We start from the raw sequence: 72,089 nt of genomic DNA, 5'->3' as shown, positions 1-72,089 counted from the left end.
ATTGATTAAAAAGGAAGAAAGGTTATTGTGGAAAATACACGTGAAGTCAGTTATAATCCTGAAGTAAGTTACTAGATTTTTACTGATTTTTGGGAAAGTAGATGAAGATGATAAAGTAAAGCACATAGTTTAGCTAAGATCAGGCTGTACACAGAAAGGGATTGCTTCTTCCCATTGTTTTCTCATCGATAAAAGGTGAGATTTTTGGCTTTCTGTTTAATCATTTCTTAGATTGATGTGGAAGGCTTTCTGTTTTTGTTTTTGTCTTTCTTTGAGTTATCAACACTTTGATAAGGTTATTTTCCCAATATTCCACAAATACTGTATAATTAAAATTATTTGAATCTTATATTTCGATAGGGATGTTTTTGGGCTTCTCTAATCGGACTCTTCATCTAATAAGGTCTTGTGAATGGGAGGATTACCTCTCTTATAAACCAATAGGCTTGAGGTGTCTAGTCCGTGTAAGACTCAAACCTCTGCCTCACGGTCAAGCCTATATATGGGTCATGCTGTTGTTGAAAGAGGTAGTTGTGGCTTTAACTCTTCACTTTGGTCAACACTCAACTCAACGAACCTAACTCTCATACCATGATAAATTGAGGTGGGTCTGACTCCTCACCCAATAAGGCCTTGTTGAATGTGATGATATACCCTCTATAAACCAGTAGCTTGAGGTGCCTAATCAGTGTGAGACTTCAACAGTAATCGTGAGGATTCAACTCAACCTCTTGAGTAATACACCAAAAGTCTCAAGTAATCGTCAGCTACTAAGGTACTATTTCAATATTTATCTCACTCCCTGCAATCTCCTATGTCTCCTATGGGACTTTGCTGTATATTTTTTTCTTCAAAATACACTTTCAATACTATTATTATTAAAAGGCCTTCGTCGATTACGTTACTGGCATTGGATAGTGATTCAAAAATCTTGGATCAAATTTATGATTAATGGCTATAATCTTTACATAAATACCTTACTTAAGTTGTAAAATTGTTGTACACCAATAAGATGTAGCAAACTTCAGAAGTTTGTCCAAGGGTTTAACATTTAAGGGGATGAGAAATGATATGATGTGAACCGTGGGAATAATAAAGATAATGCGTAAAGAAATGAAAGAATAACAAAGATAATTTTAAAATGTTCGGATGTAAAGTCAATTTTTACTCTACTGTTATCTTATTAATGTTTTTCAAAAAATATTTCATTAGAGGATAAAGTCTTTTGTTTCTTCAGAAAATCAGAAACACCTTTGGTTTAGGGTAAAATTTATATTTTATTATGTACTCTAAAGGGACTCTTGGACATATAAAACTCACATATTATATAGATAAGATCTCATGTGAATTACACTAGTTAAGAAATTGAGCCTTAGGTAGGTTTTCACAACAATTGAAATGTGGCTTTTGAGATGGGGTTGACTTCTAAACGAAAGTCTTCTAGGTTTTGACAGCATCTGATGATAAAGCACTTGGGGGACACTGGCAGATTCAGTTTGCATAAATTTATCACTCAACAAAATTATATTTTCACCGTCTTTGTATGTAATAAGTTCATAATTCTTTCGTCAAAAACATACAACAAATTAGGGAACCCTAAATTAAATCAATATTATTAAAGATAATTCATTTAATCTTAAAATATAAAACATCAATGTTGATTATTTTTCCCTCTCTCTCATATCTTGAAAACAAACAAGGCTTTGGAAAAATTTGTGAGGAGAACAAAATTGAACCCTATTATTACAAATATAAAATCGTCTCATATTAAAGTTAACCATGCTAGACGCAACTCTTAATGCATTATAGTTTACCTATTTATTATTTATCAGCCCAATTTTCCATTCTTTTACTTTCATGATACATAATAACACTAGAAGTTAGAAGTTTTCTTTTATTCCCGATTGGTAAGGTATTCCAATAAAACACCAAATGGTGTCCAAATTTTACGCCAATCAAACTCTAAAGTCACACCAATTTAGTGTGGATTATTTTCATCCCACCAAAAAATCTTTACTAGTGTGATTATTACCAAATTTTTTTTTTATGTCAATTGAGGTAGCCATCTTGTATTATAAAGTTCATATTCCTTTCGTCAAAAACAATACAACAAAATTAGGGAACCCTAAATTAAATCAATATTATTAAGATAGTTCCATTTAAAACTTAAAATATAAAACATCATTGTTGATTATTTTAATTCCCACCTCTCAACTCATATCTTGAAAAAACAGGGTTTGGAAATATTGTGAGAGAAAACAAATTCAATATTACAGTTCAAGTATGAACTGAGAAATAATACGTATGCTACTGAGACACTGGAAACTGAACACTCACATGGGAACTGAATAAATGATTCAGCCATTAAATCTCAACTGAAATTTTTTTCACAGTGTTATTAGTTGAAAATCGTATTCCCAACAAAATAATATTATATTAAAGAATATAAAGGCCAAGAGCATTGCACCAAATCAATGGAAAATAAATAAATAAAATAAAAGAATGAGGAGTCAATATCACAAAATCATGTGTGAATAATGAGACAATAATCAACTTTGAAGACCATTTATAAATCAAATTATTATTAACGAGTAACGACCATTATAAATATAGAATTATTCAAATATACATACGTGTAGACTGTAGAGAAATGAGAAGTTACTTATATTGTAGACTTGACTTGACTCTTTCTACTCAAATTATTCAACTCATAAATAGCATGACAGATTAATTATTTGGCTAAAGCGGTGATATTTTTATGTGCAATTATATGTTGAATATTCATCATGTTAGATTATGTTATTTAAGTGTCATTCCAATATTTTGAAGTTTCGAATCCTTCGTGTTATATTGTATAAGAAGCTACATCAATATTATGTTAATATTGCTTCTCAAGTTTAATTATTAAATTGGTTTGTTTTCATAAGATTTATGTTTACAGAACAATAATTAAGATACTTTGTTTCTTTAATATATTTTTAATTATTTAGATATAAATTTAATGAAAAATAAAGATTAAAGTTAGCTTGATAGAGTTATCGGTTGTCAATGGCATGGTCAAATTATTAGAATAGTTGTATGGCAATGTTGACTTGGAATTATTGAGTGCGACATTGAACCTTTTTCAACTTTCCATGGAGAAATTAGAAATATTCATGGCATGGAGTTATTGTTTTTTCCATGATAGTGTCTTTGGTTGACAAGTAAGTCATCCCAATAGGTTTTTAACTTATTAATGAGTTAACACTTCTCTACTCATATGTTCTGACACTTTCATTAATATTTAAAATATTATTATTATTTAAATTTTATTTTAATAAACAAAAAGAACAACACTCAGATTGAGACTTTTAAGAGTAATAGAGTTTTTGGTAAGTAAATTATTGATTTAATGATTAGATGATCAGAATTAACTGAGGACGGCTATACAAACCTAATCGTTTGATGTTTGATTATTGATTGAGTGGTTTTACGTGAGTGATGATCAAAAAGAGAATAGTGATGATGTAATCGTAATGTAGACATAATATAAATTAGATGATATTATATTTTAAAGTCAATATGAGAAATGTATTAACTATTATTGGGATGAAAAAAAGTTTCACTTTTTATAATTTTTAATTATAATTTAATTTTAAAATATTTTGTAATATAAAACACCTTTGGGTTTTCAAAAGTTATATTAATAGTTAATAAATAATCAGTCCCAAATGCATCCTTAATTATTGATTAAAAACATAATACGAGGAGCCGTCGGTGATTAAACATAAGATAAAGATTAATGAACAAATATCCAGTTTTAATAGTTGGATCCAACAAATAAGGGGCTAGATCTTAGTTAATACGACCAGTTTAGTTCAATAGAAATGACGTGTACAGCATAGTTGAAGCTGTAAATTGGTGATAATAATTATTAATATAATGAATTTGTGGTGTGAGTAATAGAGCATAGCCGAAGTGTGAGAAAGTGGATGACAGTAACTCATAATATTATACCAACATCATGACTCATGCCCAGTCCCCCGACGTCTCTATCTACAGCAATCCAAACGTTGACGTGGCCTCCAATTAAGCCACTTGAGTCCACATCAGTTTTCTGTTCCACTTATTATCTGGTTTTTTTTTTTTTTTTTAATGCTGTGGTTCACGGTGCCTTTCTTTGGATGATTGTTATAATATCAGTATTAGATATAGCGCATTTGTTTATAATAAAGTAAATTTAGGGGTGAGCATGGTAGCAGATAGATCGAAATTTAGAGATAGAATCAAAATCAAAATCCGAACTCTGACAAAACTAGTACTATACCAGTAGGTTTGGTTCTAATTTTTTTTAATCGATACTGTACCGGTTTCGTTCTAGTTTTGTGTGTGGAGGAACCGGATCGGAACCAGAACCTGAAATAAAAAACCTAAAAAGGGTACCTGTTTAGACCTGTACGGGTACCCAGTTGTGAACTGATTTTTTGAACCTGTTTGGAACTTGTTTTAAAACCTGTTTAGAACCTGTTTGAAACCTCTTTTGGAACCTATTTGGGAACCTATTTTGGAAATGACGCGCAATGAAATATTGTGAATAATAGGGGGTTTCTATTATTTTACATATAAAAAAATTTTAAAATAGAAAAGTTAAATTTTAGAATACCTAATTAAAATAAATACTAATACAATTATGTTTATTACATATAAATTCACATATAAAAACTTTATATTTGATAATATATTAACATTAAAATTTTCATTAATAAGTAAAAAATTAGATGATGATCAAATTAAAAGTGTTTTAATTTTTAATGTTATTAAAAGAATTATTTTTGAATAAAATAGCATATTTGATTGATAATATATATGTAGTATTTCTCAATTATCAAATTCTCAGTATATCTATAGTAAATTAGCAATTAATTAAATATATAATGAAATTGATAAACATTAATAAATTTAATACTAGTTTAAATTTATTATAGTATTATAACATTACATTGTAGTTTAAATGATTACATATAATTAATAAGTTTTAACATTACTTATTGATTTATAGATTAACTTAATTTAGCCTCACATTAATGATTACTACTAATTACATTGATGATAAGTTATACATTTAGTATATTACTTAATTAAATAATTAGAAATTTAATTAATTATAGCTTACATTATAGATTTTATAGTATAACTTACTTAATTATTAATATTTCATTATAAACATTAGTACAAACTTAATAAATGATTAAAATTTAATTAATTATAATATTACATTAAAGATTATAGTATGATTATTTAATTCACTATAATATACATTATAATATAATTACATAATTAATTATAACATTATGCATTAGTGCATTAAATAATTAAATGATTACTTAATTTATTGCATTATATATAAATATTAGTAATTATTATTTACTACATAAACATTAGTAATTTAGTATATACTTAATTAATGATTATAAATTTATTAATTACAAACATATAATTATAAATTTATAGTACGAACGTAATATTAACATTACATTAATAATAAATGATTTACTTAATTAATTATAATATTTTATTATAAACAAATTAATTATAAATTATATTAAAGATATAGTATGATTATTTAATCATGGTAACATTTCAATATCTTATTATAGTATGATTAGTTGATTATAATTAGATTGATTAAATGGATTATGACATTATCTTATAAACATTAATTATAACATTAACATTATAAACAAATATTACTTAATTAAAGATTAGAAATTTAATTAATTAAATATTACATTATAGTTATCTAATATACTTATTAAATATTTAAATTATAACATTATTACAATACATATATTATGATCAGCTAATTAATTATAGTATTAAATAGTTAAATGATTACTTAATTAGTTATAATTTTAACATTGCATTATAAACAAAAGCAATCTACTACATATTATTTATATACTTATAAATATAAAAATTTAATTAATATAATATATTACATTAAAGATCTATAATTTGATTACTTAATCACCTATAAAATTACAATAGTATGGATTATATAATTAATATAACATACATAATTAAATTAATTTTAATTAAAAATTGATTATGATATTATATTATAAACATAGTAATTACTAAGTTTTATATAAATTAGCACAATACTTAATTAAATGAATAGAATTTAATTAATTATATATTACCTTATAACATTACATTAAAATATTAATTAAGCATTACATTTAGATTAAAGAATTACTCAATTAATTTAATATTATTTATATACATATATATGATCACTTACTTAACTATAACATTACATAGTTAATGATTATATAAATAGTATGAATTTATAATATTACATTATAAACATTCGGTATTAATATATTATTACATTACTTAATTAAACCATTAACAAATTTATTATTATAACATCCCTATTATTTATAATATGTATTACTTAAGCATTATAACATTCCATTATAAACATTAGTATATTAATTAAATGATTAGAAATTTAATATTATAATATTAAATTATAGATTTATAGTATGATTACTTAATTCTTAACATATTAATTACATTTACTATTATCGTATGATCATATAATTATATAACAACATAATTAAAATATTAATGATACTTAATTGATTAGACATTAAATTATAAACATAATAATATAATTTACACAATACTTAATTAATGATTATAATTTTATTAATTATAACATTACATTATAAATTTATAGTATGATTACTTAATTAATTATAACATTCTATATAAACAATATTAACAATACTTAATTAAATGATTAACCATTAATTAATTATAATATTACATTATAATTAATAGTATATTACTTAATTAATTATCAACATTATAATTTACATTGTAGTATGATCACTTAATTAATTAACATTACACAATTAAATAATTCTTAATTAATTTGACATTATATTATAAACATTAAACATAAGAATTAATTATATTAGAAATTTAATTGATTAAATATTACATTATTGGTAAATAACTACTTAGATATATAAGTATTTATAACATGACATATAGTATGATACTTAAGTAATTAACATATATATTACATAAAATATATAATTATAATATTAAATTTACTAAAATATATTTTAGTATATTATAAAATACCCAATTGGCCAATTATAACTTAAATAATAAATTTATAAACAGTAATAATTTATTATTTATCAAATAGACCCCTGGCAGTTAGTAAATTAGTATAAATAATGGCGTATCTTTGTAATTTACCGTACAAACAAAGCAATACCCAATCGATTTGGGTAGCTCAAATTGACATCTCTTCTTTTCCATTCTCTCTAAGACTCTGCCATCTTCTTTTCTGTGTTGTCTACTTTTCTGGTTCTGTCTCCATTCTCTTGCGTCGTCTTCTCTTGTGTTTCTACTTTTCTGGAACATTCAAGTGTTGATTCTTCACGGAATATTAATTGATTGAATTCAAGTGTTGTCTCAGAGATTACAGGTTATGAGCTACATTGGACACAAATGAATGAATATCAAAATTGTTGGGATATTTGTAAACTTTTAAAGTATTTCGTCATTTTTTTAAACTAATAGGGGTGGATAATTTTTTTAGGGTACCGGGAAAGGAACCGGAACTGCATTTAGTTCGGTTTCTTGCATTGAAGAACTGCACATGCAGTTTCGGTTCCGGTTCCGGTTCTTTTTGGAAACCTGCCCATTGTGTTGATTCCGGTTCTAGTTCCCTGAAGTGTAGGGTACTTGAAACCGTCACCCCATAATAAACTTTAACTGCATGTTTCGTATTTTCTGTTCAAAAAATTGACTCTAATTTATGAATACAAATATATCGTGACTGAACATAAATTGATATTTAATTCAACGAGAAGAGTTAATTGTTTGGGGAACATAAAATAAAACAAAATAGATGAAATGCGAAATTCAAGAAGATCGGTTAAAGAATAACCGACATCGGGCCGTCCACTTCAGTATAAGGAAACAATTTTGTCAAAGTAAAACGTGGCGGTAGATAAGTGGATAATGGAATTCAAGAATTGAGGCGAAGAACAATGATTTATTCGTGATTAATAAATTAATTATATAATAGAGTCGGAGATACTGTTACTTTACCATGAATAAAAAACAAAATGATTGACGTTTTAAAGGATAAAAGATTTAGTATTTTCATATATTAAAAATTATTTTTATTACTTCGGGTATTTATCAGGATTCTCTATCTTCCCTCCAAACAGAATCAGAAGTTTATATGTCTTTTACTGATGAATCATTTGCTAATAGCGTTGATTCTGAAAATAATACTTCGATCAACATCTCAATATTTATCCTCAATTAATTATCCATCAATCTGAATCTTTAAGACTACCTGTTATCTCTGAAGTTAATGATGAGATTCACTAAAACTCTTGACTGTATTAGTTTGCTTATCAGACCATAAATGAGAATTCTTCTTAAGCATTTGGAAAAGTAGAGAAGTGAGTTAAAAAATATTAGAAATGAAGCTGCGCATGTAATTGGTAATTCTCAATCATTGTTATATTTCTTTCTTGGCTGTAAGAACATTCGAAAATTTATGCAACTCATTAATAATATGAGATTGAAGAGAGATGTTACACTTGAGTTGACAAACTATCGTTTAATTCATGCCTATTTTATAGATAAATATAAATGACATAAATATTTATCGGAATACACGCAAAGTTTTAATCATTTGATAAATTTCTAGCATTTAGATGAACAATTTGTACTCTTAAAAGACTAATCCACCAATCATCATAATTCCACGGAATCTAGCCATAAATGAAATGAAATAATCCATCAAAGTGGTCCCTCGAGAAAAGTGGACTATTTCAATTATGTATGACAAATGGGCCCAAAGCCCCTTTCACTTTTTAATTTGGTGGGCTACTTTTATCTCCTTTTTTATTTATTTATTCTTTTGATGTCAGGAGTATTTAAGTGTAATTTATATATATTTTAACTAATTTTATAAAATTTTAAAATTATTATTAATCGCATAAGAGTTTCAGTGATTATCCTTATTAATACCCATAAAAAAACTTAAATTCAAAAACTTTTTAATAATACAACCAAAAGCTACCTCTATCTTTTCTTCTCAACCTACCGACATGTTGACATGATTGAATTGCAAGTAAATATGAGTTTTAACAAATTGAAAATGTCGACATGGGGATGTAGCCTATAATTTTGTAACATCGTAATCAAATTTGTAAGAATGGTAGCTGAGCCTGAGCCTCAAACTGGAGTCTTGCATCCACACATTGCCCCATAAAGATGTTAAATGCATGCCTCGAAAATTTCAAATGTTATGTTGAAAAATCTAATAAATCTTGGATTATTTGAGTTAAACCATGTGCTGGACGCAACTACTTTGAATGCATTGTAGTTGACCTAATTTTTTATTATTGTCAGCCCCAATTGTCCATTCCTTTTACTTTTCATAGTACATNCAAAAGCTACCTCTATCTTTTCTTCTCAACCTACCGACATGTTGACATGATTGAATTGCAAGTAAATATGAGTTTTAACAAATTGAAAATGTCGACATGGGGATGTAGCCTATAATTTTGTAACATCGTAATCAAATTTGTAAGAATGGTAGCTGAGCCTGAGCCTCAAACTGGGGTCTTGCGTCCACACATTGCCCCATAAAGATGTTAAATGCATGCCTCGAAAATTTCAAATGTTATGTTGAAAAATCTAATAAATCTTGGATTATTTGAGTTAAACCATGTGCTGGACGCAACTACTTTGAATGCATTGTAGTTGACCTAATTTTTTATTATTGTCAGCCCCAATTGTCCATTCCTTCTACTTTTCATAGTAAATAATAAACACTAGAAGTTGGGAAGTTTGTTCTTATTCATGAACCCTCAGTTTTGTTTTATGAAATTATTCAACTTAATTTCAATATTTATCTGTGTTTTTTTTTTTTTTTATTTGGAGTGTCCAAACTAGCTTACACACATCTCAATTAGTCCCTCGAGGCCCTGAAATTAACGATCAGATAAGCTTTTAGTGGCTACCTGTTATTAGTAGTTGATAAAATTTGAGGTGGGCTTAATTCCTCGGCTAATAAGGCTTTGTTGAATGGGAGGATTACCCCCTCTTATAAATCAGTAGGTTTGAGCATGCCTAGTTGATGTGAGACTCCAATACTTTCTCTCACAGTCAAGCTCATATGTTAGGTCATGCATGTTAAAGGAGGTAGTTGCTAGCTCTAACTCCTCATCCATTGGTCAAACACTCATCTCAACTGAACCTAGCTCTTATTCCATGATAGATTTTGAGGTGGGTCGGACTCTTCATCTAATAAGGTCTTGTTGAATGGGAGGATTACCCTCTCTTATAAACCAATAGGCTTGAGCGTGTCTAGTCAGTGTAAGACTCCAACACTCTGCCTCACGGTCAAGCCTATATATTGGGTCATGCTTGTTGAAAGAGGTAGTTGCTGGCTTTAACTCTTCACTCATTGGTCAATCACTCAACTCAACTGAACCTAACTCTCATACCATGATAAAACTTGAGGTGGGTCTGACTCCTCACCCAATAAGGCCTTGTTGAATGTGATGATTATCCCCTCTTATAAACCAGTATGCTTGAGCGTGCCTAATCAGTGTGAGACTTCAACAGTAATCGTGAGGATTCGAACTCAGGACCTCTTGAGTAATACACCCAAAAGTCTCAAGTGAATCGTCACGCTACCTGAAGGTACCTATTTCAATATTTATCTCACTCCCTGCAATCTCCTATGCTTCCTATGGTCGACTTTGCTGTATATTTTTTTCTTCAAAATACACCTTTCAATACTATTATTATTAAACAGGCCTTCGTCGATTACGTTACTGGCATTGGATAGTGATTCAAACATCTATGGGATCAAATTTATGATTCAATGGTCTATAATCTTTACATAAATACCTTACTTAAGTTGTGAAAATGTTGATGCACCAATAAGATGTAGACAAGCCTTCAAAGAAGTTTGTACCAAGGGTTTAACATTTAAGGGAGACTGAGAAATGAAATATGATGCTGAACTTGTGGGCAATAATAAAGATAATGCGTAAAAGTAAATGAAAGAATAAACAAGAATAATTTTTAAAATGGTTCGGATGTAAAGCGTAATTTTTACGTCTACTGTTATCTTATTAATGTGTTTTCAAAAGATATTTGTACTAGAGAGATAACTGTTTTATGTCTCTTCAGAAAATCAGAAACTGGTCTTTTGGTTTAAGGTGGAAGATCCCTATTTATAATATTTTAAAGGTGACCAATAGTTTAAAGTAATCCACATATAATTGCACATATAAAACTACACATATTAGTTTATAAATAAAGTAATCTCCATGTGAATTAACACATAGCTTAAAAGATAACTTGCAGCCTTAAAGGTAAAGGTTTTCACATGCAAATTGAAATGTGGCTTTTGAGATGGGGTTGACTTCTAAAAGAAGTTATCTTCTACGGTTTTGACATGCATCGTGATGATAAAGCACTTTGGGAGACACGTGGCAGTTATTCAGTTTGCATAAATTTATCACTCAACAAAAATTATATTTTTCACCGTCTTATATGTAATAAAGTTCATAATTCTTTCGTCAAAAACAATACAACAAATTAGGGCAACCCTAAATTAAATCAATATTATTAAAGATAATTCTATTTAAATCTTAAAATATAAAACATCAATGTTGATTATTTTTCCCTCTCTCTCATATCTTGAAAACAAACAAGGCTTTGGAAAAATTTTGTGAGAGAGAACAAAATTGAGCACCCTATTATTACAAATATAAAATCGTCTCATATTAAAGTTAAACCATATGCTAGACGCAACTACTTTAAATGCATTATAGTTTACCTAATTTTTTATTATTTATCAGCCCCAATTTTCCATTCTTTTTACTTTTCATGATACATAATAGACACTAGAAGTTAGAAAGTTTCTTCTTATTATTCCCTGATTAGGTAAGGATATTTCCAATAAAACACCAAATGGTGTCCAAATTTTACGCCAATCAAACTCTAAAGTCACACCAATTTAGTGTGGCATTATTCATTTCATCCGCACCAAAAAATCATTTACCTAGTGGTGATTATTACCAAATTATATTTTTTTTATCGTCAATTGAGGTAGCCATCTTGTATGTAATAAAGTTCATAATTCCTTTCTTCAAAAACAATACAACAAATTAGGGTAACCCTAAATTAAATCAATATTATTAAAGATAGTTCCATTTAAAACTTAAAATATAAAACATCATTGTTGATTATTTTAATTCCCACCTCTCAACTCATATCTTGAAAACAAACAAGGGTTTGGAAAACTATTGTGAGAGAAAACAAAATTCAATAATTACAGGTTCAAGTATGAACTGACGAAATAAATACGTATGTCTACACTGAGAATACTTGGTAAACTGAAGACCTATCTCACATGGGAACTGAATAAATGATTCAGCCATTAAATCTCAACTGAATATTTTTTTCACATTGTTTATAGTTGAAATTCGTATTCCCAACAAAATAAATATTATATTTAAAGAATATAAAGGCCAAGAGCATTGCACCAAATCAATGGAAAATAAATAAATAAAATAAAAAGAAATGAGGAGTCAAATATCACATGAAAATCATGTGTGAATAATGAGACAATAATCAACTTTGAAGACCATTTATAAATCAAATTATTATTAACGAGTAACGACCATTATAAATATAGAATTATTCAAATATACATACGTGTAGACTGTAGAGAAATGAGAAGTTACTTATATTGTAGACTTGACTTGACTTTCTGACTCAAATTCTTCAACTCATACAATAGCATGACAGATTAATTATTTCTGGCTAAAAGCGGTGATATTTTTATGGTGCAATTATTATGAGTTTTGAAAATAATTAGTACCAAACCAATCATGTGGTTATGACTTATGTTATATTTAAGTGTCATTCCAATAATTTTGAAGTTTCAACAATCCTTCGTGTTTATATTGTATAAGAAGCGTACATCAATCATTTATGATTAATATTGCTTCTTCAAGTTTAATTATTAAATTGGTTTGTTTTCATAAGATTATATATGTTTACATGAACAATAATTAAGATACTTTTGTTTCTTTAATATATATTTTTAATTATTTAGATATAAATTTAATGAAAAATAAAAGATTAAAGTTAGCTTGATAGAGTTATCGGTTGTCAATGGCATGGTCAATATTATTAGAATAGTTGTATAGGCAATGTTGACTTGGTAATTATTGAGTGCGACATTGAACCTTTTTCAACTTTCCATGGAGAAATTAGAAATATCATGTCCATGGAGTTATTGTTTTCTTATATTGATAGTGTCTTTGGTTGACAATGGTAAGTCATCGCCAATAGGTTTTTAACCTTTTTATTAAGAGTTAACGAACTTCTTTCTACTCAAATAATGTATTACTGACACTGTTTCATCTAATAATTTTAAAATATTATTTTATTATTTAAATTTATATTTTAATAAACAACAGAGAACAAACTCAGTCTAAATTATTGAGACTTTTAAAGAGTGAAGGTTGATGAGTTTTTTGGTAATTAAATATTAGATTTTAATGATTAGGATTGATCAGAATTTAACTTGAAGGGACGGCTATACAAACCCTAATCGTTTGATTGTTGGTGATTGGTGGGATTGATTAGAGTACGGTTTAAAAGCTTTTAGTGAGTGATGGTCAAATAAGAGAATAGTGATGATGTGAAGTCGCAATAATGTAGACATAATATAAATTTAGATGATATAGTGATATTTTAAAAGTCAATTTATGAGAAAGTGTCATTAAGCTATTATTTGGGATGGAAAAAAGTCCTTCACTCTTTTTATTAATTTTTATAATTAATTTATATTTATATTAATTTTAAAATATTTTCGTAATATACACTTACATAAACACCTTTGGGTTTTCAAAAGTTAAAATTAATAGTTAATTAAATAATCAGTCCCAAATCGCATCCTTAATTATTGATTAAAACATAATACGAGGAGCCGTCGGTGATTTAAACATAAGAATAAGATTAATGAACAAATAATTCCACGTTTTAATAGTTGGATCCAACAAATAAGGGGCTAGATCTTAGTTAATACGACCATGTTTAGTTCAATAGAAATGACGTGTACAGCATAGTTGAAGCTGTAAATTTGGGTGATAATAATTATTAATATAATTGAATTTGTGTAGTGAGTAATAGAGCATAGCCGAAGTTGTGAGAAAGTGGATGACAGTAACTCATACAATATTAGTACCAACTCATGAGTCATGCCCAGTCCCCAGACGTCTCTATCTTGACAGCAATCCCAACGTAATACGTGACGTGGCCTCCAATTAAGCCACTTGAGTCCACATCAGTTTTCTGTTCCACTTATTAATCTGGTTTTTTTTTTTTTTTTTAAATGCTGTGGTTCACGGTGCCTTTCTTGGGATGATTGTTAATAATATCAGTATTAGATATAGGCGCATTTTGTTTATATAAAGTAAATTTAGGGGTAGCATGGTAGCAGATAGAATCGAAATTTAGAGATAGAATCAAAATCAAATCAGAACCTATCCAAAACTAGTACTATACCATAGGTTTTGGTTCTAATTTTTTTTAATCGATACTGTACGGTTTCGATTCTAGTTTTTGTGTGTGGAGGAACCGGAATCGGAACCAGAACCTGAAATAAAAACCTAAAAAGGTACCCTTTTTAGAACCTGTAGCGGGTACCCAGTTTGGAACTGATTTTTTGAACCTGTTTGGAACTTTTTTAAACCTGTTTAGAACCTTTTTGAAACCTCTTTGGACCTATTTGGAACCTATTTTGAAACTGAACGGCAATGAAATATTTGTAATAATAGGGGGTTTCTATTATTTTACATATAAAAAAATTTAAAATAGAAAAAGTTAAATTTTTAGAATAACCTAATTAAATAAATATACTAATACAATTATGTTTATTACATATAAATTACACCATATTAAAAACTTTAATATATTATATATATTAACATTAAAATTTTCATTAATTAGTAAAAAATTAGAATTATGATCAAATAAAAGTGTTTTAATTTTTAATGTTTTAAAAGAATTATTTTTGAATAAAAAGCATATTTGATTGAATAATATATATGTAGTTATTTACTTCAATTATCAAATTCTCATTATATCTATAGTAAATTAGCAATTAATTAATTATATATAATAAATTGATAAACATTAATAATTTAATTACTAGTTAAATTTATATAAGTTTATAACATTACATTGTAGTTAAATGATTACATAATTAATTATAATTTTATAACATTACTTAATTGATTTATAGTATAATTAATTATAGCATCACATTAATTGATTACTACTTAATTAATTGACTGATAAGTTATAACATTTAGTATATTACTTAATTAAATAATTAGAAATTTAATTAATTATAGCATTACATTATAGATTTATAGTATAATTACTTAATTAATTATATATTTCATTTACCATTAGTACAAACTTAATAAATATTAAATTTTAATTAATTATAATATTACATTAAAGATTATAGTATTTATTTAATTCACTATAATATTACATTATAATATATTACATAATTAATTATAACATTACTGCATTAGTGCATTAATAATTAAATGATTACTTAATTGATTATGACATTTTTATAAATATTAGTAATTATAATTTACTACATAAACATTAGTAATTTAGTATAATACTTAATTAAATGATTATAAATTTATTAATTACCATTACATTTAAATTTATAGTACGATTACTTAATTATTTAACATTACATTATAATTAAATGATTACTTAATTAATTATAATATTTTATTATAAAAATTAATTATAAATATTATTTAAGATTTATAGTATGATTATTTAATTCATGGTACATTTCAATATCTTTTATAGTATGATTAGTTGATATATAATTAGATGATTATTTAATTGATTATGACATTATCTTATAAACATTAATTATAACATTACATTATAACAAAGATTACTTAATTAAATGATTAAAAATTTAATAATTAAATATTACATTTAGTTAAATAATTACTATTAAATATTTAAATTATAACATTATTACACTACATTATATTATGATCAGCTAATAATTATGTATTAAATAGTTAATGATTACTTAATTAGTTATAAATTTATAACATTGCATTATAAACAAAAGCAATCTACTACATTATTATTTATTATATTCTTAATTAAATGTTAAAAATTTAATTAATTATAATATACATTAAAGATCTATATTTGATTACTTAATTCACTATAACTTCATTATAGTATGATATATATTAATTATACATTACATAATTAAATAATTACTATTTGATTATGATATATATTATAACATTAGTAATTACTAATTTATTATATAAAAATTAGCACAATACTTAATTAAATGATTAGAAATTTAATTAATTTAATATTACTTATAAAAATTACATTATAAATATTAATTAAGCATTACATTATGATTAAATAATTACTCAATTAATTATTATTATTATATTACTTATATTATGATCACTTACTTAACATAACATTACATAGTTAAATGATTATATAAATAGTTATGAATTTATAATATTACATTATAAACATTCGTTTTTACTATATTATACATTACTTAATTAACCATTAAAAATTTAATTAATTATAAACTTACCTTATATTTTATAATATATTACTTAATCAATTATAACATTCCATTAAAACATTAGTATATTAATTAATGATTAAATTTAATTAATTATATATTAAATTATAGATTTAGTATGATTACTTAATTCATTATAACATATTAACATTACATTTATCTATTATAGTATGATCATATATTAATATAACTTACATAATTAAAATATTAAATGATTACTTAATTGATTATGACATTAAATTATAAACATTAATAATTTACTAATTTACACATACTTAATTAATGATTATAATTTTATTAATATAACATTACATTATAAATTTATAGTATGATTACTTAATTAATTATAACATCTATTATAAACAATATTACAATACTTAATTAAATGATTAACAATTTAATTAATTATAATATTACATTATAATTAAATGTATATTACTTAATTAATTATAACATTATAATTTACATTGTAGTATGATCACTTAATTAATTATAACTACACAATTAAATAATTACTTAATTAATATGCATTATAATAAACATTAACATAAGAAATTAATTAAATTATTAGAAATTTAATTGATATAATATTACATTATTGTTAAATAACTACTTAAATAATTATAATATTTATAACATTACATTATAGTATGATCACTTATTAATTATAACATTACTATATTACATTTAAATATTACTAATTTATCAATAGTAAATTTACTAAATTATATTTAGTATATTATAAATACCCAATTGGCCAATTATAACATTAAATTAATAAATTTATAAACATTAATAATTTATTAATTTATCAAATAGACCCCTGGCAATGTTAGTAAATTAGTATAAATAATGGCGTATCTTTGTAATTTTACATTTACAAACAAAGCAAAATACCCAAATCGATTAGGGTATCTCAAATTGACATCTCTTCTTTTCCATTCTCTCTACGACTCTGCCATCTTCTTTTCTGTGTTGTCTACTTTTCTGGTTCTTCTCCATTCTCTCTGCCGTCTTCTTCTCTTGTGTTTTCTACTTTTCTGGAACTTCAAGTGTTGATTCTTCACGGCATATTAATTGATTGAATTCAAGTGTTGTCTAGAGATTACAGGTTATGAGCTACATTGGACACAAATGAATGAATAATCAAAATTTGTTAGGGGTATATTTGTAAACTTTTAAAGTATTTCGTCATTTTTTAAACTAATAGGGGGTAATTAATTTTTTATAGGGTACCCGGGAAAGGAACCGGAACCTGCATTTTACGTTCCGGTTTCTTGAATTGAAGAACCTGCACTATGCAGTTTCGGTTCCGGTTCCGGTTCCTTTTTTTGGAAACCTGCATTGTGTGATTCCGGTTCTAGTTCCCCTGAAAAGTGTAGGGTACTTGAAACCGCTCACCCCTATAATAAACCTTTAACCTTGCATGTTTCGTATTTTTCTGTTTCAAAAAATTGACTCTAAGTTTATGTGTTTAACCTTTTTTTTTTTTTTTTTTAATAGTGTAAACACTCACTTATTTTAGAAACATCAACAATTTAGGCTCTGCTTGTTTTACTATTTTAGCCCTATCTTATTCTACTATTTTATGTTAAAAAATAAAAAATAAGTTTATTTTAATATTTTTCAAAGTCCAATATTATTCAATTCTTAAAACATTTAACAATTATTTTTCTCAATAAAGCTTTAAAATTAACAAAAACACTCTCACCCACCTAACTTTTTGCAGGCAGTCAGCCACAATCATCAAATGGTGGTCAAAAGTCGTTGGAATGACGCACGACCAATTGGATCTGGCCGACCGTGCGCTGATCTGTCTGTTTCATATCAGATCCACCATAGATTTGACCGAAAATAGTTAGATCTACGGCCAAAGATCTGACCGTCATATGTTGTCGTCAATAGCCAGATCTTTAGCCGTTTCCAGCTAGACCAATGGTAGATCTGGCCAAAAAAGTATAGACTGACGCACAATCGGCCAAATCCAACTAGTCATGAGTCATTCTGGTGACTTCCGACCACCGTTCGGCGATGGTGGCCGGTTACTGGCAATTATTTGGTGGATGAGGGTGTTTTTGTTAATTTATAAACTTTTAATAGGGGATTAAAAAATAATCTAATTATTTTTAAAAAAATGTACTAAACATATTGTCATAATCTTATCATATTTGATTAAATCCTATTAAGCATAGAATACTATTCTAAAAAAATAAACAAACGGAGCCTTAACTTGCTAAAAAAAAATTAACCTCTCAATATTATTAACAAATTTTAGATGTTAAATTAATTGAATCTAGGTGAATGGTATAAAGGTCATTTCCTTACAAACTTAGACAAACTAACCTAATGCTAGATAAAAGATGAAGGTTATCGTCGCATTTTCAAAACTAACATATGCTCACTACATAAAAGGTTAAATACACAAGGATTAGAATGACATTTCTAAAACCAACGGATGTTTACATAAAAACGCTAAACACATAGGGGTTTACTAAATAACCCTATTGTTAACAAATATCATTAATATTATTGTGCCTAAAAAGTCTTACTAATGTCAGCTTTACCTAAAAGACAAAGTGTATTAGCTGTCAAGCCTAAAACACCTCAAAGATATTATATAAGAGCTATCCCACCTTTATTAAAATAAAAGATTAGGATGAATGCAAGTTTTCCATGTGTCAAGACAACTTGCAAAAGCACTCATTATATTGATCTCAAAAGTATAAATGGGCACATCTTTTCACGAAATGGAAGGCTGGACAGATGAGAACTTTATTATTTTTCTCTATAAACAAAGTTTTTCTCCATCTTTGTATGTTGTACGGACAATATCATAGATAATCAGATAATAATAGAATAACAGTGAATATAAGATTCGTTTTAAGCATCCGAACCACTTTGAAAATTATCTTTCATTTATTTTATTGCATTTTCCATTCATGTGTAATTTCTAAGCCAACATAACACTTTACACATGCGAATTGTTGGTGTCAAAATCAAATATCAACAAATATAAATTATTTATTTTTGGTTTATAGCGCGTTTAATGTATATCTTAAAGTTAGACATAATGATTTCAAAAGACAAATAAAAAGAGGTTAGGCATAATGATTTCTTTCACATAAAAAAGCTATCAATATATTCATATTACAAAAGCTAAAGTTATAAAATTAACAATAATGATAATAGAGATAAGTTAAGTATCACAAATGATCTTATTTAACTTTATTTTATACGACGATCCTCCTAAACTTTGGGAGAGTACTATAATTAAGAGTGATATTATATAGTAATTTATTTTGTATATAGTAATATCATATATATATATATATATATATATAAAATGAATAATAATAATAAATTTTTTTTTTTTTGGTATAAAATGATATGATATAAAGTGAATAATATTGATCATGTATCAATATTATATTAATTAAAAAAAATAATAAAATTAATATAATGTAAAGTTATCAATAATTATGTCACTCAAATTCAAAATTAGAATATAAATATTGTATGAATAAGATTATTGTATTATTGATTAAAAAGGAAGAAAGGTTATTGTGGAAAATACACGTGAAGTCAGTTATAATCCTGAAGTAAGTTACTAGATTTTTACTGATTTTTGGGAAAGTAGATGAAGATGATAAAGTAAAGCACATAGTTTAGCTAAGATCAGGCTGTACACAGAAAGGGATTGCTTCTTCCCATTGTTTTCTCATCGATAAAAGGTGAGATTTTTGGCTTTCTGTTTAATCATTTCTTAGATTGATGTGGAAGGCTTTCTGTTTTTGTTTTTGTCTTTCTTTGAGTTATCAACACTTTGATAAGGTTATTTTCCCAATATTCCACAAATACTGTATAATTAAAATTATTTGAATCTTATATTTCGATAGGGATGTTTTTGGGCTTCTCTAATATCCAAAAAAATCAATTTTTAAGTGGTTTAGGCTCCGTTTGATTCATTATTCAGATAGTTTTTAGAATAATCTTTTTAAAAAAGTTAAATTGGACGGGTATTACAATATAGGATTTAGAAATTAACAAAAATATCTCATATGTTTGTTTATTTACTAAACACCCCTATAATAAAATATTAAAAGTTAACAAAAACACCTTCAACCCACCCATTAAATATGGACAACCGGCCACCACTGCTGGAAGGTGGCCGGAGTGTTTTTGTAATTTCTAAAAAAATATTTGGGAGTGGTTAGTTAAATTAACAAATTTAGGAGATTTAAAAGAAATTGAAAAATATAAAATAATATTTTGAGAATAATGAAATTTTACTGTTTAACTTTTTTGGGAATACTAATAATAGTATTCCCAAAAGCGAACCAAACGAAGCCTTAGTGGTTCTACATGTATTATTTAAGAGGTTTTAAATTTAAGTTCTTATTTTGTTGCTAATAAGAATGATTATTAGAACTCTTACTTAGCAGATAGTTCTAAAATTTTAGAAGATTAATTGAAGTGTATATAAACTAATTCGGATATCTCTATCCATTAAAAACAAAAAAAAAAAAAAAAAACAACCGCTTCGTGTACATATCCTATTTCATCCAAGATTTTCAAAATTCTTACACATTAGTTATCAATTATATAATGAAACCATTGTAAAATTCTAGAAGGCAAAACTATATTAATATTTTAAAGCTAAATAAGGAAATTATTATTTATTGATAAAATTAAATAAAGTAGGGGTGTAGCCCTAGCTTTCTTAACTTGAGCCTGAAAAAATGAAAGAAAGGAAGAAAAAACAAAACACTTGCATGCGTGTGAGGGTGTCCACACGCTCTTTCTCAAGTTTATAAAAACAAGAAAAGGGTCACGTGACGCGTCAGCGACACGTTCTATCAAGTAGCAAGCTATCACTCTTACCCTCTTCCCTGCAATTGGCCCCACCTTCTTTAACCTCTATCTGCTTTCCCCTCCATCTCCAATCCATCTCTCCTTCAATTATTATTAAAGGCGCAGCTCTTGCTTTCATTTCTTCATTACACCACAACCTAACATAACTGCTTTTTTCTTTCTCTATTAAGTATTTCTCCTTTCTACCTATTGCAATACTAAACAAAACAAAACATGGTGGCTTTAGTTGCTAAAGAACCTGCTGTTCCTTTGGTTTCCCGGACCGGAAGACATTTACAACGTTATTGTCAGAAGGGTTTTCGCCAAGTTGTCGGGTTAGTGTCTCTGTCGCTCAAAGTTTTTGTTTTTCTATGTGGGTAGTTCTAAATTCTAATATTGGAAACATATTTTGTCACAAATTCATCTGAAGTTATAAGTTTTTGAGGGAAGTCTTTACCTGTTTTCTTCGAAATCTCATAGCTTGGGTTGAAAACTTGTAATATTAGTTTGATAATGGAGTAATTTTGTAACTTTTTTTTTGTTTTTTTTCCTTTTTATATGTAAAAAGTTACGTTTTTAGTTGAGAAGGTGCTAAGGCATATGCGGTGTTGGGTGTGCAATTGCCACTAGCCTACGCGCTGACTTGACTTTGTGATATTTTTATTCGGTATTGAAACAGTGTGTTTGGGAGGTGGTGGGAAAGTCATTTAGCTTATCTTCGTGAAAATGATAAGAAAATGTTAGAGACTCACAGATTATTTATCCTTCTGCAGATGTATACCATATAGATATAAAGGGATTAAGCAAAATGAGCTTGAGATTGATGAGGAAGACATAGAAGTTCTTCTCATCAGTTCCCAAAAGGGCAAAGGGATGCTCTTCCCTAAGGTATATTATATTTATTTTGTCAAGATGATGCTCCTGTTGTTTTTATTCTGAAAATGAATCAGCACGATGATATAACTCATGTTTAATTTACAGGGAGGTTGGGAGATTGATGAATCTATAAAACAAGCGGCTTTAAGAGAAACTGTGGAGGAAGCCGGGGTAACCGGAATTGTAGAGGTTAGTTCACTTTTTATAAGTTTTTATTTCTGGTGATTTAGAGATGATTCTTACTATAAATTTTGCGTCTAAGCGCACAAAACAGAACATGATATTGAAACTTGATTACTGATATTAGTTGTTGTTTTGGCAATTTGCAGTGTGAATTAGGTACATGGAAGTTCAAGAGCAAATCACATGACACTTATTATGAAGGACACATGTTTTCTTTACTTGTTAAGGAGCAATTAGAAATCTGGCCGGAGAAAAATGTCCGAAAGAGAACTTGGGTATGCACATTTACACCCATCATTTGCACTCTGCATTCGAAATCAACAGCATCTTTAATGAACAAATTCTGATAATTATGTCACATTTTTTTGTGCAGATGAGTGTGGCAGAAGCCAGAAAATCTTGTCAAAGTCAATATGGGTGGATGAAGGAAGCATTGGATAGATTGGTAGAGCAACAAACGTCTCAACGACAACAACCTAATGAGGAATAACTAGTACATCATTCTTTGAAGCTAATCAAAATTGTAAATAGAATGTTGTTGAAGACAAAAGAGATTGCGTTTGGGACGGATAAACTTTAGCTTGAAGTAGTAGAGGGATGGAAGCAAACAAGAAACTGTGACAACATTGAAGATTCCGAATTATAGGAAAGATCAAAGATGTTTGCAATTTTGTTTCTTGTTTCACTCTTTTTGAATTGTAATCCTGAAACTTACATAGAAGATCCTGTGTAGGAATTGTAATGTCGACAGTCTTTGTTAATAAAGAAGTGCAGTTTGAGCTTTTGTTGTTTTGTTTGTTTATATATGTCTGGGAATTATTATGAAGGAAAATTAGCAGGTTGATTCATAAATTAGGGTTACTGTTAATCATCATATTATCAGTCTGATTTCTGATTAAATTAAAGTAATGATTAAGTTAGTTTTATATGAAAAAGGAACATATATTTTCTAGTGAAAGAAGGGTACCGTGAGAAATGATGAAATTCTCCTTAAATCACTCCATTCTTTGATATTATCTTTTCTCCTCTTTTCTATCTGTTTCTCCTTTATGTTTTTCTTCTTTTCTTGTTTCGTCTGTCCTATAGCCAGGAATATGATTACGGATATTCTTGATGTTATATCACGACTCACATCACCATCAGTGTTTTAATAACCAACAGGAGTGAAACCCGGCAAAGTGGCCGGGTTGAAATCCGATAAAAACATCCCTAAAAAGTAAATATAAAATCTTGCAAAAACACTTTAAACACCACTGTTTGACAATCTCAAGGCAAATAAGGCTATTTTCGATGACAACACTCTCCGTTCCTATAAAAACACTCCTTTTAACCTCATGACCAAAACTAATATCACAATTCATCTTGCCAATCATCAATAACAATTCACTCTTCTTGTTGATTAATTTTTACGATTTTCGATCGATTCACTGATCAGAAATTACCTCCATCATCACCTCTTCATTCATCGGTCCTTCCTCTTTAAAACTTCCAACATAATCTTTAATTGTTTATCGATCATCGTCTTAATTTTTAAGGTTTTCTATAAATAGTAAAATTGGTAAATCCGATGAAAACCCCAAGTTTTGGTTGAATAGATTCAACTAATCAATCCAGACTAGGTTTTAAAACAATGCTCACAAGTTTAGATAATAAAAATAAAAGATGACTACCATAAGTTAGATGATTTTTAGATTTTATACCATTCAATTATATGGCTCAAAAACACTATATTAAATGGTCCACATTTGCTACAATATCATTTAAAATTATAACCGTAATTCAGCTACACTATTTATTATAGACAAAACCCAACCTACAATGACAGAAAGAGACAGATGATAACAATGACAGGTGAACTACTATGATACGCACAAAAACTGAATAAATTTCGGTTGATTCAACCGATAACATGAATTTTCCCCAACCCTATCCATACATGTTCACATTTAGTATTATCTAATTACAAGGAATGACCATACAACAACATATTACAGCTTAACAGATTGTACGTACTGCAGTTATTCGGAGAACTGATCAGAATCGTCGTTGGAGGTTACCTCTGACTCTGAGCTTTCCTCTTCATCATCTTCTTCTATCCTGATGCGATCCGTTTTGGCAGTCATCTTGGTCATTGCTGCAGTCTTGCTTGCCCTCTGTGAGCGGGTGCTTGTAGCTCCGGGAATGTTAGGAACCATGGATTGAATTGAAGCATGAGAGTCTTCTTCATCAGAAGAAGTCTGTTCGCGCTTTACTCGTCTTCTTGAACGGGTTGGTCTGGTTGAGCATGGAGCTGGGGTTTGTGGCACTGCAGCAGGAGCACTGGCATCCAGATTGAAGTCTATGCCTAAACTCCCTACACAATCCATGAGGATGGCAAAAGTCACAATGTGACCCTAAACACATTTTTCAAGAGTTGAAACACCATCAAAGAGAATGATCCACTTTGTTAGTGAAACAATGATCAACACATAAAAATTTTAATGCCTCCATATTCAACTAGAATGCAGAGATCATTTTCAGTTTAATAAACTAATGCATGCGATCAAAAAACTATGCATGGGAACTTATGAAACAATCAAGTATACACATTCAACTCAACCTCTTCTTTATCTATTTTTTTCATTATCATTGAATTATTATAAGTGATGCATGTGTTTATTAGACATTGCAATATGAATGCAATGTCAATTACTGAAATATCGTTTCTGAAAGGGGATATATTTACCGAAAATATTATTAGCTTCATCTTGTGAAAGTTCCTCATCTGGATGTCTCTCTAGTCCCTTAAGACGTTCAGCCATCTGCTTCAACTCCTTTACAAGATCTTTTTCAGCTGATACAGATTCAAACACACGACTCAAAAGCTTCCTCATTAACTTTATTGCCCCTTGCTCTAATAACCGGAAATGGAGTAAGACTAGTATTCTACACAGGGCTGAAACATATGACCGCTCAGCAGGTGTCTTTTTCATATGGAAGCTCAGGACCTAAAAAATCATAGGAATAAAAAATTAGTAAGCTTAAGACCAGTAACATCGGAGCAAAAGTATATATTAAAGATATTCTTAGAATATAAATTGTAATTACTATCCATATAGCTAACAATATGCTTATCCTTGACAGAACTTGGGTCCTTGGTTCAACAAAGTAGGATATGATACACTAGTTATCCAATGTCCTTTCCCTTTCAGAAACTGGGAAAAGATCTTGATAATTTCAATAAGATTTCAAACAGATACATTATCTCAATTGGAACTGTACTGAATGAACTGGTATATATTAATATATATACAGGCACATAGATCCCATTTGCATATATTTAGGTATTATTTACAAATAAACATGTATATGGTATATGCATGTGTTATACATACATTGCTAAACATAATAAACAATCACAGGGTGCATTACTTCTTTGTGGATCAGCTACATGGAAATTAAACAATATTATTCAAATAAGCATTTGACCAGAGAGAAAAAGATTGCATATCATTGTGAAACCTCAAGTTTCAATGGTTCAAGAGATTTTAATGGACACAACTTGATATTGACAGAAATTAAGCCATGCTTGTGATAATACAAATAATTTATTGGTGTAAAACATGTTTATGGAGAAGTTAAGGAAAAGGTGGAAGGTATGGGAGAACCAGCTAACTGGTTCTGAACCTTTGAGTGAGCTGAAAGAGATTCAGTAACTTTCAATATGTTCATCCTGCAATTTAGCACTTCATTACAGAAAATTTAACACTTAATGAGAGATCACTGCAACAGAACAAGAAGTATAAGGGTCAATCCCCTCACAGTAACTAACATTAACTGCTATAACACGCACTATAATTTTCTAATCTCAAAAACTGTTGAAGAATCTTTCTGGTAGTTCAAAAGTAAGTACGTTTTGTTCACAAACAACAAAAAATTGGTAAATAAAGGAATTCAGCATTAAGAAGAAACATTTATAGTTGGAGCTTGACACAGTGGCATAATCAGCAAAGTCATGACAATTGACATTTACTTTTCACTATCCTTCATGGTCCAACATATAAGCTCAATCTATTAATTAAAAACAATTACCTCTGATGCTATGCGTATTGCAAGCCCCTCCTCCCCACACTGCAGTGAAGGTTCCTTGCTATCTAAGGTCTCTGACGTTTCCCTACTACCATTTTCACCCTCCACTTCTTTTTCTTTCGCATATAAGGGAGCCTGCATCATCTGCAGCATGAATTTTGATGCTTGGACTGCTCGCTTACGCTTATTAGACACCACAATTGAAGAACCTCCTGCATTTCCATAGATGCCTGGCCACATTGAATGCATGACTGGCACAAAAGCCTCAGACAAACATTTCTGCACTTCCAAATTAAAGAAAATTTATACAGCTAACATACAAAGATATCCAAGCTTTTTTGCTCAGCCCAAAAAACAAAAAGGATAAAGGACATAGTCTGTTTTCACTGTGAGCATTTTTCTGCTTACCTTGTGATTTGCTGAGAGGGAAGCATAATGCTCAAAGAAAATAGATAGACACTGTTTCAACCTGCTCAGATTCACAAGAGAATTAAAGTTCAAAGATTATTCTTATATAGATGAAAAGAGGGAATGCAAAAGGAACACACAGATATCCACCTCTGCAGATCTTTTGATTCATTGCTGAAATACAGGTTGATGAGCTTCGCTAAGATCAAATGATGTAAAGCAGCTGGTATACTAGGATACTTCTCACTGAGAAGAAGAATTTTTGCAAACCCCTCTCCAAGAACAGCTTGAATTGACTCAGTTTCATCACCTTCTAAAGATTTTCCCCAATCACTTGTCTCAAGTCCGGAGTATAAGAGGTCAAGTAATTCAATATTCAAATCCCCATCTGTTTCTGAAAGGTTTATAGGAGTAAAAGTCATCTTATCAGCTTGAGGTTGGAATGAAAGATCCTGCCCGATGGCCTTGTCAACTTCCGGCAGACCATGCCACATCCCGAGATCAAATAAAGCCTTACAGGCCATTATGCTAATTGTAGGGAGGGCCTTAGCAAAAGAGAGCCTCAACTGCTTTACTAGTTCCTCACTTGGCTTATTCTCTAATATTCCAAAAAGGCCAAGGCATCTGACAGCAACCCTCTGCACATCCAAGTGAACATGTTTTGCCTGCATTCACAGTTTTAATATTATTATTTCATACCTTTGAAGAGCTCCTGTGCTCAGCTCAAGCTGTGTGCAAGTACAGATATTTCATACACAAGGGTATGGGTGGGGGATTATACTTTCTATGCAATCCAAGTGTTGCACAAAGGAGGACATGTCTTTAATCTACAATAAGTTTTATTATTTGTTTTCTCAATTTTACAAGATTGCATAAATATTTCAATTTTAGTACAAGTAAACACATTGTTTATTATCTGAATACATAGCTCATATTGTTACAAACAAATGAACTATTCAGTTCTATATATGTGCCTGTGATTCAGAGACAAGTTTGACACCTAAATCCACTTTAAAATTTAACACTTATGCCAAAGACAATCTGACATAGGCATACAGAATTTCAGTGTGAATATTTAGATAAAATCATCAATAACAGTGACAGATGTAATTTCATACCCCTGGAAGCAATAAAGATTTCAGAAGTTCAGCAAATTCAGTAGCCTTTCCTTGAACCAAATGAAATGACTTAATGTTTTCCAAGAGAAGACCAGTCACAGCAAGGCAGTGCATCCACTGCATAAAGTCAGCAGTTCTCTCCCTGCAGGGCTGAGCAAGCTCTTTTACAACCTCAAAAATAACTTCTTCAAATTCACCAGCAGCAGCATGGACATTCCTTGCCAATCTGGACACTGCATTGGCCCAGTCTTTGTCACCACCAAGATTTATGCCATCTCCTATGACAAACTTGTTCCCATCTTCAACCATTTCATATTCCAGGGGCCTGTGCAATAAGTCTTGCACAAATGCACTAGCAACCTTCCTGATTGTGGAATCAGAAAAATCAAGCATCTCTCCAAGCAACAGTAACTGCCTAGATGCAAAGCGATAATTTGGTCCTGAAATATCAGGTAAAATTAGAAAACATACTTTGATACAGAATTTAGTCTTTCTTCAATCAGAAGAAGTTAACCCACCAGCATCTATATGAATTTTAACCAAATCTACATAATCAGAAACCGTTACAGGAAGAATTCTTTCCAGAAGGTCATGTTTGTCTGAAGCTTCAGCAGCGTATACTGCTGCTTCAGTGCCCAATGTAGCAGCAGCTTCGGAACCTTTTGCCTGTTCAGTCACATGTTTTCTCATATAAGTATAAATTTCACTGTATGCAACTTCAAACATGAAAATTCAATAACAGAGCATAAGCATGAGAGGTCTAACAAACATTTCAGATGTTTCAAAGAGGACTATTCTGTTCTATTCCAAGAGTTATTAAATTTTCTAGCTCCCATTGGTTATGCCCAATCCCCTCTTATGCTATAGTCTTCCCAGTCCCAACTACTAACATTTTGAACATTCTAAGTATAGAAGTGAAGAAAATACATGTGTTCTAGACACATCATACAGGTTTTAACTCTTAAATTCTCTTGCAACAAAAAATCAGTTTTTTATGTAACTGTAATCATGCCATCAACATTCACATATTAAAACTCTTAATCCCCTAGAAATATTAACTTAATAATTGAATCCTAAGAAGTTAAACTGAAAATATTAGGAAAGGACTCACTTAAATATGAGTTGAATTCTCTGGAATCAAGCACATTTTCACTTAGCAAACAACCATTCCAGCAACATAAGGAGAAAAGAAATGGAGGAAAAAAAAAAAAATACATTCATAAATGGAGTTGTTGAACAGACTAACCTGTGCTTCCACCTGTAGGTGCCTGCACAGACTCCTCCAATAAAGAGCAACCTCAGGTTCCATTAATTTGATCCTTTGGTTGTCATGTGATGAGTCACCTAACATCACTAGAGGAAAACATTAGGATAGTTGGTCTAGAGTTTTGATCATAAGCCATGATGCTGAAAATGTATCAGCTTTGTGGAGCCAAAGTGTAACATAAGCCATCCACTTGTAAAATCAGATATCTTTTAAACAAAAAATTAGCAAAAGCACCTCATAATCCCCATTATTTATTTAGGGGAATTAACAATGGAGGTATGCAGATTAACTTCAGATGAAAATGAGAATAAACTTGGTGAATTGGAGGACAATACATAAACATATGGAGTACACATTTGTCATTGACTCATTCTATTGTCAAAAACTTCACAGATACATAATATCTATACATTCCATAAATTTACAACAGCAATTCAAACATATATTGTTCTAGGGCATAAAAAAAATTATGCATGACATTGGAAAAAGAAAGAATGCAAATAACTAACTTCAGGGTAACTAAGGCTATTATATACTAGATCCAACCAATGCCACCCGATGAAGAATTTTAAATCCCTTTACATGACTTGAATTCAGGCCTTTGTATGGCAACTTCAATAGGTTTAAAATTCTATTTACTTCAGTGATTCTTTGAAAAAAAAAAAAAAAAAAAAAAAAAAAAAAAAAAAAAGATTGAGTTAAAGCAAATTATATTGGGAATTATAGAAGGGTAAAACCCAATGACAACAAGAACTAAGAATGCCTGCGATTCATCCAAAAGTTTTACCAACCTCAGTTTCATCACCGGCTGATGATATGTACTCCCTGATACTTTCACCATCACTCACTTTCACTAAATCAGCTCTTAAAAGAACCTGCATTAAGACTCCCCAACCAACTCATACGTTTCAACTCAAGATACTTGAGAAGTTCTACAGGGTTTCCATTGCAGGACTGGCTAGCCAGTGATCTTTCAATAATTTCAGACACTCCTTTGAAACAGCTTAGAACGATCAGCAAGTCCTCTCTGAAGAATCAGTGCTCTAAGCTTGATGCTACCAGATGAAGCAGAAAAAAAAAAAAAAAAAAAAACGTAAGAAACATAAAACAACAATCAAACAAACCGCAATAATTAACATTACAAATAGTCTAATGCTTAGCTCAAGTACTACTCTAATATTTGTAGTTTAATATTTGAGGCATTACTCTGTATAAGTACACTTTTTCAACCAAACAAAATACATTTAAATGGAACTTACCTGAGGCTTTGAAGAGGAAATTTATTAGCTAGTACAAGATATGCTGCTTTGCGCACTGACTCGCTAACATCCAGGGTACAACTGACAATTGCTTTTGAAGTTGCATTTGAAGGAGGCAATGATAACACAATTGCCTTTCTCACCTCCTGAAATCACAAGATTTCTGGGTAACGAAGCAGTAGGTTTGCACAACATTTAATATTCAAAGGTAAGATTAAATCTATCCATCTCTGTGGCGCAAAAAGTCCAGTCTTTTGTGAATAGTATTTAAACCTCTTTGAGATCCATTGAAACAATAAGAATTTCAGATACATTTGAAACCACATTGAGCTTATGGTCAAGGTGAGTTGCCTCATTTTAGTTCATGAATTTTTTTACAGAAAAAACACCTCGAATGGGACAATTCTGAAGGGGTAACCACTCACATGCTTGGTACAACAAAATTGAATTCCTAGTACTAAAGAAATTATTGAAATGGTATAGGTAATATTATCCAGATTTCTTTAACTCCTCCATTCGAATATTAAATTCATACCTAAAAATCCTATAAATGAACCAAGGGATCTGCAAAATAAATATAAAAAAGTCTTCAAGAAATTCATCCAAGTATTCAGTACTCATCATAGTATAGTTCACTGACACAGATATAGTGATTAATTTGCGAAAATCTTGACTCAACATCCATGAACAATTTAGAAATATATGTGTACAAGCATTTTTAATGACTGTCTAAACAGTTGCTATATGCAGATAGGAAAAGGGGTTAGTTAAAACCGATCAACAAGACAAATGCCAATACAACAACATGACAAGCACTCGTCTAAGCTTAGAATCGAATCACTTCCTTTTGAGAGCAAGAAATAAATAAAGATTGTTACTCACCGCATTCTGTTCAAGGGGAAGCAGCTCAAGGAATAAATAAAGAATGTCACTGTTGTCCGAATCATTTACAAACCGTGAAAGAGACCTAATTGCAAATGTACGAATTACAGGAACCTTGTCCCCCACCCTTACTTTCATGCATTCTATCACCTCGTCCAAGACCTCATCACTGACTTCAGTATCATCAGGCAATCGCATTATGATCTACAATGAGAAATGAAAATGGATTAACTAATAATGCGAATGAAAGAGTCTAGTTAATAGATTAAAAATAATAATAATACCCAAAATAGAATCCAACAATAAATGAACATTAAAAACCGATAACATAAGATTTTTTCTTCAATTACTAAACTCTTTCAAATACAAATAACAGGCATTATCTTTATTTCTTTCTTGCTTAATAACCACAAACTCTAATCCTGCTTAAATCAAATTACAAAACCAATTATGTAAGAACTATACCAACCGGCCCAGTAATTCGATTTTACCCAAAAAAACAGTAGAAGAGAAATTATATACCTCAGAAATTATCTGGCAAGCTCGAAATCTAGCCGTTTTGTTGGCAGCCACGGCGCCAACCAAAAGGAACTTGAAGAAGTCCTCCAAAAATCCGTCATTATTGTTTACGGCGAAGGCCGAAACAAACCTAACCACGCGCTCAGCCAAGGCGGTACGTCGCTGGGCCCCGAAAAGGGGAATTAGGGTTTTGGAGAAGGCGGAGAAGAATTGGGCCGCGGATGGACATTTTGATCTGACGGCTCGGAGTTCTTTGAGCTTACGGTTGTGAGTGGCAAACGATGTTCGAATTTCGTCTATGATTTTAGCTATATTCGTCATCAATTGCTTCTCTTCCACTTCTATTTCCGCCATTTTAAAAAAGAAAAAAAAAATCTCTCTTTATCGCTCTCCCTTGCTTTTCACAGAAAATATATCTAATTTGAATTCACTGGCCTTCTGGTTTTTGAAATCGAGCGGGAGGTGAAAATATTCTTTTGAGCCGGACTTTGTAGCCCTGGGCCTGGCCCGACATGTAATGCTCAATTCCAGCCCAAGGTTAGCCCAGTTTCTGAGACCATAAAGACAGCACCATCACAAAATGGTTTCTAAAACAATGTTCATATTCAAACAGGACAATACTACACTTATAATCTAATATTAAAAATTTTATCTCACAAATTTAATATGACAGTTAATGATTAGCTCACAAAATAGGTCATTCCTATTCAATATGGGTATAACCTATCAATTTACAAATTGAACAATCACGAACTATCAAGTTAAAGTTGTGAGAAAAAGTTTGTAAGATTAGGTTATTAGTCAATATTTATTGTTTCAAATAATCACACAAATATTTATTATTAAAAAAGTTTTTTTCAACTAAAAGATTTATTTTGGTAAATATTGTCGAGAAGAAAATCTGCAAGCAAATATCTCATAAAACTTCCCTTTTTAATAAGGGTGTTCAAAAAAACGCAGAAAACTAAACTGAATCAATAACTGAACCGGTTTTTCAATTATCTGAAAAAACGGTTTGGTTTCGGTTCAAAGAAATACAAAAACCGATTTTCGATTCGGTTATTGGTTTACGAGAATATGGGAAAAGATTAGTTGAAACCGGTTTATTTAAAAATATTAAATTATAAAATATAAATTAAATATGTTAATCGGTTTTGAATACCCCTACTTTTTAATAATTAATTTATCTACCTGTTTGTAGTGAGTTCTAATAAAAGAAATTTACTTTATTATTTTTTTAGTCAATAAAAATAAATGAGTGACCGAAGTTTAAAAATTAAAATTTAACAAGGTAAAAAAGATGTATTAGCTTAATATATATCTATTTCCATTTTTATTTTGATTTAGGATGGATCAAGCCGGGCCAACCTGGGCTAGGCCTGGTTGGCTTTCAAATAACCGGCCCAGGTTCTCGTATCCCGAGTCTTGCTTTAGGTTCAGATTTAGATTTAACTTTTTTTAATTTCTCATAATAAACTACAATAACTAATTAGTATTGAAGTATTAAATAATACTTATCTAACATATTTATAAATAAATATTATTTTTTATAACGAACGTTAGAGCGAACATTTGAAGCGATAGCTTTCCATCCAAATTTGAGTCTTGATTCCGTTTCTAGCGTTAGAGACAATGCTGATAGGGTTGTTAGCGTGAACTTTCCTATGTTTAAGTTAGCCATATGTAGTTAAGAAAGTATCAAGCGACTAATCAGAGTTTTATAGGGTGGTTTATGAAGTATGTGAGTAAAATATCATAGCATGATCGAACAACTTTTGCCTTCGGCTTGCCCCATTGCAATTTGTAGAGCTTTGACACTTGGTGATTGCATAGCCATGTTCTTGGAGGCTATGGCCATGCTTTCTAATTAGGGCAATATTACAATTACAACTTAATCTCACAAACTTTCTTTTATAACTCTGACGTGATAACTCACAATTAGTCAGTTTGCAATGGGTCTCGCATTTTTAATTGCAAACTGATTAATTGCGAGTTGCCACATAAGAGTTGTGAGCGAAAATTTGTAAGATTGGGTTGTGAGTCAATCTTTATTGTTCAAAGTAACAAATGTTGTGTTTTGTAACAGTTAAGAAAAGAAGGTAAAGTACCCATCCAAGTAGTAGGAAATAAATGTTGAGTAGTAGGTAATGAAGATTAGGTAACTTTCTACTATGTCTTCAACTAAGTGTCAACTTCTCTTTAAAGAAAGTTTTAGTAATTATTCCTTATTAACCTCAAATGTTGGATTACTAGGTTATTATTTGGACTTAAACCTAGAGTCGAAGCTGACTCGTTATTCATTATTCAGGCTTTTGACCTTGGATCAGTGATTAGGAATTCGGCCCGGTCCAGTCGGTTCAACCGTGACTTGTCGCCTTTACTAGGTTAGGCTACAAAATTTTCAATTCATCGAAAACCCTAGAAATTAGGACATTAATCTGTGACCAATTGAAGATTGGAATGTTAGGGCTTTTGAAAAGGAATGGCCAATGAGTGGAATGGTGGCAACGACGTTGATTTCTGGTGAGTAAATTGACCGAAAATCGCAAAACAATGTCGTTGGAAAAAACTCGTTGTCGCTGACGACTGGGGAGGCGAACGGGGGAGGGGTGATATGGGTTTTGGTCAAGAGGCTGAGGGGAGTGTTTTCGTGGTGATGGGGAGTGTTGATGTCGCCGGAAACAGGCCCTATTTGTCGATGCCAACGATGGTGTTTTTGGTGTTTTGCAATATTTCAAACCTATGGGGACTTACATGTAATTTTTAGAGGTGGTTTTGTTAGATTTCAAACTTTTGGACACTGGTTTGACTAGTTTGACCCACCAGTCAAACCAGTTAAAAAGCTTGACAAACCAGTCAAACCAATTAAACAGCTTGAGCCATGACCCGGTGGCCTAGCTGGGTTATTGCATGGGTCGGGTTTCTAAACACTCCCTTGGTCTTTATGTTTGAGCTCGATCAAACACTTTGACCGGTTTTCTTTTTGAGGAAAGTTGTTTCCTCTTAATTGTTTGAATCTCGTGGGCTCTTCAATTTTTTTGGCCTATGGATTTATTACTTTGTACCTAACAAATATTATATAGGAAAATTTAGTTCTTTTTCGTTATCTCTAATGCAGGGCAGTCTAAACATGCTTTTAATCATATCAATACAAAAGGATGAAACCTAATTATTAATATTCTGAATTTAAAAAAGGTGCTTGTAAATAGAATTTAGAAATTATGATAGAATGTGGCTTTACTAAGGTGGAGTCCTAGTGTACACAATTTTGCAAAAAGAAAACCAAAACCCAATATATATTTAATTGAGCTCAAGAGTGGTTGCCACTATGTTTACACAAAGCAAGAAATTAACACGTGGACGTAACTTTTCGATTGTTTTATTGGCGATCAGATTCAAATACTTGTTAAATACAGTAATACAAGGGAATCAAGATCCATAATATTTGGTGGCATTAATGGTTGGTGAAATTAAGAAAGCCACAAGATTCCGATGACCCAATTATGCATAATAAAGAAAAGTTAAGGCATTGGGGGTTGACATAATTATGCTTGTAAATTATGGGTGGACATTTTTTTATAGTATTAATTATATAAATATAAGATGTATTAAGACTTTCAAAGTTAGAAAATATCAAGATCAACAAAAATGTTGGTTGAACCATAGCCTTTTCCAAGTCTTACAATAGCCACACATATTAGATTTGGACAAAGAAATATGAACCCTCCAATAGGCTTGGACAAAGAAATATGAACCCTCCAATTCTAACTTATAATGCTCAATATATTACACAACATGTACTTGTGCTTTATAATGATTTGCATTTTAATCTTTCATTTTATGCACTTTTCACCAAGTCCCATAAATTATATGTCAACTTATGTACAAGTAACTTTACCCATAATACAATTGTAATAAGATCTTATAAGTGTTACAAGTAACTTTACTTCTAATACAATTGTAATGCCATCTTATAATTAGGGCTTATATCTCTAGAAATTGATTTGATAATTTTATATATTTATTTAACATTTTAATTCAATACATAATAAATTTCTAATATTTTTTCTTGATGAAACAGAGGGAGAAAACCTCTTATATGTTTATAGAATGACACTGTTTATTAAATCTTGCATTTGATGTTGGATCCCAAAGTAAATAAAAAGCTCTTCTAAATGTGGGTTTATTTATAAAAGTAAACATGTTCCCACCCAAGGTTCCGCGAAATAGCAAGTTCACACCCCTGGTTTCATAAATTCTAGATTCACACCCTTAAATTAATAGAAAATTGTTTAATGTAACGATCAAAGGGTAAAGTAGTCATTTGCACTTGACGCTCCCTTAGTCACAACCTCTCGTTTCTCTCAACTCACCACCATTGCTGACGCTATCACCGGCCTTTTTCCGTGGATCATTGTCGAATTTCTCACACAAATCGACATGGTTCATCACCCTAAACCCCAAATCAAACATTTTCCTAGCCTAATTGCCCAATTTTGGTCGGAATTTCACCATCCTCGTAACCCCACCCAAGCGACTATCGCCTTTAGGCCAACTATCCTGATTCTAGCATCGTTGGACCCCGCCACCGCCACCATCAGCTACTTCGTCCCCTCCATACCAAACCCCCTATATTCCCCACCTGACTACCCTAGCCAAATTTTTCGGCTGCCGCTAGGTTTGTGTTCGCGTGACCTCTCGCTTCCTAGCCAGATTTTGGCTACTCCCGATGCCAAAAACTCCACCCGCCCCCATCATCAACACCATCGACATCTCCCTAATAGATCCCCTATCTCATCGAACGATGATTGCTCACTGATCGATCTCTACTACCCACCCTTGGTTTCATAGAGCTTGTGTTTTGGTTGCTAGAGTCGATTGTCGAAGCTTGGTTTCCCGAAGCTTGATTTTGGAAGTTTTGTGTTGTTGTTTGTGTGTTTATGTTCAACGGTCGCTGACCACGCCCACTGCCCTCATCTTTTACCGTTTCCAACCTGCAGACCACCTGTTCGACAAAAGGCCGCTTACACAAACTGTTTGGATTGAAAGAAAATTTAGAAGGTTGGGTGGGTTTGGATTGAAGAGGGTGTTGGTGAATGAATTTGAGATGTATAGGATTTTTCTGAAATTTTATTAATTTGGCTAGATGGTGATAGTGGCTGGGTGGTGGTGGCAGTGGCAGTGGGTTAGGTGATTAGAGATGGGGATGATGTGGAGGTTGAAGAAAATGGTGTTATTGAAATAAACTATAAAGTAAGATGGTTGTTTCTCTAATTCTACTAATTTGGGGGTTAAAAAGTAATTTATCGATTTATTTGTCAAGGGAAGTATGGCAATAGCACCCTCTAAAGAACCTAAAAATCACTAACAGTATTACTTTAAGGATGAGAATTTGGAATTTATGAAACTAGGGTGGGAACTTGCTATTTCGTGAAACCTTGGGTGGGAACATGTCGTCTACTCTTATTTATAATTTTATGTTATTCTCTATTTCCTTGACAAAAGCGCCATACATGATTTTAAGCAATATTACTATAAGGTTATAGTATTTTAATTTAGAAAAGAAACGTAAATTTCTAACATTTATGTATATTTATAATTAAATTCAAAATATAGCATTTGTTAATCTCTCTGTTTTAAAACCTAGACCAAACCGACTGGTTGGACCGCTTTGACCCTATCCGGTCCGAGCAACCGAACCGAGTCAATTATGGTTGTCAGATTTTTTGTTTTCCCTCTCCTTTCTTTCTTCTCTCTTTTTCATTTTTTTTTTCTTGGTTTGCCATGGCTGATTGAGGCCACAAAGGAGGCCAAATATGGCTAGCCGTGTGAGCTCAACATCGGCCAAATTCGGCCGATCATGCGAGCTACAACGTCGGCCAGATCTAGCTAATCATGTAGCCTATGTGGTTGGCTTCTGATGACAATCAAACAAAGTAATCAATGAGAGGAAAATGAAAGAAAAAAATAGCGGACCTCAGGGTGACAGGAAGAGACGACGACTTGGAGGAGGGAGCGACGATCTTCGTTTCTTAAATTGAAGGGGTGTCCAGATCTGGATTTCTTAAATTAAGGTGAAAAAGGATGTAAAAACTCCTAGGGGTGTGTTTGCTGGATTTCAAACTTGTAGGGACTGATGTGTATTTTATTAGGGGTGTGTTTACTGGATTTCAAACTGCAGAGACTGGTGGAAACTTCTCAAGGGTGTGTTTGTGGACACCAGTCTGACTGGTCGGACAAGCCAACCTGGGAATCGACCCCTTGACTGGGCCAAGGTACGGTACGGCTTTAAAAACATTGGTTAATACCAACTCACTAATTTCCCCCTCCCAAAATTTTTTTTTTTTTTTTTTTAAATAAGTTATAACAGTCAACCGATAATTATGTAATATTATGTAGATTCTATTCCAAAAAAATTATGGGGATTTTAATCGGATAACACACTGTTATCTTTTCCCAATCTTGGCATGATGTATTATAGTATTATTCGTTGACGAATATAAACCCGTTCTAGGAAAAGGGCTGGTTAATACTAAGAATCAGAGCATCATTGTACCTTTATTCCACAACATATATACTTATATCTAAAAAGTTAGAAAATAATATTAACTTTTGCTCATTGAATGGTCCAAGAAGGAAGAGATAGGTTATGGATAAAGATACCTGAGCTGTACCTGTACTTGCATTATGACTGTTGTGGAATAAGTTCTTGGAATATTGTTGCAGGCAAAAGGGCTTATTGTGACCGCCCAATGGCACTTCTTGTAAGCATCATCAACACACAATTCTACCGCACAAAGATGCCGACGCAACCAAAGCTCAACTAGGACGCACCACTTGCTGTCATCTTCGACAACTGCAACTTTCTTGTTGTCAAATGGGTCTCCGACAAGAATGGCTTATCGTCTTCATTTGTCATCTTCAACAGCGTCAAATTGCCTCCTATTTCATACTATCTCACAATTAAAGTTTCCGCTCTCAAACAAATGAAAATTGGATAATTTTTACCTTTTCTCCTTCTTATAATTCAATTTTATATCGAGTTAATTTGAATTTCTCATTCTGGGTTTCAATCAAGAAGGATTCAGATTTTACCGTCTCAAATATATATTAGGAAACTCTCCCCTAAAAACTAATTGAAATTCGTAAAATTCGTTAGCTAAAAAGAGATGACAAATGGGTATACAAATACAACTTAAAAATCATCCGACTACTAAGCTATTAAATAAATAGAATTTTAGCTTTATTAATCCGCGATACTTTTAATATTTTAGTTTTGCTTAATGATTTTGGTAACGTCTATTAAAACTGGGAATGTTTTCTAGTATTTGAAATGGTAGGACCAAGAATATAATAAACTAAAACCGTACGAGTGATTATGTATTTCTATCGTTTTACGCCAACAGTCTGGTGTAATTTCATTTATGTTGATGCTTGACTTTGACACCAATGATTCGCACCTGTAAAGTACTAAACTGACTTATAAATTATACGTGAATGAAAAGATGCAATGAAGTAAATAGAAGATGATTTTTAAAGTGGTTTGAATGCTTAAAGCGAATCCTACGTCCACTGTTATTTTATATATATGAGGTTACAGGAGATTGTGCATAACGAACAACAAACAAAGGTACAAATGATTGATTATTCAGAGAGAATATCAAGTCAATATCTTTCTTGCAGGTTATCTATGTTCTGAGAATAAAAAGTTACAATCAGAATACATGTTTTTTTATCAAAGTCCTGAAAATGAAAGTGGGAGCCCTCTATTTATAGTAGAAGGTTTCAGGGTAATGATTACAAGTCTGCAAGTGGGCAGGTGTAGTACAATTCCTATCGCGTTTCCCACTGACTGATTACATAGGAGATATCCTCAAATCGCACAAGGCTTGGACAGGTGGGCGACTCTCATCCACTCGTAGATAACGTCTGAGTCTACCAAGTTGATGATAGCTATACTCTTTCTGTCTTTGGACGACATGACAGCTCCTGGACAGTACAAAGTCTTCCTGAACTCTAATTGGCGTTGGTTGACGTAAGCTTGCATCAACCCTGATTTTTTATGCATAATAATTTATCTAAGATTTAAAAGTATATATCAATGTAAAGATATATGCAAAGTATAAGAAACTTATTTTTCTTTTAAGGAAAACCACTATTGAAGGTGATGGTAGCGTAGATGGATTGATTGACAAGTTGAGACAATGGTATGTGATGTTTCCGTTTGAGCCAAAAATTGGAAATATATTCTTGACCATTTGTGTGCCTGAGAAGTGTTTATAGCGACAAGTTGAATAAACAATCCATTTGATATTGTGTATGAGCCATGGATTATTAATCACCATCCATTGAGCCTTTTTCAATTTGCTTCTCTTACTCTCTCTCTCTTTGTCATTGCTTCGTCACCAAATAATGTATTAGAATTTGGAAAGTATCGAATTCATATGTCATCGTACATATTATACAAATTATCACATATTAGATCAACATATGGTATTTTCGAGATAAAATATAATATATGTGTTATGCTTAAAAAATCAAAGATGATGTAAGCTTACATCAGCTAGCTCCAATCAGAGTTCAGGAAGGCTTCGTGCCGTCCAAGAGCTGCCACATCATCCGAAGACAGAAATAATAAGGTTGACACCAACTTGACAGATTCAAATTTTATCTATGAGTGAAAGGGAGCCACACACTTATCCAAGCCCCAAGTAATTTGAGGATATATCCTAAGTTATTAGTCAATGGGAAGTAAGGAAGGACTTGCACGGCATCTACTCACTTGCAGATTTATAATCATTACCTTGAATTCTTCTAATATAAATAGAGGACTCCAACTCTCATTTTCGGGATTTTGATAAAAAAAAAACTCTCATTCTGATTGTAATATGTATTCTCATAGCAAAGATAACTTACGAGAAAGAGACTGACTTGATATTCTATCTGAATAATCAATTATTGTACCTTTGCTCGTTGTTCGTTACACGCGACCTCTTGTAATCTCTCATATATAAAAGAACAGTGGACGTAGGACTTGCATTAAGCATCCGAACCACTTTAAAAATCGCCTTTCATTTATTATTCAGTCTTTGCATTAGATTACCTGCAATCATTCACGTGTAACTTCTAAAAACAACTTAGTATTTTGCACGCGCGAGTCATTGTTGTCAAAATCAAGCATCAACAATATGTAACCTCAAGGGGTTGGTTCAGTAGTCAAAAAAATTTGCTTCCTTCATTGACTTACTAGCTTCAAACTATTTTGAGGTCACTTACCACATTTGTATCCATCTACCACATTTGTACCTTATCCGGAATATTAGACTTGTATAGTGTTCAATAGACTCTAATGATTAGTTGAAATACGAATAAACTGACCAAGAACACCCTGATTATAAAAATAATATGAAACAGATACATTTTCAACTATATAAAGAGTGATAATATGGGCCAGATACAGTTTCAATTATCTAAAGTGTTTTGATTTATTTGTTTAAAAATAGTGTTGTAATTTACGTAAAAATAAGGTCAATAGATTTTATTATTGAATTATTAGGACGGATTCTATTTGATATGCTATAGATGGATTGACACTTCTAAAAGAGCATAATATTTTAATTTAATGACTGTTGCCGACCTGAAAAATGTAATTAGTTTGATATGTTCAATGATACATTTATAATTATTTAAAAGGAATGCTCTGTTTTACGTTCATTGTAATGAATATATCGGGTAACAACTAACAAGCATGATACATTACGACAAAATAAATCATTCAATTATAGGGTTTTACCCACTAATATAATTAATTACTTTTATAAGATACTAATTAAGTTTTCAATGAAGGCTGAGATTGTGATGCCAAGACTGGACATTGCATAATCGACTTAAAATTGAATAGTTTTATTAGAAGAAGTTGAGATTGTGATGAGTTTGATAATCAAGTTATAATAAATATAGTAATTAATGTACAACTATAGCCATTTACAAAACAAATTATTCAATTTTAGGTGTTGGCCTTTCAAGATAATGAGGCAGTTTGTGACCTTTTGTGGCTTTGAACACTTTATCACTTAAAGAGTTAAGAGTAGAGAGAGAGAGAGGGGCTCTTCATTCACAAACAAAATTTAATGATTAACTAGAGGCTGGAGCATCTCCTAAACTTTGTTTAAGCCTCTAATCACAATTCACTAGATTGTGTATTGATTTAGAATTAACAAAGATGTCATATATCTTTAATAAACAAATAAAGAAAATGTATTTCATAATAATTTTGGCTGGTTACATCATCTCTTTTTTTTGTTTTTTTTTTTTTTTTTTTATCATCAGGGATGTTCGAACTAGTTTACGCGTACCTCAATTAATTTCTTAAAACCCTGAAACTGTCGGTCGGATTAGAGCCCTAGTGGTCTCTTACTAACCATTTATCAGTAATATATCTAGCTTATATTATAAATTGAATTTAGTTAATTAAATTTTAGAATTAGAAATTATATATGTATATTGTAATTGAATTTAATTCTAAAATACCATCAATAATTTAACAATTTTAGGGATGAGTCAACTAGGGTCTTGACATAATTACTAGAAGAAAGTTGAGATGAAAGACATGGTGTGTGACATATGATATGCCCATTACCCCGTAATATCTTCTAAACCTGATTTTATTTCAAGTCAAATTATAAACTATTTGCATCATTAATAAATGTTTATTATTTTAGTGTTTTCTGTTTATATTTACCTCTACGGATATGTTATAAGATCATTTCATTCATTCATGAACTAACACAAATGAGGCAAATTTGAAAACATATTGTCTTAACCACTTAAGAGTGGCAGGTAATGTTCCTACTCATATTCATCTACTGATACATCTCTACTCTCAATACCTGCCAGTCAATTTCTATACAAATATGACAGACCTTCGTAACAAACCAAATATATGAAAAATTAATATTTCAAATCCTTGTAACAAAAATTAATTAAAATTCATTGAATTGTTGATAATAAAAGCAAAAACCAGCTTGCATAAGATGACGTGAAGAAACAAAAACAAGTATGAGAATTGACTAGTTCAGATTCAGAGAGTGGACCGAACATGAGGCTGACATTTATTTAAGTTTATTTATTTATTTATTTATATCATTGGAGAGTCACTTTATTTATTTTATTTATTCTCGGTTAATGTTTCGAGATTTTAGAATTATTGATTAGACTTTTTATCTTTCGAATCTTAGAAATTGTCAGTTGGATAAGAGTTCATATAACCACCTTATTAATTTTGAGATAAAGATTGACTTATAACCAAATCTTACAAATTTTTTCTCACAATCTTAACGTGTTATGTAACAATTGATCAATTCATAAATAAGTAAGTGAGACCTATAACGAGCAAACGAGATTTATTTGTAAGTTGACTAATTATGAATTATCATATTAAAATTGTAAAAGAAAGTTTTATAAAATTGAGTGGTAGCGTGTACTATTATTTCAGGTTTGTGGGTGAAGGGAGAAGATAAATTTTAGTATGCGGAAGAGAAATATTCTCTTATTTTGTCCAACAAAAAAAAGTCAAATAAAAATAAATAAATAAAACCAATGTTGAATTTCTAGATGTCTTTCAAAAGTAGTTAGGGTTTTTTCCATCCCACGTGATCAGCTAAACCCTCTTCTCTCTCCTACTACTTTTCCATTCAATACAAGTCAAGACAAAACTCAGGCGTGTATTACCCGCTATATATTAATATTATTTATTTCTTTATAATTCTTAACGTTATAATTAATAATTATGACATCATTTTATATTAATATACTGCTTTGGGATAGCCGGAAGCGCAGCTTGTTATCTTCTATTTAATTCAGTTATTTATTGTTTTATATTCTTATGTTATGTTTTTTATATATTTATTTAAAGTTTGAGTTGAACTTTGAATAGGTATTAGTCTTTTTTGGGTATTAATTACAACTAATATTTTAAATATATGTTATATAAACTCGTTGATGGTGGAAATTCATAATTGAAATGTATTGGGGTGAAACTGTCAGAAATTTAAAATTGAAAAGAGAAAAAACGTGTATCCACGGGTCCACTCGTACCTACATAGGGTAGAATATAGGTCTAATATTTTAAGCTCGTTTTTGTCGATCCGTTTAGGACCCATACACATGGGATTTGTACCCTTGAGACCTGCACCTACACCCGCACTCGACCCACTCACCGTTTTGCCAAGTCTAATTGCTTCTATTATTTATTAATTTATGAAGGTTTTTATAATTTAAAAATATGGAATAATGATGATTGCAGTGGTCCAAATTATTTGCTTTTGTATTTATAATATTAGAGTCAGATAATAATATATTAATAATATTTGATATTATTATAAAGAGGAAAATACTTTTTCCCACCAAAATATAACTTAATGACATTTTTTTATCTACAAACTTTTAAAATATAATTTTATTACTCGAATTTATATTCCGATTCTAATTTTGACATCGTTACGACCTCACACCACCACCATTCTCTTCCTCGATCATCATTGATTAACACCTCTCAAACCTTATTCTCATTGACCCTATCAATCACCAGCAATTGAACGATTAAAGTTTGTACAGTCATCTCTGTTAAGTCAAATTCTGATCAATCCCAATCACCAAAATCGAATCTTTCACCACCAAAAGACTCGTCGGCTTCTCATCTTCAAAAGCCCCAACATCCTTGATAGAGTTTGCTTTCCGTTTACTATTGAAATATAAATTTGGATAATAAAATGGTATTTTAAAAGTCTGTATGTGGAAAAGTATCATTATATTATTATTTGGGTGGGAAAAAGTCATTAACTCTATTGTAAATTTAAATATGATGTGAACATGCTATCCATGGTTACCAATCAAAGATTCCATACGACTAAATATTTGATTCAACGAATTTTTAGAGTTTGACTCGTATAAAATTATATAAACATATAACATGAATCACATGATGTTGATATCTTCGTTATACAGTGCAGTAAATTTTTGTGATGAATTTAGAAAATAAAAGAAAAATAGATGCGAAGGGCAACAATTTAGAAAAGTTCCAGTCTTAGAGGAATACATATACAAAAGAAGAATTGTGAGGAAATGGGAAAGCTCAATTGTGCTTTAATTAAAAACTTCAGGCCAATTGGAGACCCTCATTTTTATTGTACAATTTTGAATGCTTAAAGCTTGTCAATTTCAAACTTTAACAAATTCACATTGAGGGTGGACAAAAGTGCTTTCTTTTTTTGTTATTATACTTAATAATTAATAATTATTAAAGAATATTAAGTGAAGAAAAAGTTATTCTTACCAACCAATGAATGCAACTTTGAGAGGGAGCTTTTGATTCTTATTGGTAAACATAGTGCAGTCGTGATTCATGATAACTTTAGATTTAAAGTTTGGTGTTTATCTAATTCAATTATTTCATAAATAAAATTAAAATCAGATTAATTCAATTTTCACATTTTATTTTTTACTGTAGATTACCCTTTTGTTATTGTTAAGATGTTGACGATCAACTGAATGGCTTACGTGTACATCCACCAACCCCAGGATGGTGAGTGATGCAAGTCAACTTTCTTCTTAAGCGCGTGTTTTCCATATTTTAGCACAATATTGTTTTATGGAAAATAAAAGGTTGGTTTGGTTAATTATTATGATACTTTAAAAAAAAGATAATTTAGACAGGTATTACGATGTAAGATTTAAAAATTAACAAAAATACATCTTATATTTATTTATTTACTAAACATGTCTATAATAAAAGTTAATAAAAATCTCACAATCCACCCGTGAAATATGAACAGCCAATCACCACTGTCAAAGGGTTGCTAGGGTGTTTTTACAATTTCTAAAAAAAAAATATTTAAAAGATTTAAAAGAAATTGAATAATATTTTGAGAGTAAATCAATTTTATTGTTTAACTTTATTAGAAATACTAATAATATTATTTCCAAGAGTGTAACAAATGGAGCCCAAATAGCCAAGTACCCCTTGTAATTAATTCTTTTTAATTCCCGTGGTTTTAGTTTATTACCTTTTAGGACAATGATTTCAAATTCTAAAATTTTGGTCTTTCTTGTTTCAAAATAGACTTAATCATTTACTTCGTAAAAGATTAGTTATTGTTAAATTTATAATGAAATGACAAAAAAAAAAAAAAAAAAAAAACCCATTTTAGAATAAAATAAAAAGATTACTTAACATAAACAATACTAAATTAATTAAACATATTACATACTACAAATTCATCACATTTATAAAATTTTTATTTTCAACTGTATAATGTGTAACTCCAATTTATATATATATATCAATGTTTAATAAAATTTTAATAACTTTAAAAGAGGACATTTTTGTCATTTCAATGTGAATTAAATAGTCAATTAACCTTTTATTTATTCTAAAAACTAATACATTAGTATTTTGAAACAATAAAGACCAAAACTCTAGTAATGATTATCCTTAAATATAGTAAACTGAAATTACAGGGACTAAAACATAATTTACTCCAAGTTACGTATTTATGTCTTGTATAGTATTTTTTATCTTATTTATTTTTATAATTAATATAATAAATAGTCGTTAAATTAAAAATTATGTGAAAATTATGTCTTGTTTAACAATAGAGAAAGTATATCATAAGAACAACACAAATTAGTATATGCAATATAATATAGATATGCAATTTATGAAACCTTTAATTTTCAATAATTACAAATGTTTAATTGTCTAAATGAGAATAAAAAATCTATATTCACATCAATATAGTTTATAGTATAAATACACGTAGTACTTTGTAGTGTTATTATTATAGATTTTTAATAAACAGTAAAATCTTTTGTAAATTGCAAATTTTTTTATTTTATTTTGTTCTTGGTTTTAATGAATCTTGTGAGATATTTATGGTATAATAATTTTAAATAAGTTTTTAATATGCTATAATAATTTATTAATACACTAAGATATAAAAAAATGTTTTCATAATATATTATAACAATCAAAATTTTAATATCATTTAAAAAAAAAACAGTATTTCTTGTAGTTAGAAAGGCATAAATGAACAAAAGTTCGGTGTATAGTTACTTCACGAGCTAAAGTGGCGCTGGTCTTGCTCTCGACAATCACATGCGTGATTCTATATTATTATTTTATTTTTGGAGATAAGAAAGAAAAAAAACTTTAATTAGTTTGATTTTAGGTAAAATATTTAAAAAGTTTTCTCAGAACACATTGAGCTGATTGGGAGTTCCAAGGTGCGTGGGCCACCCCAATGGGAGAGAACCGCAGTGATCGTGGACTTTTCAATCTCGACGACACGTGGTATTCTCGATGCTCGCACTGATCCTGAACACTGCCCCAGTCCTCAGTACAACCGCATACGGTTTCTCAACCGACTAAATTGGTATTTATCCATTTCTTTTACAAATAACTTCCTGCTTATCAATTGAAAACCTTCTTAAAAACCTAAGAACAATAAACAACGTGGCGTTTAATTCCAAAACCATTAAAATGTAAAGAGTAACAGTAAAAATAGAAGAGAATTCTATTTTTATATAATTAAAATTACACATAAACTCTTTCCAAAACAAATCCACCGCTCTAACTTTAATTAGGAATTTGTCTAAAATATTATTTTACTTTTAATAAAAATAAAAGTCGAGACAAACAAAACGACTGGCTAGGCCGGTATCCAATAATCTATACATTATTTAAAATCTCTAACAACGTGGACCTCTGATTAGATTCTCCACAAGCGAGATCATAGTCAGTATCTTCTCATAATTTCACAAACAGGAGCACTTGAATTTTCATTCTAAAGATTCCTTAGTTTTTAATCATAAATAAATAAATATATATATATATATTTTTTTTTTACAAAAATAGTATTAAAGTAAACTTCTTTATGTCTCAACACTAAATCCGGCACTATAAGAAGGCAGGCAAATCCTCATCGTGCACCTCTCTACAGAACAAATATTGCTACAGAGCGAGAGCAAAGATAGTTCGATTATATTATTTTCAGCTGAGTTTTGTTGGTGAAAAATGGCTCTCCTTACAGATCTCAAACCTAACCTTTCAGAATCCACGGACAAGATCATGCCGAGTACAAGGTTCGTCTCGTCACTCTCTTTCTCTTATTACTATTTTGTCACTCTGTTTTGTTGTATATACTTCAAACCGTACTTTTCTTTTCTCTGGTGTGATCCGGAGCTGTGGTGTTGTAACATCGTTCTAAATGTTGTTTTTGTTAGTCTTTTAAAGTTTTATAAACATGTATGTTTTACTCACCAGTGGTTTAGTTACATCTGTGTTTTTTGTCTTGATCGGTTTGAGTGCTGAGAAAGAAAGTACGAGAAAATAAAAGAATCGGTGCTTTCTGTTGTTGTTGTTTTTTTTTTTTTTCTAATTTTTATGCTTCAAATATCGCTCCGTGGACAAAAGTGTAAATTTTTTTGCTGTGAGTTTTGTGATCTGCCGTTTTATGAGCTTATTTGTTTATTTTTTTTTAATTATTATTAGGATCGGCGGATCGGGTATGGATTTGAGGAGCAAAGCAAGAGTAATACTAATCAACTTTCTATTTTTGATTAGAAAGAAGAATCTTTGTTGTATTTGTCAGTATTGTTTGAGTTTCTAATTCTTCTTTGGTTTTACAGACTCTTAATGGACCTGTTAGTGATCCTTCTAAGCTTCCAAGTGGAACTATGATGGTTCTAGACTGGTCAAGCTCCTGGTGAAGACAGTGAAGTGATCTTTAGTAAGGCTTTGTTTTTGGTTTTTTTTTTTTTTTTTTTTTTTTGGGTGTTTAGTTTTCTATATCAAAGTTCTAGATTCTTACCGATATATTTTGTGATGTAACAGCCCTCAAGCTATTTTCAAGGATCCCTTCAGAAGAGGCAACAATATTCTGTGAGTACTTTATATACTATGTTTTGCTTTTGTTGTGTTGACTAAATACTGATGTAATCAGTTTGATTTAGGTTATGTGATTGCTACGATCCTGCTGGAGGACCAATCCAACAAACAAGAGATGTGCAGCAGCCAAGATCTTCAGCCATCCTGATGGTCTTGCAGAAGAGCCTTGGTATATTATTGAACTTTTGGTTTTTTCACAAGTTTTGCATATCGTCTTGGACTTATATGATTGACTTGCTATTTAATTAGGTATGGTATTGAACAAGAATACACCTGCTCCAGAAAGATGTTAAATGGCCTCTGGCTGGCCCGTTGGTGGCTACCCTGGACCTCAGGTACTCTCCTTTGTTCCTTGATTTTGTTCTTTTTTTAGAAGTATTTGAATGATAAATGCTAGATTTTTTTTTTCCCTGAACAACAATATGAGAGAACATTATTCTTTCCTGCTTAAATTGTTTTGACAATCATGTTGTCTTTTGTGTTTACCAGCTCCTAAAAGTCTTGTATTACTGGATCTTTCCTTTATAAACTGAATCTAAGAATTCGCAAACTATAATAACAACGCGCCAATATGGCTTTTCTGCCTGATTTTTGTTTGATATATTGGGTACATTTCCTGTCAGAGTTGTGTGTTCAGAAATTGTTCATCTTAATAGGGACCATATACTGCGGTGTCGGTGCTGACAAAGCTTGGGGAAGGGACATTGTTGATTCCCATACAAGGCTTGTTTATATGCTGGAATTAACATTAGTGGTATCAATGAGAAGTTATGCCTGGTCAGGTAAGTATCAAAATTTTCTACTAGTGTATTAACGTTTGTGTTACAATAATTAGCAATTAAAGCATTCTTCATATTCTATACAGTGGGAATTTCAAGTAGGTCCGCGGTCGGAATCTCTGCTGCTGATGAATTGTGGGTAGCTCGCTATATTTTGGAGGTAATTTATGGTACTCTATTTTGAAGAAGATATTCTGTGACTACTACTCTTTTCAATTCAAAGTTAGGAGTATCTTAAATGTCCTTATTTGTGTTTTAACAGAGGATTACAGAAATTGCTGGCGTTGTCCTTACCTTTGATCCCAAGCCTATTCAGGTCAATTTTCCTCAATGCTTTAGTTTTTGTTTTTTTGGTTAATTTCGCATTTTCATTGCTTGCAAGTTAGAGGCCACAGAGATCAATATTGATGTATTAGTTAATGATATGTTTGTTTGCACACCTGAGTAAATCTATCAATTATTTCACCAGGGTGATTGGAACGGTGCTGGTGCTCCCAATTACAGGTAACTTTTTATATGTTTGTGCTGATTGATTATTTATTTGAAGTTACAGACTTGTATATTAAATTTGTTAATGATTCAGTACCAAGTCAATGAGGAAGGAAGGAGGCTTTGAGGTTATCAAGAAGGCAATCGAAAAGTTGGGAAGAAGCACAAAGAGCACATTGCTGCTTATGGTGAAGGCAATGAGCGCCGTCTCACTGGTCGACACGAAACCGCTGATATCAACACATTCAAATGGGTATAAAAAAATGACCCTTTAATTTATCTTGTGTTTGATTGTTGAGACTTGCTTCTTGGTGCTTGGATTGCATGTTTGAGTTCATTTTTTCTGTGTTTTTCCGACGAAATGCAACAGTTGATTTTCCTTTTATTCTGTCCCTAAACAGGGTGTGGCAGCACCGTGGTGCCTCCGTTCGTGTTGGCGAGACACACAGAAAGAAGGAAAAGGTTATTTTGAGGACAGGGGCCTGCTTCTAACATGGATCCATATGTGGTCACTTCCATGATTGCGAAAACCACCATTCTGTCGGAATGAATTCCAGCATTAGGGCTCATGAGTCATGAGTCATAAAAGAATTGTGTTTACTAGGATCCATTCCATCTGTTTCATTGTAGTATAGCTAGTTGTGTTTCAGTGTCTGCCCTTGTATTTGAGTTTGGCAAGGTGGGTTCATTGCTTCCACCTCGCCTTGGTGTCAGAATAATTTAAACTTTTATATTAATAACCATATGAAAGGGCTGATTTCCATGTTCTAAAAAACTATTATTCTCTCCAAGAAATGAGGTTTCCCTTTGCGTTCGTATGATTTATTTTGCTCAACGTTTGGTAAGAAAGTTTGAACTGCGATAACTTTTACGGACTGCCAAAAAAAAAGGGCTTCGTTTGGTTCAAAATTTGGGTTTTTGGGAAAAGTTTTTTGAAAAAAAGTTAAAAAAAAGTTGAATTGGGCGGGTATTACGATGTAAGATTTATAAATTAATAAAATACCTTTATGTTTGTTTTTTTACAAAACACCCCCTATAAAAAACATTAAAAGTTAACAAAAACACCTCCAACTCACCTCAAATACGGACAGCCGACCACCACCGCCGGAGGGTGGCCGGAGTCGCTGTAACAAAAACATTAAAATATTTAGGGGTATTTAATTAAATTAACAATTTAGGGGGTTTAAAAAAGTTGAATAAAGTTGAATATAATTATGAGTTTTTTTGTTTTTACTGTTTAACTTTTTTGGAAATACTAAAAGTAGTATTCCCAAAATCCAACCAAACGAAGCAAGGAGATTAGATTTGCCTTACTGAATGATGTGACTACAATAGTAGAATTTACTGAAGTTGAAATAGTCTCTTTCCGCTTGCCAAACTGTAACAAGGTGTGAACTGCATTCTCAGTTGACATATTGGGCAACCCTTGTTGAACATAATACATAGTGCTGAAATTCAATGGTTCTGGAAATGAAGTCACATTTTGAGATAATGTTATTCTAGATTCCATTGTTGATGTAGGGCAATTTGTCCTCCATGAATGTCCAATTGACATATTGTGATGAGATTCCTGGATATGATCTACTGTCATTAAGTGTTGAGCTAAAGCAAAACACATGCATCAAATGCAATTATTTGGACCGCCATTTGGGCTCTTACAAAAACAAGGAGGTGGCTTTTTTTTTTTTTTTGGTTTCATTTATTATTATTATTGTTCTATTTATATGTTGATATTGACGAATGACCACCATTGTTTTAAAACTCGGACCGGAGGGTAACCCGCTTCACTGCCCGGGTCACGGGTCAACCGGTCCAACCGGTTAGACCGGCCGGTTGGACCAATGATGTTAGCACAACCAAAACAAAATATCTTTTTTTTTGAAAATTTTAGAATACCAACTTAGTTACTATCCAATTCAAACTCAATAATAATCCCGATTTAACTACAATCCAAAGTCCCCAAACATCATCCATTACAAATTAAATGATAAAATACATAATAATTAATAACAAAACCACAAGCGTTTTTTACATACAAATTCAGTGAACAAATTATCCATCAAAGCATGAAAGCAATAGATTGATAAAAAAAAGAGGGTGGAAATATCTTAACAAAAGAGTGTTGTCGTCTTCGTCGATTTTGAGCAGGAGAAGTGTTGTCGTCGTCGATTCCAGCGAAGGAGGGAGGCTTCGTCGTCGTCGTGTAAGGGAGAAGGGAGGTGCGTCGTCGTCGAAATCCAATGAGTGAGATGCTGCCTTCGTCGAGCAAGGGAGAAGGGAGGTGCATCGCTGCCAAAATCTAACGAAGGAGGTGCTGCCGTTATCGAGCAAGGGAGAAGGGAGGTGAGTCGTCACCAAAATCCTGCGAAGGAGGTGTTGCCATCGTCGAGCAAGGGAGAAGGGAAATGCGTTATTGTCAAAATCCAGCGAGGGAGGTGCTACCGTCGTCGAGCAAGGGTCCAAGGGAGAGTGGAGTTGAGAGATTGAATTGAGACTGGGTGCAGTTATCTGAGAAGGGAGTTGCGATTTTGGAGAATTGAGAGATTGAAGAGAGTGGAGAAGTGGAGTCGCGTGAAAAATAAATCAGATTTAGGGTTTTTTCATTTTAAACATTGACCCGGTTCACCAAGCGGTTCGGTTCGACTTGACTGGTCGCACTGTTTATCCGATTTGATAACGGGTTTAAACGGTTTTTAAGTAATAGCGGGTTTTATATTAGCTCAAACCAGACACACAACCGGGTCCCAGTTGAACCGGTTAGACCAGCCGGTCTGGTCCGGCTTTTAAAATAGAGATGACCACCCAACTTCTTTTATTAATTTGTGGGCCTTATTTTAAGTGTTCAGATGAAGTTTGATGCATCCCCATTACCCCTTTCTTTTTTGGTAACCAGATTATCCGAGTCAGCTTTTTTATACCTTAATTAATCTCTAAGATTTATTGAACACCCTACAAGCCTAAAGAGCTAAGTAAGCCAGAATATTATTATGATAAGTGACCTCAAAGTTTGAAACTAATAACTTAAGAAAGTGAGCACACTTCCTTAACCGTCAATCCCTTGCCCTAGGGGTTATGCATCCTCATTATTACTATTATTATCATTATTTTATGAGGGAAAGTCCAATAAATACCTAGCATTTGTTAATAATTCAAGTATTCAACAATAACTTTTTTGTAAAAGTATTTACAAATACTATTATTCCAATAAAAGCCTTAGCATTTAGTTTAAAATCTTTCTTTTTTTAGAAGTTATTTGGAATGATAAATGCTAGATTTTTTTTTTCCCTGAACAACAATATGTAGAGAACATTATTCTTTCCTGCTTAAATTGTTTTGACAATCATGTGTCTTTTGTGTTTACCAGCTCCTAAAAGTCTTTGTATTACTGGATCTTTCCTTATAAACTGAATCTAAGAATTCCAAACTATAATACAACCGCGCCATGGGCTTTTCTGCCTGATTTTTGTTTGATATATTGTGTACATTTCCTGTCAGAGTTGTGTGTTCAGAAATTGTTTCATCTTAATAGGGACCATACTACTGCGGTGTCGTGCTGACAAAGCTTGGGGAAGGGACATTGTTGATTCCCATTACAAGGCTTGTTTATATGCTGGAATTAACATTAGTGGTATCAATGGAGAAGTTATGCCGGTCAGGTAAGTTATCAAAATTTTCTACTAGTGTATTAACGTTTGTGTTACAATAATTAGCATTAAAGCATTCTTCATATTCTATACAGTGGGAATTTCAAGTAGGTCCTGCGGTCGGAATCTCTGCTGCTATGAATTGTGGGTAGCTCGCTATATTTGGAGGTAATTTATGGTACTCTATTTTTGAAGAAGATATCTGTGACTACACTCTTTCAATTCAAAGTTAGGAGTATCTTAAATGTCCTTATTTGTGTTTTAACAGAGGATTACAGAAATTGCTGGCGTTGTCCTACCTTTGATCCCAAGCCTATTCAGGTCAATTTTCCTCAATGCTTTAGTTTTTTGTTTTTGGTTTAATTTCGCATTTCATTGCTTGCAAAGTTAGAGGCCACAGAGATCAATATTGATGTATTAGTTAATGATATGTTGGTTTGCACACCTGAGTAAATCTATCAATTTATTTCCACCAGGGTGATTGGAACGGTGCTGGTGCTCACACAAATTACAGGTAACTTTTTATTGTTTGTGCTGATTGTATTATTTATTTGAAGTTACAGACTTGTATATTAAATTCGTTAATGATTCAGTACCAAGTCAATGAGGAAGGAAGGAGGCTTTGAGGTTATCAAGAAGGCAATCGAAAAGCTTGGGAAGAAGCACAAAGAGCACAGTGCTGCTTATGGTGAAGGCAATGAGCGCCGTCTCACTGGTCGACACGAACCCGCTGATATCAACACATTCAAATGGGTATAAAAAAATGACCCTTTAATTATATCTTAGTGTTTGATTGTTGGACTTGCTTCTTGGTGCTTGGATTGCATGTTTGAGTTCATTTTTTCTGTGTTTTTCCGACGAAATGCAACAGTTTGATTTTCCTTTTATTCTGTCCCTAAACAGTGTGTGGCAGACCGTGGTGCCTCCGTTCGTGTTGGCCGACACACAGAAAGAAGGAAAGTTATTTTGAGGACAGGGACCTCTTCTAACATGGATCCATATGTGGTCACTTCCATGATTGCGAAACCCACCATTCTGTCGAATGAATTCTCAGCATTGGGCTCATGATCATGAGTCATAAAAGAATTGTGTTTTACTAGATCCATTCCATCTGTTTCATTTGTAGTATAGCTAGTTGTGTTTCAGTGTCTGCCCTTGTATTTGAGTTTGGCAAGTGGGTTCATTGCTTCCACTCGCCTTGGTGTCAGAATAATTTAAACTTTTATATAACCATATGAAAGGGCTGATTTCCATTGTTCTAAAAAACTATTATTCTCTCCAAAAAATAGGTTTCCCTTTGCGTTCTGTATGCATTTATTTTGCCAACTGTTTGGTAAGAAAGTTTGAACTGCGACTAACTTTTACGACTGCCAAAAAAAAGGGCTTCGTTTGGTTCAAATTTTGGGTTTTTGGGAAAAGTTTTTTGAAAAAAAGTTAAAAAAAAGTTGAATTGGGCGGGTATTACGATGTAAGATTATAAATTAATAAAATCCCTTTATGTTTGTTTTTTTACAAAACACCCCCTATAATAAAACATTAAAATTACAAAACCCCTCCAACTCACCTCAAATACGGACAGCCACCACCACCGCCGGAGGGTGGCCGGAGTCGCTGTAACAAAAACATTAAAAATATTTAGGGGTATTTAATTAAATTACAAATTTAGGGGGTTTAAAAAAATTGAATAAAGTTGAATAATATTATGAGTTTTTTGGTATTTTACTGTTTAACTTTTTTGGAAATACTAAAAGTATATTCCCAAACCAACCACCGAAGCCAAGGAGATTAGATTTGCCTTACTGAATGATGTGACTAAAATAGTAGAATTTACTGAAGTTAAATAGTCTCTTTCCGCTTGCCAAACTGTAACAAGGTGTGACTGCCATTCTCATTTGACATATTGGCACCCCCTTGTTGAAATAATTTTTAATATGCTATAATAATTTATTAATACACTAAGATACTAAAAAAATGTTTTCATAATAATATTATAACAATCAAAATTTTAATATCATTTAAAAAAAAAAAACAGTATTTCTTGTAGTTAGAAAGGCATAAATGAACAAAAAGTTCGGTGTATAGTAGTACTTCACGAGCTAAAGTGGCGCGTGGTCTTGGTCTCAACAATCACATGCGTGATTCTATATTATTATTTTATTTTTGGAGATAAAGAAAGAAAAAAAACTTTAATTAGTTTGATTTTAGGTAAAATATTTTAAAAAGTTTTTCTCAGAACACATTGAGCTGATTGGGAGTTCCAAGGTGCGTGGGCCACCCCAATGGGAGACTGCGAACCGCAGTGATCGTGGACTTTTCAATCTCGACGACACGTGGTGGTATTCTCGATGCTCGCACTGATCCTGAACACTGCCCCACGTCCTTCACCGTACAACCGCATACTGGTTTCTCAACCGACTAAATTGGTATTTATCCATTTCTTTTACAAATAACATTCCTGCTTATCAATTGAAAACCTTCTTAAAAACCCTAAGAACAATAAACAACGTGGCAGTTTTAATTCCAAAAACCATTAAAAATGTAACAGAGTAACAGTAAAAATAGAAGAGAATTTCTATTTTTTATATAAATTTAAAATTACAACATAAACTCTTTTCCAATAACTAAATCCACCGCTCTTCAACTTTAAATTAGGAATTTGTCTAAAAATATTATTTTACTTTTAATAAAAATTAAAAGTCGAGACAAAACAAACGACTGGCTAGGCCGGTATCCACTTAATCCTGTATATTATTTAAAATCTCTAACAACGTGGACCCTCTGATTAGATTCTCCCACAAGCGAGATCATAGTCAGTATCTTCTCATTAATTTCACAAACAGGAAACAGCCACTTGAATTTTCATTCTAATAGATTCCTTAGTTTTTAATCATAAATAAATAATATATATATATATATATATATTTTTTTTTTACAAAAATAGTATTAAAGTAAACTTCTTTATGTCCTCAAAACTACAATCCGGCACTATAAGAAGGCAGGCAAAATCCTCATTCGTGCACCTCTCTACAGAACAAATCATTGCTACAGAGCGAGAGCAAAGATAGTTCGATTATATTATTTTCAGCTGAGTTTTGTTGGTGAAAAATGGCTCTCCTTACAGATCTCATCAACCTTAACCTTTCAGAATCCACGGACAAGATCATCGCCGAGTACATATGGTTCGTCTCGTCAACTCTCTCTTTTCTCTTATTACTATTTTGTCACTCTGTTTTGTTGTATTATACTTCAAACCGTACTTTTCTTTTCTCTGGTGTGATCCGGAGCTATGGTGTTGTTAGCATCGTTCTTAAATGTTGTTTTTGTTATGTCTTTTAAAGTTTTATAAACATGTTATGTTTTTACTCACCAGTGGTTTAGTTACATCTGTGTTTTTTGTCTTGATCGGTTTGAGTGCTGAGAAAGAAAGTACGAGAAAATAAAAGAATCGGTGCTTTCTGTTGTTGTTGTTGTTTTTTTTTTTTTTTCTAATTTTTATGCTTCAAATATCGCTCCGTGGACAAAAGTTATAAATTTTTTTGCTGTGAGTTTTGGTGATCTGCCGTTTTATGAGCTTATTTGTTTATTTTTTTTTTTAATTATTATTAGGATCGGCGGATCGGGTATGGATTTGAGGAGCAAAGCAAGAGTAATTACTAATCAACTTTCTATTTTTGATTAGAAAGAAGAAACTTTTGTTGTATTTGTCAGTATTGTTTGAGTTTCTAATTCTTCTTTTGGTTTTACAGACTCTTAATGGACCTGTTAGTGATCCTTCTAAGCTTCCCAAGTGGAACTATGATGGTTCTAGCACTGGTCAAGCTCCTGGTGAAGACAGTGAAGTGATCCTTTAGTAAGTTTTTGATTTTGTTTTTGTTTTTTTGTTTTTTTGTTTTTTTGTTTTTTTGTTTTTTTGTTTTTTTTGGGTGTTTAGTTTTCTATATCAAAGTTCTTAGATTCTTACCGATATATTTTGTGATGTAACAGCCCTCAAGCTATTTTCAAGGATCCCTTCAGAAGAGGCAACAATATTCTTGTGAGTTTCACTTTATATACTATGTTTTGCTTTTGTTTGTGTTGACTAAATACTGATGTAATCAGTTTTAATTTAGGTTATGTGTGATGCTTACGATCCTGCTGGAGTACCAATTCCAACAAACAAGAGATGTGCAGCAGCCAAGATCTTCAGCCATCCTGATGTTCTTGCAGAAGAGCCTTGGTATTTATTATTGAACTTTTGGTTTTTTCACAAGTTTTGCATATCTTCTTGGACTTATATGATTGACTTGCTATTTAATTAGGTATGGTATTGAACAAGAATACACCTTGCTCCAGAAAGATGTTAAATGGCCTCTTGGCTGGCCCGTTGGTGGCTACCCTGGACCTCAGGTACTCTCCCTTGTTCCTTGATTTTGTTATTTTTTTAGAAGTATTTGGAATGATAAATGCTAGATTTTTTTTTTCCCTGAACAACAATATGTAGAGAACATTATTCTTTCCTGCTTAAATTGTTTTGACAATCATGTTGTCTTTTGTGTTTACCAGCTCCTAAAAGTCTTTGTATTACTGGATCTTTCCTTTATAAACTGAATCTAAGAATTCGCAAACTATAATAACAACACGCCAATATGGCTTTTCTGCCTGATTTTTGTTTGATATATTGTGGGTACATTTCCTGTCAGAGTTGTGTGTTCAGAAATTGTTTCATCTTAATAGGGACCATACTACTGCGGTGTCGGTGCTGACAAAGCTTGGGGAAGGGACATTGTTGATTCCCATTACAAGGCTTGTTTATATGCTGGAATTAACATTAGTGGTATCAATGGAGAAGTTATGCCTGGTCAGGTAAGTTATCAAAATTTTCTACTAGTGGTATTAACGTTTGTGTTACAATAATTAGCAATTAAAGCATTCTTCATATTCTATACAGTGGGAATTTCAAGTAGGTCCTGCGGTCGGAATCTCTGCTGCTGATGAATTGTGGGTAGCTCGCTATATTTTGGAGGTAATTTATGGTACTCTATTTTTGAAGAAGATATTCCGTGACTACTACTCTTTTTAATTCAAAGTTAGGAGTATCTTAAATGTCCTTATTTGTGTTTTAACAGAGGATTACAGAAATTGCTGGCGTTGTCCTTACTTTTGATCCCAAGCCTATTCAGGTCAATTTTCCTCAATGCTTTAGTTTTTTGTTTTTGGTTTAATTTCGCATTTTCATTGCTTGCAAAGTTAGAGGCCACAGAGATCAATATTGATGTATTAGTTAATGATATGTTGGTTTGCACACCTGAGTAAATCTATCAATTTATTTCCACCAGGGTGATTGGAACGGTGCTGGTGCTCACACAAATTACAGGTAACTTTTTATATTGTTTGTGCTGATTATATTATTTATTTGAAGTTACAGACTTGTATATTAAATTCTGTTAATGATTCAGTACCAAGTCAATGAGGAAGGAAGGAGGCTTTGAGGTTATCAAGAAGGCAATCGAAAAGCTTGGGAAGAAGCACAAAGAGCACATTGCTGCTTATGGTGAAGGCAATGAGCGCCGTCTCACTGGTCGACACGAAACCGCTGATATCAACACATTCAAATGGGTATAAAAAAATGACCCTTTAATTATATCTTAGTGTTTGATTGTTGAGACTTGCTTCTTGGTGCTTGGATTGCATGTTTGAGTTCATTTTTTCTGTGTTTTTCCGACGAAATGCAACAGTTTGATTTTCCTTTTATTCTGTCCCTAAACAGGGTGTGGCAGACCGTGGTGCCTCCGTTCGTGTTGGCCGAGACACACAGAAAGAAGGAAAAGGTTATTTTGAGGACAGGAGGCCTGCTTCTAACATGGATCCATATGTGGTCACTTCCATGATTGCGAAAACCACCATTCTGTCGGAATGAATTCTCAGCATTAGGGCTCATGAGTCATGAGTCATAAAAGAATTGTGTTTTACTAGGATCCATTCCATCTGTTTCATTTGTAGTATAGCTAGTTGTGTTTCAGTGTCTGCCCTTGTATTTGAGTTTGGCAAGGTGGGTTCATTGCTTCCACCTCGCCTTGGTGTCAGAATAATTTAAACATTTATATTAATAACCATATGAAAGGGCTGATTTCCATTGTTCTAAAAAACTATTATTCTCTCCCAAGAAATGAGGTTTCCCTTTGCGTTCTGTATGCATTTATTTTGCTCAACTGTTTGGTAAGAAAGTTTGAACTGCGACTAACTTTTACGGACTGCCAAAAAAAAAGGGCTTCGTTTGGTTCAAAATTTTGGGTTTTTGGGAAAAGTTTTTTGAAAAAAAGTTAAAAAAAAGTTGAATTGGGCGGGTATTACGATGTAAGATTTATAAATTAATAAAATACCCTTTATGTTTGTTTTTTTACAAAACACCCCCTATAATAAAACATTAAAAGTTAACAAAAACACCTCCAACTCACCCTCAAATACGGACAGCCGACCACCACCGCCGGAGGGTGGCCGGAGTCGCTGTAACAAAAACATTAAAAATATTTAGGGGTATTTAATTAAATTAACAAATTTAGGGGGTTTAAAAAAAGTTGAATAAAGTTGAATAATATTATGAGTTTTTTGGTATTTTACTGTTTAACTTTTTTGGAAATACTAAAAGTAGTATTCCCAAAATCCAACCAAACGAAGCCAAGGAGATTAGATTTGCCTTACTGAATGATGTGACTACAATAGTAGAATTTACTGAAGTTGAAATAGTCTCTTTCCGCTTGCCAAACTGTAACAAGGTGTGAACTGCCATTCTCAGTTGACATATTGGGCACACCCTTGTTGAAAATAATACATAGTGCTGAAATTCAATGGTTCTGGAAATGAGGTCACATTTTGAGATAATGTTATTCTAGATTCCATTGTTGATGTAGGGCAATTTGTCCTCCATGAACGTCCAATTGACATATTGTAATGAGATTCCTGGATATGATCTACTGTCATTAAGTGTTGAGCTAAAGCAAAACACATGCATCAAATGCAATTATTTGGACCGCCATTTGGGCTCTTACAAAAACAAGGAGGTGGCTTTTTTTTTTTTTTTGGTTTCATTTATTATTATTATTGTTCTATTTATATGTTGATATTGACGAATGACCACCATTGTTTTAAAACTCGGACCGGAGGGTAACCCGCTTCACTGCCCGGGTCACGGGTCAACCGGTCCAACCGGTTAGACCGGCCGGTTGGACCAATGATGTTAGCACAACCAAAACAAAATATCTTTTTTTTTGAAAATTTTAGAATACCAACTTAGTTACTATCCAATTCAAACTCAATAATAATCCCGATTTAACTACAATCCAAAGTCCCCAAACATCATCCATTACAAATTAAATGATAAAATACATAATAATTAATAACAAAACCACAAGCGTTTTTTACATACAAATTCAGTGAACAAATTATCCATCAAAGCATGAAAGCAATAGATTGATAAAAAAAAGAGGGTGGAAATATCTTAACAAAAGAGTGTTGTCGTCTTCGTCGATTTTGAGCAGGAGAAGTGTTGTCGTCGTCGATTCCAGCGAAGGAGGGAGGCTTCGTCGTCGTCGTGTAAGGGAGAAGGGAGGTGCGTCGTCGTCGAAATCCAATGAGTGAGATGCTGCCTTCGTCGAGCAAGGGAGAAGGGAGGTGCATCGCTGCCAAAATCTAACGAAGGAGGTGCTGCCGTTATCGAGCAAGGGAGAAGGGAGGTGAGTCGTCACCAAAATCCTGCGAAGGAGGTGTTGCCATCGTCGAGCAAGGGAGAAGGGAAATGCGTTATTGTCAAAATCCAGCGAGGGAGGTGCTACCGTCGTCGAGCAAGGGTCCAAGGGAGAGTGGAGTTGAGAGATTGAATTGAGACTGGGTGCAGTTATCTGAGAAGGGAGTTGCGATTTTGGAGAATTGAGAGATTGAAGAGAGTGGAGAAGTGGAGTCGCGTGAAAAATAAATCAGATTTAGGGTTTTTTCATTTTAAACATTGACCCGGTTCACCAAGCGGTTCGGTTCGACTTGACTGGTCGCACTGTTTATCCGATTTGATAACGGGTTTAAACGGTTTTTAAGTAATAGCGGGTTTTATATTAGCTCAAACCAGACACACAACCGGGTCCCAGTTGAACCGGTTAGACCAGCCGGTCTGGTCCGGCTTTTAAAATAGAGATGACCACCCAACTTCTTTTATTAATTTGTGGGCCTTATTTTAAGTGTTCAGATGAAGTTTGATGCATCCCCATTACCCCTTTCTTTTTTGGTAACCAGATTATCCGAGTCAGCTTTTTTATACCTTAATTAATCTCTAAGATTTATTGAACACCCTACAAGCCTAAAGAGCTAAGTAAGCCAGAATATTATTATGATAAGTGACCTCAAAGTTTGAAACTAATAACTTAAGAAAGTGAGCACACTTCCTTAACCGTCAATCCCTTGCCCTAGGGGTTATGCATCCTCATTATTACTATTATTATCATTATTTTATGAGGGAAAGTCCAATAAATACCTAGCCTTTGTTAATAATTCAAGTATTCAACAATAACTTTTTTGTAAAAGTATTTACAAATACTATTATTCCAATAAAAGCCTTAGCATTTAGTTTAAAATCTTTAAATAATAAAAAAATATTTTTATACTATCATTTTTAAAATACATCTTCAACTCGAAATTGTATGAAATGTTCAGAAACCCGGACCGGAAGGTGACTCGATCAAGTGACCGGTTTCCGGTTTGAGCGGTCCAACCGGTCTGACCGCCGGGTCAGACCGATGATATCATCAAATATTATATTTTAATATTTATTTTCTAACATGTCATTTCGTCTTTCTCTTTCTTTTTTTCTCCTCCCTTTTTTTTCCACTCTCTTTCTTTCCGTCATCTCTTTCTTCTTATATTATATATTTTCAAAATGTCACTTCATCATCTTCTTCTCACCCGTCACCTCATCTTTCCTTTCTTCCTCTCTACTTCTTTCTCGCCATCTCTTCTCTTTCTTCTTTAGTTCTTCCATATTCTCCTATTTTCTCACCTCCTCTTCTCTTTCTTCTTCTCTTTTCTCACCTTCTCTTCTCTTTTCTTCTTCTGCATCTTTTGAAGACTTGAAGGCTAAAAGCCGAAGCTTGAAAGAGATCGCGAATGGAGGACTAGACTGGAGCCTAAAAAGGTTGATTGAAGAGGAAGAGATCGCGATGATTGAAGAGGACTTGAAGAGTGAAGACTTGAAGGAGATCCGAGATCGCGAATGGCAAAGTAAAAAAAAAAAAAAAAGCAAACCAAAATGAAAAAGGCAGAAGCAAAAAAGCAAAATTTTAAAAGTGGCAGACAGCTCGCAAAAGCAAATTGAAATGTATTATAAAATTTGGGGGTTTGACACTTTGATTTGTGTTTGTGGTTTTAAATTTTTTTAATTTTTTTCATATTTTCAAGTAGTGGACCAGATTGGATGTGGACCGGATTTCTTTGTTATACCGGTTGGACCGTCGGTTTGCTACAGTAAGGCGGTCTAATCACGGTTTGAAACAGTCTGATGCAAAAATCCAGGTTTTTACTCTTTTTAAACCGGAAATATAAGCGAAACCCTGTCGGATTGGTTCGACCGCCCGGTCCAGTCCGGGTTTTAGAACATGGATTGTATGTGTGTTATATAGCACACTACAAAGAATATGTTTTATCATTATGTTGTAAAAATTAATTATAAGGATAATAATGTTTTGCTTACCATTGAGTCATACAATCGGATAAAAATTACACAAAATTTATGTAAAATAATTATCTTATCTTCTGTTTTTTATCCGATTGTATGATTACGTAAGTATAACATTGTTTTTACAATAACACTTACACATAAATTACTCCCTTACAACATGACATGACAACTGATGTGGCAGATGTCCAAAATTTAAAAAAAAAAAAAAAAAAAAATCTTACAATAACAAATTCCAAATTTCATTTTCCCTCAATCCAAATCCTAAATCAATTTCATTTTCACTCAAATTCGAACCCTAAAGTTTTTCCCAGATTTCGTTTCAATTTTTAGAACCCTAGCCACCACATTCCCCAATCTCAGGCGAAACGCAATTGCCACTACAGCAGCACCAAGTTGACCTCTGCACCAGCTCCGTTGGGTATTCATCCGTCAGGTCTACGGAATTTCGACGACCTTGATTGTGTTGACCACTCTGGTTTCCTCCATCACCTTCTCTACTCTTCCATCAACGACCTCCTGAGGAACAATTCTGGCCTTCTCCTTTTCCTCTCACTGCTCCCTTTCATCCGTATGTCCATATCCCTTATTTCTCTCTGTGTCTCTGTCTCTTTTATTTTCTTAACTCTGATAGGATTAAGAAAATAAAAGAGATAGTAAAAAATGAGTGGCGAAAGACTACAGCTTCTCAAATTCACAAAGTGGAGAAAGACTTTCTCCCTTTCCTCTCACTGCTGCAGTCTTTCGCCACTCACAGTCTGTCTCTGTCTCTGTCTCTTTGATTTTCTTAATTGTGAATTTCAAAATTTTCCCCCAGCTCATTTTTTACTGTGAGAAAGATTGCACAAATTAGAATTTGTGTAGTCTTTCTCCACTTTGTCAATTTGAGAAGTTGCAGAAAAGTTGCTGTTTAGGACGAAGCTAATTTGTGCAGTCTTTTGCCATTGGATGGAATACAGGAATAACATGCTTATTGATTCGTTTGGAGTTTGGAATGGATGGCAACATGTTGCTTTGTCTTTGAAGACCTTCAATGAGAGAAATTGATGGAATTAAGACAAGTTATACATAGCAGATTAGATTTAATGTTCAGCTTGGCAGCAGCCTTCAGTAATTATTTTTTATGGTCTGCAATATCTGGTTAATTGGAAGTATAATTGATTGTGTTCACATTCCAGTCTATTTAATATGTGGTTATTGGTTGGATTTGTTTGCTTATTATATTCCAGTCTCTTAGTTTATTAACTGTGGATTACAGAAAATAAAGTTTAAAAGATGTAAATTATTGTTGTTTAACTCTTGTACTGTTGAGCAGCCTTCTCTTTTAAATAGGTTTTACCTCAATGCATCTTCGTTGTGATCTCTGTGCAGAAAAATTTTACCAGTAGTTTGCAATTTGTTTATGCAGTTTCCAGGAGTCTTGGGCAGTATATGCGGGGTGGTGTGTGCTTGAATTGAAGTGGTGATCTAGATAGTGGTGTGTATGGAGGTGCAGCGTGATTGCTGCATTTTCTGCAGTTTCTAGGTGAAGGCTTCAGTTTGGTTGTCTTGTGTAGTCTTACTGTTTGTGTATAAGGGTTGTATATACTTGGTTGCTCTTGTTTCTTTTTATGTAGTTTGGTCCCTTGGGCATGTCCAAGGTCCTTGCCTGTGTAAAAGGGAGTGCGATTTTTAGGATGTAATTCTTTTATTTTTTAATAAAATTAGCAGGTTTACCTAAAAAAAAAAAACCTGGATTTTTAATGTTTGCAATTAACTAAAAGCATATAATACAGTATTTCTACCATCACAGTTTCAAGAGGAAAAGCTGGCTTATCTCTGGCACCAAAAAAAGCAAATAGAAAAAACAAATGTGAATTGTATTACTGATCATGTGCAAATATATGAAAACCATATTTATTCACATGAAAGAAAATAAAAGTTCATGAAAGATATCACCACAACTAATTTTTTTCTCTAGTTTAATCCTAAACAGCCTGTTCCATCCTAACATCCTAAACAATAAGTCCAATTTAACAAGCTCCATCCTAAACAACAACTTTTCTGCAGCTTCTGAAATTCACAAGGTGGAGAAAGACTACACAAATTCTGATTTTTTCAAATTCTGCACAAACTGGAGAAAGATTGCAACTTCTCAAATTTTACAACTGCAGCAGAAACTGCCCAAGCTTTCCATCCAGCAAACTGAGAAAGACTGCAACAGAAAAAAGACAAGCATCAGATTATAAACAGAAAGGAAAATACGTGGAAAACTAAAATTAACTAGATAATTCATATTAGAGTTGATTTATCAACTAAGGCCAAGAAAATATTCGTGCTCATATTATAGTTGATTCTAGCAATCAACTATATTGAACATCTATTTGACACTGAGTAACTAATGCTGATACACATTCTGTATGTCGCTTTATTTGGCATTTTTAGTAATAAACTTCCAGCAGCAAATTATAATGTCACTAACCTCATTAACAACATTTACAAAACAAGTTCCATGACTAGATTCGATTGATATCCAGCACCCACCAATTTTGATTTTCGATCACTACCATATGTTCACTCCTCCAGCTACTATTACTGGATGACGCACGAGATACCTTAAACACAACAATTACCTTATGAGCATTTGAACATATATGTTCACTGCTATTTGATTAATTTACTAAAAAATTAGTACATGTCTAAGCACAGGCTTGTGAAAGTTGTTATTGTCAACAATTACATTTATGAGCATTTGAACATATATGCATGAACATCACATACCATGTAAACAAGGCCACCATAGACTTGTGCCACTCGATCTTGAAGACCTGGCTTGATTTCCACTTTGACCAAATGTCTGACTTTGTAAACCTAGGAATGCACATACAAACGCATTGGAACCTGAAAGACTTGTCTGAAATGTCAAAATTATGAACAACAATGAAACATCAACTTAAGCATCAACACAGTAATAAATAACTTACCTGCCCCATAAGATCAATACTTGAACATTGAACATTTAACAAAATCCAAGATCAGTCAACTCCAAAAGATCAGTCAATTGCAGGCCATAAACCCATAATTACAGCATCACAAATCAAAGAAAAAAAAAAAACAAAATAAGAATCAAGATCCACATTAAACATTTAACAAAATCAAATACATTGCTTTACTTTTTTTGTTTTTTTTTTTGTTTTGGTAATCCCGGTAATTTTATAAGGAATAAAAGAATAATAGTCAACAAAGGGGACTCCTTTCAAGAGCAATCACCTTAGGCATACCCAAGGAGAATGAAACAAAAAAGAAAAGGGCAAGGAAGGATAAACAATCCTTATACACAATAGATATGCCCACGAAGAATGAAACAAAAAAGAAAAGACGAGGAAGGATAAACAATTCCTATACACAATAGACCCTATCAACTCTATACAAAAGGAGCCAACAAAAGCCATCAAAAAATAGGCTCATGCATCCTGCCTACAAAGCAAAAACACTACACAGCACCAAAGACCACGATAATCCAGCAATTCTACAATTATATAACACAAGTTGTGTTAGTTATCAATAAATAGAAAAAAACAATAATAATATAGTCAACAAAATTGATAATTACTAAATTTTCACCTTCAAGCTTTTTTAATCAATTTATTGCTTTCGCAATTTCTTCTCTTTTACTTTACGAACAATTTGTTCAAGCTTTGATTGCTTTCTTTTGAATGGAGGATGACCTTTGCTTTGTACAACCTGTGGAGTAAGAATGTTACTGCTCCCCTCTTTGGTAGTATCATCAACACCTTTACAATTCATTCTACTACTAGTTGACACATTTAGTCTTTTACCAATCCCACCAACACTTTCATTTGACATCAATTTGTTCTTCATATTGTTGATCATTTCTATCACCATATTACAATCATCATCATTGCTTGATGCCAAATCTGCTATCGTAGAGAATAAATTACACATCTGATCAAATCATTGTCCTTCAAGGTTAGTGCTCCAACTATTGTAACTTATCCTAACCTTGGTATGACATCTGTTTATATTTTTACTCCACCGCCTTAAAATGTACTTTTCTAGTACATTATAAATTTACCTACAAATCGACACCATAATTGCATGCCAACATAAAATTCCTCTAAACTCAAACAATCGACAATTGCATCACACATCACAAGTTGCTTCATCAAAGCAAACCACAAAAGGAACACGACGGTGAGTCTCTCCAACCACAACATCTTCTTTTATTATAAATTCCATACAGGAATCAGTCTCCTTGAAAGAAGATAAATCACAATAGATCTTAGCCCCTAGCTCTCGTTGAAACTCTTTGAATTTCGCAGTGGTATATGCATCTTGAAATTGTTTCTCAATAGCATAAATCGTTATGCAAGGGATCCACGATCTAAAAGATTTAAAATCAGCCTCCCTTTCTTTTTCTACTTTATCCCGCAATTCATTCTCATATTGCTCCACAAACTGTTTTAAAGTGGTTTTTGAATTAACATATCCATCAAAGAATGCATGCATACTTTCACTGCGTTGAGTAGTAGACATACCTGCCTAGAAAGTGTCTTTTACAAAAGCCAACACCTAACGTTGTCTTTCATTATACAATCTGAGTAACCAACCATTATCATGAAGGTTGTATTTATCAATGAACATATTCCACCGTTCTTCAAACTCCTCACATGTCAATGAATCATACACGGCATTTTGCAAAGAAAATTTAATACATTCATATTGACTATAACCTCTTAACTTTTCGGGCAATTTTTTCATTATATGCCACAAATACCATCTATGTCGTGTGCCAGGGAACACAATCTCGATTGCATTTTGAATTGCCTTATCTTAATCAGTGATTATTGCCTTAGGAGCACAATTCAACATACATGCAAGCCAAGATTGAAATAGCCAAACAAATGTCTCTATGTCCTCATTGGAGATTAACCCACAACCTAACAGTATCGAATGGCCATGATGATCAACACCTACAAAAGCACCAAACAACATATCATACTTGTTAGTCAAATATGTAGTGTCGAATGTCACAACGTCATCGAATTCTTTAAATGCGGCCTTACTTCTTGCGTCCACCCATAAAACATTCTTTAATCGACCATCTTCATCTAAATCCATTATGTAGAAGAAATTTAAATTCTCATTTTGCATTTTTAGAAAATATTTTTGGATTGCAGAAACATCTCCAACACCAAGTCGTAGCCTCCTAACTTTTTCAATGTAGTTTCTACAATCTTTTTGTAGGAAAGACAAATTCTCACCACTGCCAGCTTCAACTAACAAGGAATTGAAGTTCTTGTTTGGTCTAATCCCAGCCTTGTCATTCAATTCAATCTTCCTTTTCACATACGGTTGTATAATTCGATTGCTCTTAAAATATCTTGTTTTCCCAGGACTACTAAGTTCATGGTTATGATCAATGACAATTGACAATATTTGCCATTTTCCATTAGAACGTAGAGATGCAGTAATGTGAGCTTTACAATCAGTTTTTGTCACCGGATGCATTTTAAAGGCATTTCTAGAGTCACTGTTCCACTTCCCGCCACAAGAACAAGCCAGGGTTGCATATCTCAATTCTCCATCACCTCCTTTCCTTGAAGATCTTATAATAGCTTCAAAACCTCTTTTGTTCCCATAGCTTTTGTAGTATTGTAAAAGCTCATCAAATGAATCAAAAACCATTCCAGGCTTAGGCTCCCAATCCTCTTCTGTGTTTCTTGTATCTTCTATTTCTTGAAAGTGATTATGCTAATTTATTGATATTATAATAACCAGAATTAGAATATAATCATACTTAAAAAAGGGTATAAATAATATTAAATTAAATTAAATTCATATTAACGAATAAAAAGAGATTGCAAAGACAAAATTACCTCTATGACATTGAATTGAGTAGAATAGTCATCTGAATTTTTTTGACTGCACTCTTCCATCTTTCAGAGTGGTGGTGGAAGAGGAAGAGCAAATGACGACAGTTTACAATGGTGGTGTGGTTGGGAGTGGTCGTGGTGCGGTTGAGGTTGGTGGTGGTGGTGGCAGAGTTAATAAAAAATTCTGTTAGTACTAAAAATCTGCTTCAAAAAATAAAACCTATAATTAGCTAAATAAACAAAAATAGTTCACTTAATATGTTCGTGGTTTCCTGTTTTCATATTTGTCACAAACATGCATGCGTGCTATCTACCGTACCCATCATCAACTTACTCCAATTAGCTCCCATTCATTCATTGCAAGAGTAATTCAAATCACAAGAAAAAGTAGCATAAAATTGCATATTAATATCAATGGTCCAAATGCATTATCATATCATAAATTTTGTTAAACTCTTAAAGGAATGAAGTTCAATTTGAAAAAAAGAGTAATGAAATTTACTCTTGGAAAGTGGTTCCAAACAAAAAATTTCAAGGCTTTCTTCTCATAAAAATGCATAACCTCAACAGATGAACACAATTAATCAATTCATATGAAATAACCTTTAAAGCAAATGAAAACGAGAAGTAGAGATATACAATTATATGCAACAATAAGGACTGAAAATTGTATGTGAATATAGAGCAAAAAAAGCTCTTTTATGAAAACACTCACAACAAATGCACTTGGGAAGGTTGCATTCAGCAAGGTATTCTTCTCCAAAAGCCTTTGAGTAGCACTCTCATATGAAACTGCATCATCATAATCATTACAAAGCCAAATTAAGCACTGATAATAAGTTCACACATTCCATTTGTAAAATTTAAATAAGCTGGTAAAATTTTTCTGCATAGAGATCACAAAGAAGATGCATTGAGGTAAAAACTATTTAAAAGAGAAGGCTGCTCAACAGTACAAGAGTTAAACAACAATAATTTACATCTTTTAAACTTTATTTTCTGTAATCCACAGTTAATAAACTAAAAGACTGGAATGTAATAAGCAAACAAATCCAACTAGTAACCACATATTAAATAGACTGGAATGTGAACACAATCAGTTATACTTCCAATTAACCAGATATTGCAGAACATAGAAAATAATTACTGAAGGCTGCTGCCAAGCTGAACATTAAATCTAATCAGCTTGTATAACTTGCCTTAATTCCATCAATTTCTCTCATTGAAGGTCTTCAAAGACAAAGCAACATGTTGCCATCCATTCCAAACTCCAAACGAATCAATAAGCATGTTATTCTTGTATTCCATCCAGTGGCGGTATCTCAAGCAAAATTAATGAATAATAAGAAACACATTTGCAGTGAGAAGGAGCATCAAATGGAAAAATATCTCAATCATACACCTATTTACCACACTTAAGAAAGTTTGTGAGGACACTAACACAGGAGTACATGGGAACATGTACAATATCCTTAATACCATAGTTCATATTTCAGTTTCAAGTTCAAATGAACACATCAACAGATCACCATATGGTGTGTTTTCAAGCCTAATCTAGGCTGGTTGTAGACCACCGTACACCTAACTGTCAGCTGACCTTAGCACATGAAAAATGAAAATGAATAAGTTCAGTATATCAAAATAGAGAGCAACAGAGGCCAAAATATATTTGTCATGTGGGAAGCGCTTGATCAAATGATCAGTGTCATAGACTATGTATCCGTAGAAGACCAAAGAACTAATTCCACCATATACAACAACTGTCGTTGATCCAAGAGGAAAGAACATCTGGAACATAACAAAGGGATTTTCAAATTCAAAGAAAAAAGAGCAGAGATACAGTCAAAGATAAACAACTATAATGAAATGAATAAATAAAGACATGGATAGAGTTAAATTCCCTCCATATCTGTTTATGAATCATAATTAGCAAAATCCTATTAGAATTAAGAAAATAAAAGAGATAGAGAGAGAAATAAGGGATATGGACATACGGATGAAAGGGAGCAGTGAGAGGAAAGAGATAAGGTCAGAATTGCTCCTCAGGAGGTCGTTGATGGAAGAGTAGAGGAGGTGATAGAGGAAACCAGAGTGGTCAACACAATCAAGGTAGTCGAAATTCCGTAGACCTGACAAATGAATACCCACGGAGCTGGTGTAGAGGTCGACCTGGTGCGGCTGTGGTGGCGACTGTGTTTCGCCTGAGATTGGGGAATGTGGTGGCTAGGGTTCTAAAAATTGAAAGGAAATTTGAGAAACAATTTAGGGTTCGAATTTGAGTGAATGAAATTGATTTAGGATTTGGATTGCGGGAAAATGAATTTTTTAATTTTTGGAGGGAAGTGACATGGTAGATGAGGTGTCAGCTGCCATGTCATGTTGTAAGGGGATGTTGTAAGGGAGTAATGTACATGATTGTTAGTATCCTACGATACCCGATACGTATCATACGATACGATTCGATACAGGTCGCCAACGATATGTATCAGAGAGTGT

General features: G+C 32.0%; 4 protein-coding genes and 1 pseudogene across 4 annotated transcripts; 4 read left to right on the top strand and 1 right to left on the bottom strand.

Annotated features, from left to right (window-relative positions):
• The first annotated feature begins 21,703 nt into the window (after positions 1 to 21,703).
• LOC116120076 (nudix hydrolase 17, mitochondrial-like) lies at positions 21,704 to 23,161 on the top strand. Its single transcript, XM_031406014.1, has 5 exons — positions 21,704 to 21,921; positions 22,360 to 22,474; positions 22,568 to 22,651; positions 22,792 to 22,920; positions 23,019 to 23,161. The coding sequence occupies exons 1-5, from the start codon at positions 21,821 to 21,823 to the stop codon at positions 23,133 to 23,135; spliced, it is 546 nt and encodes a 181-aa protein (XP_031261874.1). The 5' UTR covers positions 21,704 to 21,820; the 3' UTR covers positions 23,136 to 23,161.
• Positions 23,162 to 24,442: 1,281 nt separating this feature from the next.
• LOC116120075 (condensin complex subunit 3) lies at positions 24,443 to 32,520 on the bottom strand. Its single transcript, XM_031406013.1, is given in 16 exon segments — positions 24,443 to 24,998; positions 25,371 to 25,632; positions 26,717 to 26,992; positions 27,122 to 27,182; positions 27,272 to 27,786; positions 28,240 to 28,679; positions 28,758 to 28,905; positions 29,486 to 29,585; positions 30,299 to 30,389; positions 30,392 to 30,421; positions 30,424 to 30,459; positions 30,462 to 30,512; positions 30,515 to 30,561; positions 30,766 to 30,911; positions 31,648 to 31,851; positions 32,170 to 32,520. Coding segments are annotated over 16 exon segments (3,093 nt in total). The 3' UTR covers positions 24,443 to 24,663.
• A 15,718-nt stretch (positions 32,521 to 48,238) lies between these two features.
• LOC116120071 lies at positions 48,239 to 55,220 on the top strand (annotated as a pseudogene).
• LOC116120068 (glutamine synthetase cytosolic isozyme 1-like) lies at positions 54,014 to 55,091 on the top strand. The gene is made up of 5 exons (XM_031406008.1): positions 54,014 to 54,035; positions 54,292 to 54,344; positions 54,500 to 54,537; positions 54,617 to 54,776; positions 54,927 to 55,091. Exons 1-5 carry the CDS (start codon positions 54,014 to 54,016, stop codon positions 55,089 to 55,091), a joined length of 438 nt encoding a protein of 145 aa, XP_031261868.1.
• Positions 55,221 to 57,003: 1,783 nt separating the features above from the next.
• Positions 57,004 to 60,148, top strand: LOC116120074 (glutamine synthetase cytosolic isozyme 1). Its single transcript, XM_031406012.1, has 12 exons — positions 57,004 to 57,202; positions 57,630 to 57,669; positions 57,770 to 57,873; positions 58,008 to 58,056; positions 58,133 to 58,239; positions 58,322 to 58,409; positions 58,737 to 58,865; positions 58,951 to 59,025; positions 59,129 to 59,182; positions 59,339 to 59,376; positions 59,459 to 59,618; positions 59,770 to 60,148. Exons 1-12 carry the CDS (start codon positions 57,129 to 57,131, stop codon positions 59,917 to 59,919), a joined length of 1,068 nt encoding a protein of 355 aa, XP_031261872.1. The 5' UTR covers positions 57,004 to 57,128; the 3' UTR covers positions 59,920 to 60,148.
• The last annotated feature ends 11,941 nt before the right edge of the window (positions 60,149 to 72,089 follow it).

The sequence above is a fragment of the Pistacia vera genome, unplaced genomic scaffold, assembly GCF_008641045.1.
Source record: "Pistacia vera cultivar Batoury unplaced genomic scaffold, PisVer_v2 Contig920, whole genome shotgun sequence".
Lineage (NCBI taxonomy): Eukaryota > Viridiplantae > Streptophyta > Magnoliopsida > Sapindales > Anacardiaceae > Pistacia > Pistacia vera.
This window is presented reverse-complemented; position numbering and strand designations above follow the sequence as displayed.

What these genes read in the sequence shown, in the direction of transcription:
- LOC116120076 (XM_031406014.1), top strand. Translation starts at nt 21,821, where the DNA reads ATGGTGGCTTTAGTTGCTAAAGAACCTGCTGTTCCTTTGGTTTCCCGG. An exon ending in AAGGGATGCTCTTCCCTAAG is followed by an intron (nt 22,475 to 22,567) that starts GTATATTATATT and finishes TTTAATTTACAG; the next exon opens with GGAGGTTGGGAGATTGATGA. An exon ending in GGGTAACCGGAATTGTAGAG is followed by an intron (nt 22,652 to 22,791) that starts GTTAGTTCACTT and finishes GGCAATTTGCAG; the next exon opens with TGTGAATTAGGTACATGGAA.
- LOC116120068 (XM_031406008.1), top strand. Translation starts at nt 54,014, where the DNA reads ATGGAGAAGTTATGCCGGTCAG. An exon ending in GGAGAAGTTATGCCGGTCAG is followed by an intron (nt 54,036 to 54,291) that starts GTAAGTTATCAA and finishes GTGTTTTAACAG; the next exon opens with AGGATTACAGAAATTGCTGG. An exon ending in ATATCAACACATTCAAATGG is followed by an intron (nt 54,777 to 54,926) that starts GTATAAAAAAAT and finishes GTCCCTAAACAG; the next exon opens with TGTGTGGCAGACCGTGGTGC.
- LOC116120074 (XM_031406012.1), top strand. Translation starts at nt 57,129, where the DNA reads ATGGCTCTCCTTACAGATCTCATCAACCTTAACCTTTCAGAATCCACG. An exon ending in ATTTGAGGAGCAAAGCAAGA is followed by an intron (nt 57,670 to 57,769) that starts GTAATTACTAAT and finishes TTGGTTTTACAG; the next exon opens with ACTCTTAATGGACCTGTTAG. An exon ending in GAGAAGTTATGCCTGGTCAG is followed by an intron (nt 58,866 to 58,950) that starts GTAAGTTATCAA and finishes TATTCTATACAG; the next exon opens with TGGGAATTTCAAGTAGGTCC.